The sequence below is a fragment of the Bufo gargarizans genome, chromosome 6 (genome assembly GCF_014858855.1).
Source record: "Bufo gargarizans isolate SCDJY-AF-19 chromosome 6, ASM1485885v1, whole genome shotgun sequence".
NCBI lineage: Eukaryota > Metazoa > Chordata > Amphibia > Anura > Bufonidae > Bufo > Bufo gargarizans.
In genome coordinates, this window is record NC_058085.1 from 63,957,847 (window position 1) to 64,029,935 (window position 72,089).

The following is a 72,089-nucleotide window of genomic DNA, read 5'->3' on the forward strand; positions in this document are numbered from 1 at the left end:
TGGAAGGTATCCAATATATTTTGGAGCACAACTATTTTTATTTTGAGGGGGAATACTTCTTACAGAAATGTGGCACCGCCATGGGGACCAGATTCGCCCCAAGTTATGCTAATTTATTTTTGGCAGAATGGGAATATACCAACATTGAGCCCAGACTTGGGGTGGATCTGGTCCTATGGCGGCGCTACATTGATGATATAATTTTTATCTGGAAGAAGGGAGATACTGAATTATCTGAATTTTTGGAAACTATTAATAACAATGATCGTAATCTGGTGTTCACACCAAATATTAAGGAAGAAACGGAGTTTCTAGACCTTTTAATTAAGAAAGTGGATGACCGTTATGTGTGTAGCACATACCAAAAACCGACGGCCAAGAACAGCTTCATCCTCTTTAGCAGCTGCCACCTACCACGGTGGCTATTAAATGTCCCCTTAGGCCAATTTCGAAGGCTCAAAAGGAATTGTACAGAAGAAGCTAGATTTGAGGAAGAAGCCGTTAAAATGAGACTCCAATTTTTAGAGAAGAAATATCCAACCTCTATCTTGGATGAATCTCTGATGAAAGTGAGAACTCTTGAAAGAAAGTCATTTTTTGAAATAAAAGGACCTATAGGAACATCTGGGGATTCCAAAACTGATATTAAGATGATCCTACCATTTAGTAGTAATTACAAGAAGATCAAGAGTATCATTACAAAACATTGGCATCACATATTGAGTGATAGGGTGATTGGCCCACAGTTACCAAGTACACCGGTAATAATATATACAAAGGCCACGAATCTAAAACTAAAAATTGCCCCATCAGTAAAAGAGAGAAAATCTACATCCATTATGGGTTCTTTTCTAAATCTAAAGGGGTTCTTCAAATGTGGGAGATGTATAGGTTGTAAAATGAGCCTCCAAGAAAGAAAGACAGTTACTGTACATTCGACACACAATGCATTTACATGGGAGATAAATGATTGTCTCACATGTAACACATCTGGAGTTATATATCTACTACAGTGCCCGTGTAAACGCCAGTATATTGGTAGAACCAAAAGAACACTAAAGATTAGAATCAGTGAACACATTGCCAACATCAAAAAGGGTTATGCAAAACATTCTGTTTCGAAACATTATGATGAGGTACATAATAGGGACCCGTCTAAATTATTTTTTACAGCGTTAGAGAAAGTCAATAAACACTGGAGAGGTGGGGACTATATAAAGAGGATGTCCAGAGCCGAATCTAAACTAATCTATGAATTTGGCTGCCTACTACCGGCAGGCCTGAATTCGGATTTGGAGATTTTCGGCTTCCTATAAGGTGGGGGTTCCGTCTCCGATGGTGGGTCCCAGAGTTTACCATTTTGGGTTCTGTGACTTTCCCTCGGAGTTGGGGCTCCCACACTAAACACGTCCGTTTTGATCTTCCCATGCTGCTATCAGTTTCTCCATGAAAATATATACATATGACTTTGTACTATGGATTTCTCAGCGTAATATATATGAATCTGCATGATTAGGGACGTATTTATATTTTTAGTGTTTTAGGTATATTAATGTTACCAATCGTTTTTATTCCATAATTTTTCATAAATTTTCTATTTTATAATTTTCATTGATAATATCATGTCATTTTGATTTTTGAATGGGGTATATATCAATTCTAACATGTTTGCAACTGGATTGATGATAAAACGCAATGAGGTTATGGAAAACCGCATCATTATCGGATTGAAACCGCAATGGAATGCATTTGTCCCAAATCCGGATTTTTGTGAGTGCCGAGAGGACTATAAAGGGTGGAGTGGGAGGTCTTGCGCTCTTACCACTGAGGAAGGGGTGTAGAACGCCCCGAAACGCGTCTGGTGACTGGAAGAAGCGCCCACCCAATCTACTGGATTCTGAGATAATACATTGCATGGCCATGCGATAAGGAATCCTATCAATACTCCACCAAAACATAGGAGCTGAATACAGGTCTGATTATTTGCCTACCATCCATACCAGCCAAACTCTGTGTTCCCGCGATATTGTGACGTCAGCGACACGAGACTTGTGACGTGAGACGCCGAAGCGGCCGGCACACTCGTTGCTCGTGGCAGGACAGCCCAGCGGAGAACAGCTGGCAAAACTTTGAACTTTGGACTAAGGTAGGAACTTGATTTGGGCATTTAATACCTATAGCCCCTTGCGGACATACTGTACCAGCCGTGGAGAGATTGTTTGTTTGAGAGACATTTCTACACACGTGGACACTTTAATCCGGAGCCACACGAATCTATATTGGGACTTTGTATTCACGGTCTGCGGTTCTATTGCCACCATTCAATCTGAGGTGGTGACAAGTGTGAATTTATCATATAAGGCTTGCGCTATTATCACCCACCAGTGTGATTTTACGTTGGTACCATTTTCTATTTTATGTTATTTTATGTGATTTTAATGTATTTGAGTGGTGTTATTATTAATTAAGAATTAAATAATATCTATCCCCATGGTCCAGATAGTGTGAGTGCTCACTCCCTTTTTTCTTTCTGCTATATTGTCTATCCATTTTTGGGTTCGGGCACCCAATTTGTGAGTTTGCAGCACCCGCCCGTAATTATCTAAGTGTGAGCCAACCACCTTTTTACTCTAGGCCTAAATATATGCCAATGGACTGTTGCAGTGGTGGCTGACGTGAAGCCTCATTCTCTGCTATGACATGCAGACTGATTCTCTGCTGACATGAAGCCAGATTGTCTGTTACGGGACCTCTCTGCTCTGCCTGTGTGCTAGGCCTAAATATATGCCAATGGACTGTTGCAGTGGTGGGTGACGTGAAGCCTCATTCTCTGCTATGACATGCAGACTGATTCTCTGCTGACATGAAGCCAGATTCTCTGTTACGGGACCTCTCTCCTCTGCCTGTGTGTGTGCTGGGCCTAAATATATGCCAATGGACTGTTGCAGTGGTGGCTGACGTGAAGCCTGATTCTCTGCTATGACATGCAGACTGATTCTCTGCTGACATGAAGCCAGATTGTCTGTTACGGGACCTCTCTCCTCTGCCTGTGTGTGTGCTGGGCCTAAATATATGCCAATGGACTGTTGCAGTGGTGGCTGACGTGAAGCCTCATTCTCTGCTATGACATGCAGACTAATTCTCTGCTGACATGAAGACAGATTCTCTGTTACGGGACCTCTCTCCTCTGCCTGGGTGCCGGGGCCTAAATATCTGAGAATGGACTGTTCCAGTGGTGGGTGACGGGAAGCCAGATTCTCTGCTATGGAACCTCTCTCCAATTGATTTTGGTTAATTTTTATTTATTTAATTTTTATTTTAATTCATTTCCCTATCCACATTTGTTTGCAGGGGATTTACCTACATGTTGCTGCCTTTTGCAGCCCTCTAGCTCTTTCCTGGGCTGTTTTACAGCCTTTTTAGTGCCGAAAAGTTCGGGTCCCCATTGACTTCAATGGGGTTCGGGTTCGGGACGAAGTTCGGATCCCGAACCCGAACATTTCCGGGATGTTCGGCCGAACTTCTCGAACCCGAACATCCAGGTGTTCGCTCAACTCTACTCCTAAGCTCGAGATGTGATCCTAAAACAGGCTCCCAAGAGACCGAACACCTCTTTAGCCTCCTCGCTGAATAAAATGGTAAAAATAGGGAACGCTGCTGCCAAAGGTTCCAATAATTTGTAATAATTTCACGTTCCTTTCTACAGAAGTCCCTGCACAAAGCGCTCGCTAAAGCTCTTGAGCCCCTTTCCAGAGATTTACAGGACATTAAGCAAGATGTAAAACATATAGGGGCTAGAGTTGAACAACTTGAGATGTCACATGCTGCCATATGTGGTTACAGAATTGCTGTCGCGGCTACAACGCGGCCATTGATGCTATAGAGGACCAGGAAAATAGAGCAGGAACAATTTAAGGATAAAAGGCCTCCCAGAATCTGTTCCATCAACAGCTCTACACTCAACTGTACTACAAATTTTTCGCACTATCCTGGGTGGCTCTCACACTGAGGACATCATAATAGAGCGTGTGCATAGGGCGCTACGGAGGAAGCCTAAAGACTCGGAACCACCCAGGGACATTATTTGTCGCCTCCTTAACTATAAGGTGAAAGAAGAAATATCGAGACGGGCCAGATCTTCTACTCAGATTGAATACGAGGGTACCTAAATACAAATTTATCAAGATTTGTCTCTGCAAACACTACAAAAGAAGAGAACCCTTAAACCGCTGACAGAAGCTTAGTGCTAAGAACATCCCATACAGTTAGGTTTTCCTTTCGGTCTCATGTTCTCATTTGGGAATAGACAGTTTCTCGTCTGAACAGCTGCGGATCTTCCAGGTATCTACAAAGCTTTAGAACTGCCGGACTTACAAATCCCTGACTGGGCAGTGGTGAAAGACCTAGGAAACTTGGCGCATATTCAACCACCAGCAAGTAACGCATGGGAGTTCTGAGAAACCCAAGAAGTAGCAGGGTGACTGACGTTAGACGGCGTCACCTTGGATATCATCTGAATTGGTGTACTGACACTAGAATCATCCCCCTTTCACTCCTGGTTCTCTGATATCGCAGAGATCCTTATATACATATTGCTGAGTGTAATGGTTTCCTCTCTTCTCTTCTGTACATCTGTCCTTCGCTCTGCTCTCTTGCATACTGTACGTCCCCCAATCTGCTCTCCCTACCAAAGTGTGCGCCCCTTTGGGCTTTAGACCACATTGCGGCAAGCTTCTCTTTAACAACTTTTTCTGTACTCCTACCTATTTGTAGACCTTTCTTTAGTGCACTATTCTCCACTAGGCCAACGCTGTCCTACAGCATCTACTGTCTTACTCACCTATCTCTGGATCTTCACTACTCCTTGTGGCCCCTTTCGGCTGCTTCTAGCTTTCATTTTACAATTTTCCCACACTTTTCTTTCTCACTTTTGCAACACCATGTATGAAAGACCTGTTGGGTCTCACGTGACGGGGCATCTGAAGTTGAAATGCCTCCGGCTGTACTTTCTTGTCTTGTTCACCTTGAATGTTCCGCTGCACTATTTCCATGTTTGTCACAATTTTAGTTGATTGATGTTAACCCTAGGTTGACGTATTGCACTTGTTTTGCATTTACTGTATATCCAATACTCTCCCCCCCCCCCCCCCCCTTACTTTTTTTAGAGCTACTGACAACAACCGGATACGGCACTTGACAAGCTTGAAGGTTATTTCTTACAATGTGAGAGGACTGAACTCTCCTTTCTAAGAGAGGACAGGTAATGTACTTTCTTAAAAAGAATAAATCCGACATTTGTTTATTGCAGGAAACGCACTTTAAAAATAACAGCGTACTGAACATGAATAAGCTACAATTCTCCACATGGACAGCGGCGTGTCCAGTGGTGTTAGTATAGGGCTTCGCAAACATGTTTCCTTTTCATTAATAGATAAATGTATAGACCCAGATGGCCGTTACCTTTTTGTTAAAGGGAAGTTGGGTAACATTATGTTTACAATAGGGAATATATATGCTCCCAACAGGGCGCAAATCACTTGGCTCATAGAGGTCTTGAAGAAACTTTCAAGCTTCTCGGAGGGGACCCTGCTCCTTGGAGGAGATTTTAACGTAGCTCTAAACCTACTCATAGACACTTCTAACAATAGATCAGCTATCCAATTCAGATCAACGGCAAAATTGAAACGGCTACTTAATTCCTTTTAATTAGCGGACTCCTGGCGCACGTTTTATCCTTCAGAGACTTTACACATTATTCTGCCCCACACAATTCGTACCAACGAATTGATTACATATTTATCTCCATTAATCACATCCAACACTGCCACGCCTCAGACATTAAGACACAGGTTCCCTCAGACCACTCTATGGTTCAACTGACATACACAATTCCCTTATCCCCTCCTATCTCAAAGAAATGACCTTATGCTGAGATCTCCTCAGAATTTGTTTACATATGCTGCGAGAGAAATAAACTGAAATCCCAAAGAATTATGGATCTGCAGCAAAAAATATTGCGGTTGTAGTTTCTGCACAAGAGATTCCCTGCTGGCTTTTAACATCTCTCCCAGATGAGCTTAAAAATATCCTTAATCTGTGCTCAGCCAAACCCTATTTTTGCGCACAGTTTAAACACTATGCACATGGCAACAAACCGACCAGATTTATGTTAGCTCAGATTAGGGCTAGTAAAAACAAGTCATTTATCACTAGTCTTAAAAGCCCCTCGGGTGTCTTATTGCATAAAACCGTAGACATAGCTAAGGAATTCAGCAATTTCTATTCAAAACGTTACAACTTGGATACATTCCAAGATTCTGTAGACCATCACCTTAAAAAAGACCTTATTGCTAACTTCCTCTCCGCACTCTCTCTTCCGCAAATTAGTTCAGCGCAGTGCCATAAACTATGTTCCAATATCTCCATCCAAAAAATTAAGGACGCAATTGCCACATCGCCCAAAAACAAATGTCCTGGCCTGGGCGGCTTGTCCTCTTTTTACTATGCTACATACTCAGAAACCTTAGTAAGTTATACAATGCTGCACTGAATGGCACCCCCTTTCATAAACCAACGTTGATGGCCCAATTATCCATTATTCATAAAGAAGGGAAAGACCCAGCATTATGTAGCAATTACCGGCCTATTTCTTTGCTCAACGTCGATCTCAAATTATTCGCGAAAATATTGGCCCAGAGACTACAGACGATTCTTCCTTTCCTAGACTACAGACGATTCTTCCTTCCCTAGACTACAGACGATTCTTCCTTCCCTTATCTCTCCAGATCAGGTGGGATTTGTTCAGGGCAGGAAAGGTAAGGACAATATATACAGAGTACTACAGCTAATTACATACACTAAGCAAGCTACTGATTTTATTAAGTACAGATGCAGAGAAGGCATTTGATCGGGTGGATTGGATGTACCTTCGATCCCCTTTACAGGCGTTTGGTTTCCCACCCATCTCTGTGAATGCTATCTTCACCATGTACCAAGAGCCTACTGCCAGAGTGATGGTAAACGATGTGCTCTTGCTTGTGTTGCCTATTTCTAATGGCACTAGGCATGGGTGCCCACTGTCCTGTGTTGCCTATTTCTAATGGACCTAGGCATGGGTGCCCACTGTCCCCCCTGCTGTTTGTGCTAATTATTGCACAAGATTAGAGGAGATCCTCGAATTAAAGGTATTATATGTAGGGGTAGGGAGCACAAGACGGCAGCATATGCAGACGATCTACTACTACTGCTAGCTAACCCGTCTAATTCTCTTCCAATTATTGAGCTCTTATTTCATGATTTTGGCAAGGTTTCAAATTTTAAGGTGAACATGAGTAAGTCACAGGCTTTAAACATTTCTCTCCCCAAGCGACAGTCCTCCTTGATCTCAAATACTTCACCATTTGACTGGTCCCAACCCTTCATTAAATTCTTGGGAATTAAAATCTTCTCCGAGCCCGGCCATTTATATAAAAACATTTTTTACCCTTGCTCCAAGAGATTTCAAAAATACTAACCTCCTGGCCCACCCCAAAAGCCAAAAGTAACCTACCTACTACAAGTCCTGCCCATATACATTCCTACCACCTTCTATACTAAGCTGAATCAGATTTTTTCCCAAATATATATGGAACCTTAGGAAACCAAGAATTAAATACGCTACTCTCAGCTTCCACAAAAACAAGGTGGCATAGACCTCCCTGCGCCCTGGATTTTTGTTAGAGCGTTGCACTTATACAGGATTAGATTCTGTTGCGTCACATTGTTTTTGCTGAGCCAGCTATTCCAACATCCTGCACAATAAATAATAATCTCATTTCTGAAACCCATAGAATATGGAACTTGAGGGAAGTGCGTGCATTATGTTCTCCTTTCCCATACCCCTTACTTCAGGAGAAGGACTTACTATACTATACCAAAGGAGATTAGACTTAGCTTCTCCACTGTTGATTCTATCATTGAAGACGGGTCGCTCCCCTCTGTCACGGCTTTGAGTGAACGCCTGGGGGCTCACTTTTATCTCCTTTAATGTATAACAGAGTGATCCTCTCTCTCAAACAGCTTATTTAGAAAATTGACTCACAGAGATCAGTAACAAGATTCAAAACTATTTTATCTCAACTTAAAACTCAGCAAAAAGTAGTATCGACCCGCAAACTGTTCCTAGCCCCTAAGCAATCCCCTAAATGTGTGAGAATGCAGGAATCTGGATATAAAATTCTAACCAGATGGCACCTAACCCCGGTGACACAAAATAAATACAACTCCAATTACAATCCCAATTGTTGGCGTTTCAGCAGAAGGGCACATACTTCCATTTATGGTGGACATGCCCACTTTTTGCTGCATATTAGACTTCAGTCCCAGATTAATAAAATCTCCTAGCTGCCAGAAATTTGCCTGTTGCATCTGTTCCCTGAGAAGCTCCCTAAACATACACAGATTTAAATAAAACCACTTCTGGCAGCAGAAATCTCCTCCAACGCTCAGTCAATGGACAGACAGGTGAGACACCCTGTTTTGTTTAGAGGAATTAGCAAGTTGGGAGACTAAGGCCTCCTCCACACGAACGTGTGCGCCCCGCAATGCACGAACACCGTCCGTGGGGCAGCCGCAGCGGACCCATTCACTTTAATGGGTCCGCGATCCGGCCGTTCCGCAAAAAGATGGAACATGTTCTATATTTTTGCGGAACGGAAGTACGGGACGAAACCCCACGTATGCACTCCATAGTGCTTCTGTAGGGTTCCGTTCCGCATCTCCGGATTTGCGGACCCATTGAAGTGAATGGGTCCGCATCAGTGATGCTGAATACACACGCAACGGTGCCTGTGTATTGCGGATCCGTAATACGGCATCGGGACACCTACGGTTGTGTGCAGGAGGCCTAAGACACACACCTTCTTCCAAAAGACCTGTTCTCCCTGGGCAAAGTTTAGAAACTTCCCTAATTGGAACTGAGGGTTTGGTCGTTAGAGTAGAGATTCTTGCATATACTGTACCTGTCCAGTCAATTATTTATTTAACGTCATCTATGAGACTCCTCCTCACGTCCTCTCCTAATGATACCAGGAGCCATAATCCATTCCTACTGCAACACATTGGAGTAGCTCATATTCCCCAACCCCTCCCGCCTTTCCCCTTCCCTCTTTCCCCCATATTAAATAACCATTGTTCTAGCAGGTACCGTTAATCTTTAATTACTGTATGGCATATGTCATCCACCGCTCTTGATCCCTTGCTCATAAGTTTTCCTCTTTGCACCATTAGCAATGTTTGGTTTACGATTCAGAAGCTCTTTAGCTGATTTCTAAACTGGATTGTAGGTTTACGCTTTTGATAGTTTATGTTATATGCCTGTATTTGGAATATGTGCTGATGTACCGTTCTTGTACTACCATATACCTCAATAAAAAGAACTTTGACAAGAAAAACAAACTTTTGTAATATGCAAATGAGCCTCTAGGAGCGGTGGGCCTTGCACCTGCTCCTAGAGGCTCTGTTCGCTCACCTCTTTCCACGCCCTTCTACACTTGATTGGCAGGGCCAGGCCAGCGTTGGTCTGCGCCAACCCGTTCAGTATTCGGTGCAGACAGGGAAAGACGTTCACTGGCAGCCTGCTTCCTCACTGCAACGTATTCAGCGCAGGCGCAGTGAGGAAGCCGGCAGCCAGCGAGTGTCCTTCCCTTATTGTGCTGAATACTGAACAGGACGGCGAGATTTCCCCAGCAGACAGGGCTGGCAGGAGGAGACCAATGCTGGCCTGGCCCTGTCAATCAAGTGTAGAAGGGCGTAGAAAGGGGTGAGCGAACGGAGCCTCTAGGAGCAGGTGCAATGCCCCCCCCCCCCCGGCTCCTAGAGGCTCATTTGCATATGATAAAAGTTTGTTTTAATAAATCACGGCGGCACATAGTGAGATGGGACTAATATAGTTCTGTTCAGCTGACATTAGCACATCGCTAATGTCAGCCAGCTTAATACCCATTTTTCTGATGACAGAAACCCATGGTGGATTTCAGTTCTACCATGAATTTAGCTGATTCCAGTGGTACATTAGTCATAAGTCTGTTTGTTTTCGTATGTCTACAAAGTACTGCGCCCGATAACACTGTAAGGGCTCAGGCACACAAACGTATTTTTCTGCGCCCGATAACACTGTAAGGGCTCAGGCACACAAACGTATTTTTCTTCCGTTTACGTTAAGTTTTTTTACAGGTCCGTATGCGAAACCATTCATTTTAATGGGGTTGAAAAAAAAATCAGTTCAGCAAAAAAAAAATTGATCATGTCCTATTATTGTCTGTTTTTTGGACAAGGACAGGTATTGTTACAATGGATCCGCCCAAAGAAATAATGCAACACGGACGTCACATGGATGTCATCCATTTTTTTTTGTTAGTTTTTTTGGTGGACCACAAAATACATATGGTAGTGTGCATGAGCCCTAAGGCTGTTTTCACATTTTGCAGTTATAGTGAAAGTTACACCAAAAAGTTTGTACCGCAATGCAACTGCAAAGTGTGAACACGGCCTAAATGATAAAGGTAGGCCGAACAAGACACAGGCAAAAAAATTCACAGACTAGGTTTTGGCAATAAAGACAATTTTTTTGCGTGAGAAAAAAAAAAAATATTATACACCCACAAATGACAAATAATTTGGTTCTGCCGCATCTTCTCTGTACAACAGGTATCCAAAGAGTTTGTGCTTAATGAAACACATAGAGTCACAGGCAGGCAGCCCAAAACCCAGACCCCCTCCCCCACACACAAATCCATACCGACAGAGGGGAACATGGTCGTTTGCTTGGTACAGGTATACATGCACTGTAAAGACATTGGAAGATTGCCAAATGCTAGGTCAGTGTGATGGTGATCAGTTTATGGGAGGAACAGTCCTCCTTTTGCTTTCGAAATACTCTAGAGAACAGATTGAGCTCAACATCGCAGACTCCAGGCGCTGATTTCCTCACCGATTTACATAGAAGAAAAGACAGAACTGCACAGTAAAAGCACTTGAGACAAGAAACAGAACATGACTTTTGGCAACTGTAAAGGAAGATAATTCAAGGGAAGGCCAATTATTTGTTTCCATCCAGCTAATAAGTTTGCCTTGTGTCACTGGAAGTCCAAGGAGCACAGCAGAAAGTACTCCTCCAAACCTAGGCCAAAGTGAGAGAACACACGAGAAAACACAATTAGCCCCCAAAAAGTAGGAGTTGCCTCCCCTAACCCGTTCACCCCACAATAATTGACATCATTCCTATATAACCTGACAACACAAAGCACAGGCCTGTGACAGGGGCAAACACAATACTGTTCTGTTCTAGTTCGCTCACACACTGCCCCCCTCTGTAACGCTGGGGTGTTAAGGCCGGGTGCGGAAGAGGGGATAACGTGAAAATACAGCGCAAGAGCTCCGCAGGCAGCGAGGGCTTTGGTTACAGCCTGAGAAGAGCTCGGTAACAGATCTCGGTCACAATGCTTTGTCACATCCTGGATCCTCGCTCCTGAAGAATCTGAAAGAAAGAGGAAAAGGAGCAATGAAAATTTCTAGCGTAACAATGAGAGGGACATGGCCACATGTTATATGTGCACTTGGCAGCTGAAGGCATCTGTGTTGGTCCCATGTTCATATGTGCCTGCATTGCTGAGAAAAATGTTTTACTATATGCAAATGAGCGACTAGGAGCAACGAGGGCGTTACCATAGCACCTAGAGATTCAGCTCTCTCTGCAACTGCCGCACCCTATACACTTTAAGGCTCCATTCACACGTCAGCAATTCATTTCTATGGGTCTGCAATTCCGATCCCCCAAAAAATTGAAGATGTCCTATTCTTGTCCGCAATTGCGGGCAAGAATAGGCATTTTCTATTAAGTGCCGGAGATGTGCGGTCCGCAAAATGTGGAATGCACATTGCCGACGTCCGTGTTTTGCAGATCGGCAAAACACACACGGATGTGTGAATGGACCCTAATTGACAGGCCCAGGCAGTGAAAATGTCATAACACCTGGCCCTGTCAATCAGTGGAGAAGGCGTGGCAGCTGCAGAGAGACCTGGGCCTTTCCTGTCTGGTGCTGGAGGGGTTTATTATCTAGCTGGTGGGGATTTAGGTGTGTCCTGGGTGTGGCTACGTGGTTTATATTGCCTGTGTGTGGCCTGGGTTGAATGTTCCTCCAGCCTTGCTGTGTGCTGGAGCTGTGCTCCTGCCAGGCCTCTACTATCTGCCCAGTGCTTGAGGGCCACCTTGTGGAACATCAAGGTCTATGTTTTCTCGGTGTCACCTTCCCTTCTCTACCACTCTTATATGTGTGGTGTTGTCCGTATGGTGGGTGTTCTCTTGTCTAGTATTGTTACACGTCTGGTCTATTGATGTCTGTAGTCCAGCATGTTGCTAGACATTTTCCCTGAGTGTTGTGCCTCCGGAAGAGGGTCTCAGGGTTCCCCAGAGGGGGAACTACAAGTCTTTAAAAAGTTTTTTCAATGGTTGGAGATAGTAATAGGTCCTCTCATCAATTATATTCTCTCTAGGGCTGCAGCTAATGATTATTTGAATAATCGATTAGTTGTCGATAATTTCATCGATTAATCGGGGAAAAACACCAATTTAAAGGCCATATTAAAACAAATTGTGGATGGCACTGTTATGGGGGATCCGTGGATGGCACTGTTATGGAGGGGTTCTGTGGATGGCACTGTTATGGAGGGGTTCTGTGGATGGCACTGTTATGGAGGGGTTCTGTGGATGGCACTGTTATGGAGGGGTTCTGTGGATGGCACTGTTATGGAGGGGTTCTGTGGATGGCACTGTTATGGAGGGGTTCTGTGGATGGCACTGTTATGGAGGGGTTCTGTGGATGGCACTGTTATGGAGGGGTTCTGTGGATGGCACTGTTATGAAGGGGTTCTGTGGATGGCACTGTTATGGAGGGGTTCTGTGGATGGCACTGTTATGGAGGGGTTCTGTGGATGGCACTGTTATGGAGGGGTTCTGTGGATGGCACTGTTATGGAGGGGTTCTGTGGATGGCACACAATTAGTGAATTGCACACTGTGTATTGTTTGTACGTTACAATTGTGGCAGTTGCTATATGCGTAGAAATAAGTAGCCGGCCTGAGGTCTGCACCTTATTGTATGATATCAGCCACCAGTATAGGGTATATATTTTAAAGATAAATAATAAAATATATATTTTAAAAGGGTTCTATTTTGATTAGTGAGGGAACTACAAGTCTGTATACAGCTCAGCCTGCTGGCAACAGCACGCACAGCAGCAGTGTCACGGCGCACACCAAAGGCCGTGACAGTACGCTTTATGGCAGCTGGACCGAATGGGAAGCGACTTACAAAGAAATCTCAGATTATTATAGCCTCAATGAAGAGATGTGTGCTGCGTTTCCCCCTTAGAGACCTACGGTCTGGTCTAAAGCTGGGCATAGATATTAGCTGCATGTTAACTGAACCCGTGGAACCGACCAACCATCTAATATGTATGGGGCCTCCTGACTAAGTCAGAGGAGATAATGATCAGACAAGAGGAGTCTGCCACTGGCTTCATACTGAAAACACATGCTTCCTTGATCAAGCCAAGCAGGCATGTGTACAACAGAATTGGGAGTGAGAGCTGTTGGTTCACCCATCTTACGTGTATGGCCCCAGCTTTACACACACTATTACCAGACAGCCCTGGAGGCCTTTATTAGGCCCAAGGCTGTCAGTCTTCTGGTAATCGCACTGCCAGGGCTTAAAGGGACAGGACAAAGCATGTCCCATCCCATTGCCTATACTTTGATCAGCACAGATCACTGTGCTTCAAGGGTAAACATCCAGGATTGAGGATTTCTCTGATCCTGTCCTTTAGTGGAGGTGCATGGCTTCCAATCACTGTCACGGCTACGGGTGGCTATCTCTTGTGCCCACGTGATCAACGATGACATACATCATTTTGCATTAAGGGATTGAAGGTTAGAAAAGCATTCTTTCTCCGAGAAGTCAACAGCAGCTACACTCACCTTTGCCTTTTCACTGGGCTCAATGACCAGTCCATTTGTGGAGTTATTCAGCTCCCTGGACACAACACACAGGAACTCTGCTTGATCTTCATTCCCATAGTTGTAGGAAGATCCAATACTGATAAGCTGAAAGCAAATGACATGCAGAGTCATGGGAAGGGCACACTAACCGGTCCCTTGTCACGTCCTTTATTGCTTTTTTTACGGCGGTAATACACAAACTGATCCTTTTAAAAGCGTTTGGCAATGCAAAAAAAAAAATGGTTATATTGAATTCTACTAAAGCAGACCTGCCAGGCTGAACGAGCTGACCTATCTGAGGGCAAATTATAATGAAGGAGATGGTGAATACAAACAATCATATGTAGACCTGGGAGTAAGACAGGCTGCTCTTCAGAAATTAGGAGGTTTAGGTAGGCTGCAAGATGCCATAGGGCCCCCAATTTGTATTGCGGCAGTCTATAGGAACACATATGCATGAGATTTTAATGCAACTGTCAAAAATATCAGAAAATAATGAAAGAAAATCATGTGCAAAGTCTCTCCCTCTTTTGAACTATTGGGATCCCATTAAGAGATAGAGATGCTACTGGGGCTTGTGTTCAGTCTCATGTCTGACCTCTTGTTCCCGGCATAGCTCAGGACTGCGGTTGCTTACCTGCTCAAACTTCCAACCATCAGACATGGTGGAAACCATCTGCGTCAGCTCCTCTTCTTGACACTGTAACACTCTGTAGACATGCTTCACCGGACCCTGCAGATATACAGATGATTAGACAGATTTGATGCAGTTTTGCCGCAGATCTCACCCTTCATCGGAAAAGTAAAAACCGCAAACATAATCGACATGCTGTGGACTTTGAAATCCGCATGGCAAGTCAATTCCTGCACAGAAAAAAATTCTGCAAAGCGTGAATGAGATTTGTGTAATCTCATACACTTTGCAGGTGCTCTACTACGCTGCGCTTTTGTTCACATGTGAATTCGCAAAACCACACGTATGCAGGTGGCCTAAAGCGTCTTTAACACACAAATTCACACAAAAAAACACAATAGAAACTGCATGTGGTTTTTAACTTTTTTTTTTTTTTCAAAACAAATGTGTGGATGCCATTTTTTCCCTATAGAGGAGATAGAAAAAGCCAGAAAAAATTCCACTGTTCCAACATACTGCATTTGAAAAAACAACAACACACAGACAAAAAAAAAGCAAGTAGCAAGAAAAATAAATAAAGAAAATTGTGTGCCGTGCATTTCATATTTCCCATAGACTTTCAGCTAACATCTGGAACTGGTGTTTAAGCAAAAACTGCAACAAAAATCACAGTACAAAAAAAAAACTGCTGAAGAACACCACTAAAAACATGTGTGTGAATCGACCCCTTAAGACAGTTCAAATGAAAAATGTGTTCCATATGCTCGGCCAGGTTTTTAGAGGTGCCTACAGGATGTATCCGTTGGCAACAATGAATAAACTGTGATTTAGGGGGCAAGTTTAGGTATTTCTGCTGATCTAAAACCATAGAAAATTGTTACATGAAGTTAATGGCAAAAATTATTTTACTGGCAGACAATGCACTGGGACGATGATGGACACAGTATAAAATTAGTTTTCTGGGTAAAAACTGGAAGTATCTGAAAAGTAATCGGAGACACTATACCAGGGGCCAGCAACTGTCGGCACTCCGGCTTTTGTGAAACTGCAACTCCCAGCATGTTCCATTCACTTGTATGGGAGCTCTGAGAACAGCCGAGAAAGGGTTTATGCTGGGGTCGTAGTTTCACAAGTGACGGAGTCCTGGATGCGGCTGACCCCTTTACTATGCTGTGTGGTGAGGGGATAGTAGAACCGATTTACCTGGGAAGTTCTATTTTCATTGTCTCGAATCCTCTCCTTCACCAGCCGCACGAGGGAGGCGATGTTATAGAACTCCGCTTCTTCCAAAACACCTGGGAGCAAAACATACAACCAACGTCACAAATCCGAAACCAGTCACCTGCCCATTATTATGTGGATTTCATCTATTTTATTTAACTCCTTCCTGATGCAGCAATTTTCCATAATTTTTTTTCCCCATTATTTACTCCCTGCCTTTCCGGAGCCATAATATTCTTTATTTTTCCATTCACATAGCCGTATGATGTATTTTCTAACGAAACCATTTAGTATTGTGTACAATGTAGAGAACAGCTGGGAACAAATTCCAAATTGGGTGGAATTGGAAAAAAAATAAAAAACGCAACTCCGCCATAGTTTTATGGGTTTCGTTTTTATGTTTTTCCTTATACAGAAAAACTGACCCATTACTTTCATTCTCTGGCTCATTTCTGGGGGGCAAAAATAGGAATTAGACTTACCGGTAATTCGGTTTCCAGGGATTCCCTCATGACAGCACAACAGGAGGTTGTTCCCCTTTGACCTTCTTGGGACAGAGAGGTTAAAAGGTCCCTCCCACCACCACCCACCAGTGTTTTCAGGATTACTACAGCAGGATGGATGCAACCGATTTATTAAAATCATAAGAAAATCTTATATGCAATATTTACATAGTAGTTAGTAAGGGAGGGAATGTACAGGTGCTGTCATTAGGGAATTACCGGCAAGTCTAATTCCTATTTTCCATCTCATCCCTCATGACAGCACAACATGGAGAGGTACCAAATTATAATTTAGGAGGGGGGGAACCAAGTCTAAGGACAATATATCTCAGATATTTATCATTAGATAAAAATACCATTTCATAGAATCAGGAATAAACCTGAAACATAAACTTTTTGATTCTGTCAGAAAACTAAATCTTGATGACAGAATTTGTGAACTCAGGCCTAACCCTGAAAAGTCTCTTCATCTGCATCCTTGACCAACAGACCTACCTCTGTTTATAGACTTAAATACCTAATTAGAGGAAGAATAAAAATGGATTTTTTGTACTCACCGTAAAATCCTTTTCTCGTAGTAGGCATTGGGGGACACAGCACCATGGGTATATGCCCAGCTGCCACTAGGAGGCTGACACTAGAAACAAAAAAGTGTTGGCTCCACCCAGGTGGGCTATACCCCTCTGCTAGAGCCAGAACAACTCAGTCAGTACCAAAAGCAGTAGGAACGCCACACCTGAACCAAAAAGAAACGGAGTGCCAACAAGTCTTGAACTGGGGAACCCGACAACCACAAGCAAACGCCGGAACCACGAACAAGAACAAATGCTCCAAAGAAAGGGAGGGATCTGTGTCCCCCAATGCCTACTACGAGAAAAGGATTTTACGGTGAGTACAAAAAATCCATTTTTCTCGTGCGTGGCATTGGGGGACACAGCACCATGGGACGTCCCAAAGCAGTCCCTGAGGGAGGGAAGAAGATCGCCAGACGGCAACCTAAAGCACCGCTGCCTGCAGAACCTTACGCCCCAGGCTGGCATCAGCAGAAGCCAGGGAATGAATGTGGTAGAATTTAGCAAAAGTGTGAACTGACGCCCAGGTGGCGGCCCGGCAAAGCTGGGCAGCCGAAGCCTGATGACGCACCGCCCAGGAAGCTCCGACTGCCCTAGTCGAATGAGCGGTCAACCTGGAAGGGGGAGCGCGACCCTTCGCGGCGTAGGCCTCCTTGACAGCCGACCGAACCCAGCGAGAGATGGTGGCCTTGGAGGCAGGCAAACCTTTACGAGGACCCGCCGGAACCAGGAAAAGAGAATCCGAACGACGGAAGGGTTCCGTGAGGCGAAGGTACCAGCGGAGGGCCCGAACAACATCCAGGCAATGGAGAGACTTCTCCCGAGGGTGAGAAGGATTAGGGCAGAAGGAAGGAAGGATAATCTCCTCATTGATGTGAAACGGGGTGACAACCTTAGGGAGAAAAGAAGGAACGGGACGCAAAACGACCTTGTCCCGATGGAACACCAGAAAAGGCGACCGGCAGGAAAGCGCCGCCAGTTCGGAAACCCGACGGATAGAGGTGATAGCCACAAGGAAGGCAACCTTAAATGACACAAACGACAGAGAGATGTCTGCCAAGGGCTCAAAAGGAGAGGACTGAAGAGCATCAAGAACAAGATTCAGGTCCCACGGCTCCACCGGAGGACGAAAAGGAGGGGCTCGGCGCGCGACACCCTGCAGAAAAGTCTTAACCTGAGCCCGCGCGGCCACAGAACGTTGAAAAAGGACCGAAAGGGCAGAAATCTGCCCCCTGAGAGAAGCCAGGCGAAGCCCCTTATCAAAACCAGCCTGAAGAAAGGCCAGAATATTAGGGACCGAAAAAAGGAGAGGACGAGAACGTGCGGACTCGCACCAAGCAAAATACGCCCTCCAGGTCCGATAGTAAATACGGGCCGACTGGGGCTTCCGAGCGCGAAGCATCGTCTGAACGACAGAGTCCGAGAGACCACGGGCCTTCAGGATCGCGGTCTCAACAGCCACGCCGTCAAACGAAGCTGCGGTAAATTCGGGTGGAACAGAGGGCCCTGCGAAAGGAGATCGCGACGCAGGGGAAGACGCCATGGAACGTCGGCGAGCAGGAACACGAGATCTGCGTACCACGCCCTGCGGGGCCAATCTGGGGCCACCAGAATCGCCGGCACCCGGGCCGCCTTGAGACGCTTGAGCACTCGAGGCAGAAGAGGGATGGGCGGAAAGAGATACAGAAGGTCGAACTGGGACCAAGGCAGAACCAGGGCATCGACCGCAAGAGCTTGCGGATCCCTGGACCGCGCAACATAGCGCGGAAGTCTGTGATTCAGGCGAGACGCGAAGAGATCCACGTCCGGAACTCCCCACCGGAGACACAGTTGATGAAACACTTCCGGGTGGAGAGACCATTCGCCCGGGTCGACGAGCTGACGACTGAGAAAGTCTGCCGCCCAATTGTCGACCCCGGGAATGTGGACGGCGGAGAGAACGGGAACGTGTTCCTCCGCCCATCGCAGGATCTGAGAGGCCTCTCGCAGGGCCATCACGCTCCTGGTGCCCCCCTGATGATTCAGATAAGCCACGGCGGTGGAGTTGTCCGTTTGAATCCGGATCGGGAGGCCGCGCAGACGGGAAGTCCAGTGCGACAGTGCTAAGAAAATTGCCCTGAGTTCGAGAACGTTGATCTGCAGGGAGGATTCCTGAACAGACCACAGACCCTGAACCGTGAGGGACTCGAACACCGCTCCCCATCCCGAGAGGCTGGCATCGGTCGTGATCACGCGCCAACTGGGGGGGAGGAAGGACCGGCCCAGGGACACCGTCCGGGGAAGCAACCACCAGGAGAGATCCAGGCGAATCTGAGGAGGGAGACGAACGAGGCGCTCGAGACCCTCCGGGGACTTGTCCCACCTGGACAAGATGAACATCTGCAGGTCCCGAGAGTGGAATTGGGAATAAGGAATGGCTTCGAATGAGGCCACCATCCTCCCCAGGACGCGCATACATGTCCTGATGGTCAGAGAGGACGGCCTGCGGAGAAGATGTACCCCCGCCTGAAGAGAAGACACCTTCTCCGGGGGAAGGAACACCCGCCCGAGGCGAGTATCGAACAGCATTCCCAGAAAGAGCATCTTCTGGCGTGGGACAAGGGAGGACTTGGAGTGGTTGACAAGCCACCCGAACTGAGCAAGAGCCGAGAGGGTGATGCTCAGGCTGGACAGATTGTCCTCGGGAGACGGGGCCCGAATCAGAAGGTCGTCCAGGTAAGGCACCAGGGCGACCCCCCTGGCACGAAGAAGAGCCACTAGGGGAGCTAACACCTTGGTGAAAACCCTTGGTGCGGAGGCCAGACCGAAGGGAAGGGCTACAAATTGGAAATGAAGCGAACCCACCGCGAAGCGAAGGAACCTTTGATGGGAGAGGGCGATGGGAACGTGGAGATAGGCATCCTGAATGTCGACCGACGACAGGAACTCGCCCAACTCCAGGGAGGCGATCACGGACCGGAGGGACTCCATGCGGAAATGACGGACCCGGACAAACCGATTGAGCGCCTTCAGATCCAGGATAGGGCGGAGTGAGCCGTCCTTTTTGGGGACGGTGAACAGGTTCGAGTAGAAGCCCCGAAAACGTTCTGACTCTGGAACCGGAACGATGACCCCCAGAGCGCGCAGGGAATGAATGGCCTGAAAAAAACTGTCTGCCCGGGCGGGAGACATGGGGGGGGACGTCAAGAAGAAACGACTGGGCGGAAGGTCGGTGAATTCGATTCTGTACCCAGAAGAGACCACCTCGAGAACCCAAGCGTCTTCTACGTTTGCCCGCCAAACATCCCGAAAGACAAGCAGGCGCCCTCCCACCATGACGGGGATCGAGTCATGCTGAAGGAGGCTTAGTGGACTGGGGACGAGCGGGCTTGGGCTTGGCGTGCCAAGAGGGCCTGGACTTGAAGGAAGGCCTGGAAGGCTTCTTGTCAGATCGGGCAGGAGGGGCCCGAGAGGACCGAAAGGACTGCGTCCGGGAGGACGACCCGGGGAAACGACGGCGGCGAGGCTGATTCTGAGGAAGAAGAGAACTCTTACCTCCAGTGGCCTCGGAGATGAGCTCCTCTAAGCGTTTCCCAAAAAGCTTTCCACCGAGAAAGGGAAGAGAGATAAGAGCCTTCTTAGAGGCGGCGTCCGCCGCCCAGGAACGAAGCCAGATGGTGCGGCGGATAGCCACAGAGTTGGCGGCCGCACGCCCAGAGCGGCGAGCCGATTCCATAGAGGCGTCACAAAGAAACTTGGAGGCCTGATAGATCTGGGAGGCAAGCACTGCCAAGTCCCCCTGGTCAGAGTCAGCAGGTAAGGCACGGAGAAGCTGCTTTGCCCAAACAGCGCATGCCTTGGCGACCCAAGAGGCGGCAAACGCAGGGCGGATGGCGGCGCCCGCCGCTATGAAAACAGACTTGGCCAAGGAGTCGACCCGTTTATCAGCGGGATCCGACAAGGAAGCCGCATCAGCCAGGGGAAGTGTAGTAGCCTTCGCCAGACGAGCGACCTGAGGATCCACCAGGGGGGGAATCGTCCAGAGATTGACCGAATCCTCAGAGAAAGGATAAGGGACATCAGAAGCCTTGGTGAGATGAAGGCGCCGGTCAGGGTGACGCCACTCCTTGGCAAGGAGAGCGTCCAGATCCTCGTGATTGGGAAAAACCACCGTGGACCGCTTAGAGCGGCGGAAGGACACCGCCTCCAGGGAGGAGGACGAGGGGACGTCCTGTACGTGGAGTGCGTCCCGAACGGCCCTGATGAGATCCTGCACGGCTGCCGACATCGCCGAACACCGCTCAGATTCGGAATCTGAAGCGGAGGAGTCCCCAGGAGCGGCGGAAGCGGCTGAAGAAGAAATCTCACCGGACTCAGACCTAGCCGGGGAGCGATCCGGGGAAACTGAGGAGGAGTGGGACCCAGCCGAGACCGTACGTGGTCGTTTGCGGGACCGAGAGCCGGAGCGAGGATGGGAACCATCGCCAGGCGCATCACCAGCGGTAGAGGCCCTGCCAGAAGCGGCCGCAATCTGGGCAGGGAGACTGTCCAGAGACTGTGCCAGGGATTGGGAGAGGCTAGCAAGGCTACCTATGGCCTGGGACAGGGTAGCAGCCCATTCCGGGAGAACCGACAAGGTAGAGGCCGCAGGAGCGGACTGGGCGGGCCCGGGGGTGAGGCACTGCACACAGAGGGACGTAGGCTGGCCGCATGGGAACTTCCTATTACACACAGAGCAGGCGTAATGAGTGGAAATGGCGGCAGGGGGAGTGGGGGCCTGACCAGAGGAAGACATGATGGCGGTGGTGGAACCTGAAAAGAAGAAGTCAGCCAGAGGCTGCCTACCACGACCAATGGTGCTGTGTCCCAGAAAAAACGAGCGCTGGAGATCCGGAGCGCAGGAGGATATGGCGACGCACGCGACCGCTCAGCCCAGGCACAGAGAAACCGTTCGGCAGAAGAACCGCCCCCCTAGCAGCCCGCGCTGGCGCTGGATTGGGCCGAAGGAAGAGAGACCTCGGGAGGAACGCCCACAAGGGGAGGGGCAAGAGAGGAAGCCCGGGAAGCGCAGGAGGCGGAGACGACGCCCGCCCACGTGACCGCGGCCTAGGCCGAGCAAAAGCCGCGGCCTCTAGTATGCGCTCCCCATCCTCAGGGCGCAGTCGGACGCAGAGGAAAGCGCCGCCGCCGGCAACCCCCGCCCGCCAGCGCAGGAATAAAACAGACAGCGCCGAGGACAGGCAGAGGAGAGGACACAGCCACCGAGGTAGGAAAGGGCGAAGGCCGAAAATGGCCGTCTTAAAGGAGCCGATCTCCATTAAAAAAGGCTCCAGAAGGGAGACCCCCCTGAGAAGGAGAGTGAAGGAGAGGTGCCCCCCCAAAGGCCCAGCTATACTAGGGGAAGATGGGTTGGGGCTGAAGCTCATACTCACCCTCCGATTAGTTCAGGCGCAGCATGACCACCCCCTCGGCGGACTCAACACGGAACCGTGGGTCCGCCGGAATCCACTGCAGAAGCAGGTCACGTTGGGGACTGGGTGGCTGCAAGGTACCGAGTACGCGCCCGCAGGGGGGCAACTAAGGTGGAACACGATGGAGCCGCCCCTGCAACCTGTAGAGGAAAAAATTAAAAGAAATAAAAATAAAATAAAAAATTAGCAGAAAAAGGACCTGCTAGCAGGTCATGTCTGCCTCCTACGGACACTAGAACTAGACTGAGTTGTTCTGGCTCTAGCAGAGGGGTATAGCCCACCTGGGTGGAGCCAACACTTTTTTGTTTCTAGTGTCAGCCTCCTAGTGGCAGCTGGGCATATACCCATGGTGCTGTGTCCCCCAATGCCACGCACGAGAAATGGTCTTATTAGACATCGGACATAAAGAGGATGCCCATTACCTCTAAGCCTAGTCTACATGGTAAGTACCATTGCGTAAAAGCGACTCGCTCTAAAACCAGATAAAATATTGCAACATCATATATAACCACTACACCGAGTAAAAATTTACTGTAGACCCCCATTGCAGCTCATTCCCAAGAGCTTAACCCTTTCACGTCCGGTCTTTAAACATGGCGCCCGCTCCTGAGCGCTGCGTGTGCCATAGCCGCCTGCTTCTTATAGCTGACACCCGCGGCTCATGTCTGCAACTGGCAGTAATGCCGATCGCAGAAATTTAACCCCTCAGATGACCACGTCATCTCAGCGCGCTGAAAACCGAAAGCACGCGCTTTCAGTTATGCTCCAGCTCCCCCATGTGGCGATCGGAGGAGCCGGAACTTGTGTGCAGCACCCCTGTCTTCATGAATGACAGGAGGCTGCTGCATAGTATTTCCTATGGAGCCCTTGCCTGTTATAGGGCTCCATAGGAAAGTAGTAAAATCATCATCGATTCCAATGCAAGTGCATTGGAATCTATGATAACAGCAATCAGATGATTGATTGTTACCTGAGGTCTTCACCTTAGGACCGCACATAGGAAAGCGTCAGCGGGGCGCGCACGCCCGGCACAGAGGCCATGAGGCGCGCACGCCCGGCACAGAGGCCATGAGGCGCGCACGCCCGGCACAGAGGCCATGAGGCGCGCACGCCCGGCACAGAGGCCATGAGGCGCGCACGCCCGGCACAGAGGCCATGAGGCGCGCACGCCCGGCACAGAGGCGCGCACGCCCGGCACAGAGGCCATGAGGCGCGCACGCCCGGCACAGAGGCCATGAGGCGCGCACGCCAGGCACAGAGGCCATGAGGCGCGCACGCCCGGCACAGAGGCCATGAGGCGCGCACGCCCGGCACAGAGGCCATGAGGCGCGCACGCCCGGCACAGAGGCCATGAGGCGCGCACGCCCGACACAGAGGCCATGAGGCGCGCACGCCCGACACAGAGGCCATGAGGCGCGCACGCCCGACACAGAGGCCATGAGGCGCGCACGCCCGACACAGAGGCCATGAGGCGCGCACGCCCGACACAGAGGCCATGAGGCGCGCACGCCCGACACAGAGGCCATGAGGCGCGCACGCCCGGCACAGAGGCCATGAGGCGCGCACGCCCGGCACAGAGGCCATGAGGCGCGCACGCCCGGCACAGAGGCCATGAGGCGCACACGCCCGGCACAGAGGCCATGAGACGCACACGCCCAGCACAGAGGCCATGAGTAGTATACATTTTTCCTAGATAAAGGAATCAAGTCAGACATAACTAAGCCAGTTTCTAGACCTGAAAGATTTAAGTCTGCAACCTTGTCAATTGAATGCAGCCTGAAAATTTTAAATCCTCACTAAAGAAACAGGTGATGCTATTGCCTGAGTTCTCATTTAGATCCACACACAGATTCTCAATTAAAGTAAGTAGAACTGTTGAGGCAATCAAGCTGGTTAAACACACGCATGGTTTACTTACCAATCTTGAATTATGTGCTGCCAAAGCAAGCACCAATAATGTAATGCAGCTTCTGCCAACACTTGCATACGGAGCATTGGTAAGCAGAAAAGAAAAGGCTTAGATCCAGCTGCTGACTGTTTCAGGTGCACTGAGGCACAATCCTGCTGAACTCCATTAAGGAACAGCGGATCTAAGCTCCATGAACCCATAGCCGTCCATAGTGAGATTACTACTAGCTGCATTATCCCCTTCATCAGGGTTAGGAGCAAGCCAGGGGACCTCCACATAAGAGGTACTGGCACGGCCACTTATAGGGTAGAAAGGATGAACCAACCGATCAAACCCAGGCCCTCAGAGAACCCACCTATAGGTTCAGACTCCGCCAGGTGGGTTCCAGGCTGCTAAGGGACCTCTACCCCACGGTGTTAGCAAGGCTATTTGTGACCTGGAAGGGGAGGCCAGACACCCCCCGACCCTAGTCCCAGCCTTAGGCTCTAAAAGTTCTTGTAGAATCTCTTCAACCCTAGAGCAGGGAACCTTTCTGCGTCTATCCTGTGTAGGGACAGGAAGAAAACTGGTGGATGGAGGTGGGAGGGACCATTTAATCTCTTCTTGTCCCAAGAACGTCAAAGGGGAACAACCTCCTGTTGTGCTGTCATGAGAGAAGAGCTGCAAAATTTCGTTTTGGGATCGTGTATGACCTTTTGATCACTTTGTATTTACATTTTTTGAGAGGTGAAGCAACGGAAAAAAGATATAGCAAATCGTCCATTTTTTTTTTTTTTTTCTGAGCAGTCGCCATTTTTAAAGCCCCGACATCTGCCGTACATTATTTGGCAGATAGCAGAGAAAGGGTTAAAGGAGATATTCACAAAAGTACATTTAAAAGTAAAAAAATCCCTTGCCTTTCTGACTCTCAAAATAAATGGGCTCTGCTCGGAGATTTCCTTATGAACTCAGAGCACCGTAAAATTTTCATCCACACCGTGGAATACTTTAAATGTGCACTTAAAGGGGCTGTCTCACTTCAGCAAGTGGCATTTATCACGTAGACAATGTTAATACAAGGAACTTACTAATGTATTGTGATTGTCCATATTGCCTCCTTTGCTGGCTGGATTCATTTTTCCATCACATTATACACTGCTCGTATACAGGGGTTATGACCACCCTGCAATCCAGCAGTGGTGGTCGTGCTTGCAAAATGCAGATCCACGGAAAATAAGGATGACGTCCATGTTGCACCTTTTGGGGGGGGGGGGGGCGGACCGATTGTAACAAAACCTATTCTTGTTTTCTATATCTTTTTTGTGGGACTGTGGAGCAGACATACGGAGTGCTGTCCATTTTCTTTTTTTTTTTCCAGACCCATAGAAATGAATGGGTCCGTGTGCAATCTGCAAAAAGTGCGGAGCAGATATAGTGGTGCGAATGGGGCCTTATGTTGCAGCTTGCACCAAAGCATCTCATCCTTTGCAAAACAGTGGGTGAAATCTGCTTCAGAGCCGCAGTAGTAGTGTCTCTATCCTCATGTAGTTTACGGTTCTATTCCATGACACAAAAAAGGTGCGCCGATGCCAAAGGACATGCATGCAATGGTGGAGTGAGGGCTGTGGATACACTGAGTGTATAGGTTGGGATCTTCCCTGGCGCATACGCTAAATGTAAGTCCAATACAGGATGTGAACAATGCCTTAGATGAGATCCCCTGACAACTCAGCAGCCTGACCCAGTGTTAACCCTCATCAAAGCAGGCCAAAACTGCTACCCTTAAACCCACTTATTTATCGCAAATTGCCAACACACCAATTTAACCTAAATACTACAGTCCAATATAGGGTTGGGCAATATCAAAAATATTCCCACGATAACGATATTAAGAAATTTATTGCGATAATGATATATATCGCGATAAATGCCCATTTAGAATAAAAAACACTCGAAACGTGTACTGGTGTTTTCTTGTTGCCCTCATACAATATAATGTAACTTTGATGCCCTCATACAGTAATATGTGGTAGTTACCCCACCAAGAACAGGGTCACCGTTCCCCCCCCAATCTGATGGAGCGGCCGATTGGGCATGCGCCCTGCTGCTCCATTCATTCTCTATGGAAGTGCTGGACATAACAGCGATCAGCTATCTCTGACACTTCCATAGACAATGGGACATGCTAGCGGAAAACCCTGATAAGAGGGTTGTTCAGAGTGCACCCATCATAGGTGCACATTGTCAGAAAGGGCACACTGGCATCATAAACGTGTCTTTCAGCCAAATAAAACATTGGGGGGGGGGGGGGTCATTTACTAAAGACCAGTGCTTTTCATATGGGTCTTAGTCCCTACACACTACAGCCATATTACCGCAACCCCAGAGCGCAGTGCCTGTTCTCTCAGCCTCTCCGCGCAGCAGCCACCAGAGCGCAGCGACTGTTATCCAGCGCTGGTCTCCTGGCTTTAGGGGGTTAATAGCCGCTAGATGCCATTTCTTTGTCACCTAATGGATTTGAGATGACGTTATGCCCCCGTGACTAGGGTTTTCACAATATCAAAATTTTGATTCAATTTCGGTCCCATAAAAAAGTATTGCTATACTCAATACCACGTGAAAGAAAAATAAAACGCCACGTGTGCATTCCGCATTTCATGAAACATCCAGCCCATAATAGAACAGTCCTGTCCTATTTTTGAGGGGACAAGGTGACAAAAAAAAAAATTGCAAACTGTGTGTTTTTTACATTATTTTTTCTGTTACGGCATTCCCCGCATAGGAGATATTTTTCAATACTTTAATAGTTTGTACTTTTTTGGGCGTGGCGATCAGAAGCTACCACTGCACCACCAATGAGGAGGGGAGGGGACCCTGGGGACACCAATGAATATAACAATAAGGGGGGCCTGTGGCCCACTGCGCCTCAATGATTCTAGTACTGGGGGGTTGGGGCGCACTGCACCACCAATGATTATAATTTATAATAATGGAGGAAGGGGGCACGCACTGCGCCACCGATGTATTTAATTAGCCTCTTAATACAAATATAGACTGCGGGTGTCGGGCTCATCACACAGCCGCCACCCAGCCTCAATGACAGAGATCCCGCTGGACCGTGCCAATTAACCCCTCAGGTGCCGCGTGATCGCTGCTTCCTGTTATTGAGACCGGGTGCCGGGTGTGATATGTGGCCGGCAACTGCACTCTATTTTCGTATTGAGAAGGTAAGTCTCATTGGTGGCGCAGTGGCCACAGCCCCTCCCCTTCTCCTCTCTTCACTGCTCATTGGTGGCACAGCAGCCAAAGACCCTCCCCTACTCCTCTCTTCACTGCTCATTGGTGGCACAGCGGCCACAGCCCCTCCCCTACTCCTCTCTTCACTGCTCATTGGTTGGTGCAGCGGCCACAGCCCCTCCCCTACTCCTCTCTTCACGGCTCATTGGTGGCACAGCGGCCACAGCCCCTCCCCTACTCCTCTCGTCACTGCTCATTGGTTGGTGCAGCGGCCACAGCCCCTCCCCTACTCCTCTCTTCACTGCTCATTGGTTGGTGCAGCGGCCACAGCCCCTCCCCTACTCCTCTCCTCACGGCTCATTGTTGGCACAGCCACATCACAGTGGGGAGGGACTCTCTCCTTCTCCACTGTGTCGGCTGTAATGTGCCCCGGACATTTTAGAGGCAGTCTGCGACTGTCCATATGACGTCACTAAAAATACAGCGGTAATTAAAAAAACAGCCATATCGCCATTTCTTACGTATATTGTTAACCACTTCAGCCCCGCTAGGTGAAACCCCCTTCATGACCAGGCCACTTTTTACACTTCGGCACTACACTCCTTTCACCGTTTATCGCTCGGTCATGCAACTTACCACCCAAATGAATTTTACCTCCTTTTCTTCTCACTAATGGAGCTTTCATTTGGTGGTATTTTATTGCTGCTGACATTTTTACTTTTTTTGTTATTAATCAAAATGTAACGATTTTTTTTGCAAAAAAATGACATTTTTCACTTTCAGCTGTGAAATTTTGCAAAAAAAACGACATCCATATATAAATTTTTCGCTAAATTTATTGTTCTACATGTCTTTGATAAAAAAAAAATGTTTGGGCAAAAAAAAAATGGTTTGGGTAAAAGTTATAGCATTTACAAACTATGGTACAAAAATGTGAATTTCCGCTTTTTGAAACGGCTCTGATTTTCTGAGCACCTGTCATGTTTCCTGAGGTTCTACAATGCCCAAACAGTAGAAAAACCCCACAAATGACCCCATTTCGGAAAGTAGACACCCTAAGGTATTCGCTGATGGGCATAGTGAGTTCATAGAACTTTTTATTTTTTGTCACAAGTTAGCGGAAAATGATGATGATTTTTATTTTTTTATTTTTTTCTTACAAAGTCTCATATTCCACTAACTTGCGACAAAAAATAAAAAATTCTAGGAACTCACCATGCCCCTCACAGAATACCTTGGGGTGTCTTCTTTCCAAAATGGGGTCACTTGTGGGGTAGTTATACTGCCCTGGCAATTTAGGGGCCCAAATGTGTGAGAAGAACTTTGCAATCAAAATGTGTAAGAAATGACCGGTGAAATCCGAAAGGTGCACTTTGGAATATGTGCCCCTTTGCCCACCTTGGCAGCAAAAAAGTGTCACACATGTGGTATCGCCGTACTCAGGAGAAGTTGGGGAATGTGTTTTGGGGTGTCATTTTACATATAACCATGCTGGGTGAGAGAAATATCTTGGCAAAAGACAACTTTTCCCATTTTTTTATACAAAGTTGGCATTTGACCAAGATATTTTTCTCACCCAGCATGGGTATATGTAAAATGACACCCCAAAACACATTCCCCAACTTCTCCTGAGTACGGCGATACCAGATGTGTCACACTTTTTTGCTGCCAAGGTGGGCAAAGGGGCACATATTCCAAAGTGCACCTTTCGGATTTTGCAGGGCATTTTTTACACATTTTGATTGCAAGGTACTTCTCACACATTTGGGCCCCTAAATTGCCAGGGCAGTATAACTACGCCACAAGTGACCCCATTTTGGAAAGAAGACACCCTAAGGTATTCCGTGAGGGGCACTGCGAGTTCCTAGAATTTTTTATTTTTTGTCACAAGTTAGCGGAAAATGATGATTTTTTTTTTTTTTCTCTTTTTTCCTTACAAAGTCTCATATTCCACTAACTTGCGACAAAAAAAAAAAATTCTAGGAACTCGCCATGCCCCTCACGGAATACCTTGGGGTGTCTTCTTTCCAAAATGGGGTCACTTGTGGCGTAGTTATACTGCCCTGGCAATTTAGGGGCCCATATGTGTGAGAAGTACTTTGCAATCAAAATCTGTAAAAAATGACCGGTGAAATCCGAAAGGTGCACTTTGGAATATGTGCCCCTTTGCCCACCTTGGCATCAAAAAAGTGTCACACATGTGGTATCGCCGTACTCAGGAGAAGTTGGGGAATGTGTTTTGGGGTGTCATTTTACATATAACCATGCTGGGTGAGAGAAATATCTTGGCAAAAGACAACTTTTCCCATTTTTTTATACAAAGTTGGCATTTGACCAAGATATTTTTCTCACCCAGCATGGGTATATGTAAAATGACACCCCAAAACACATTGCCCAACTTCTCCTGAGTACGGCGATACCAGATGTGTCACACTTTTTTGCTGCCAAGGTGGGCAAAGGGGCACATATTCCAAAGTGCACCTTTCGGATTTTGCAGGGCATTTTTTACACATTTTGATTGCAAAGTTCTTCTCACACATTTGGGCCCCTAAATTGCCAGGGCAGTATAACTACCCCACAAGTGACCCCATTTTGGAAAGAAGACACCCCAAGGTATTCCGTGAGGGGCATGGCGAGTTCCTAGAATTTTTTATTTTTTGTCGCAAGTTAGTGGAATATGAGACTTTGTAAGGAAAAAAGAAAAAAAAAGAAAAATCATCATTTTCCGCTAAATTGTGACAAAAAATAAAAAATTCTAGGAACTCGCCGTGCCCCCCACGGAATACCTTGGGGTGTCTTCTTTCCAAAATGGGGTCACTTGTGGCGTAGTTATACTGCCCTGGCAATTTAGGGGCCCAAATGTGTAAGAAGTACCTTGAAATCAAAATGTGTAAAAAATGGCCTGCGAAATCCGAAAGGTGCCCCTTTGCCCACCTTGGCTGCAAAAAAGTGTGACACATCTGGTATCGCCGTACTCAGGAGAAGTTGGGCAATGTGTTTTGGGGGGTCATTTTACATATACCCATGCTGGGTGAGAGAAATATCTTGGCAAAAGACAACTTTTCCCATTTTTTTATACAAAGTTGGCATTTGACCAAGATATTTTTCTCACCCAGCATGGGTATATGTAAAATGACACCCCAAAACACATTCCCCAACTTCTCCTGAGTACGGCGATACCAGATGTGTGACACTTTTTTGCAGCCTAGATGCGCAAAGGGGCCCAAATTCCTTTTAGGAGGGCATTTTTAGACATTTGGATCCCAGACTTCTTCTCACACTTTCGGGCCCCTAAAAAGCCAGGGCAGTATAAATACCCCACATGTGACCCCACTTTGGAAAGAAGACACCCCAAGGTATTCAATGAGGGGCATGGCGAGTTCCTAGAATTATTTTTTTTTTTGCATAAGTTAGCGGATATTGATTTTTTTTTGTTTTTTTTCTCACAAAGTCTCACTTTCCGCTAACTTAGGACAAAAATTTCAATCTTTCATGGACTCAATATGCCCCTCACGGAATACCTTGGGGTGTCTTCTTTCCGAAATGGGGTCACATGTGGGGTATTTATACTGCCCTGGCTTTTTAGGGGCCCTAAAGCGTGAGAAGAAGTCTGGAATATAAATGTCTAAAAATGTTTACGCATTTGGATTCCGTGAGGGGTATGGTGCGTCCATGTGAGATTTTATTTTTTGGCACAAGTTAGTGGAATATGAGACTTAGTAAGAAAAAACAAAAACAAACAAAAAATGTCCGCTAACTTGTGCCCAAAAAAATGGCTGAATGGAGCCTTACCAGGGGGGGAGTGATCAATGACAGGGGGGTGATCAATGACAGGGGGGTGATCACCCATATAGACTCCCTGATCACCCCCCTGTCATTGATCACCCCCCCTGTAAGGCTCCATTCAGACATCCGCATGATTTTTTACGGATCCATGGATACATGGATCGGATCCACAGAACGCATGCGGACGTCTGAATGGAGCCTTACAGGGGGGGTGATCAGTGACAGGGGGGTGATCACCCTGATCACCCCCTGTCATTGATAACCCCCCTGTAAGGCTCCATTCAGACGTCCGCATGCGTTCTGTGGATCCGATCCATGTATCCATGGATCCGTAAAAAATCATGCGGATGTCTGAATGGAGCCTTACAGAGGGGAGTGATCAATGACAGGGGGGTGATCAATGACAGGGGGGTGATCACCCATATAGACTCCCTGATCACCCCCCTGTCATTGATCACCCCCCCTGTAAGGCTCCATTCAGACATCCGCATGATTTTTTACGGATCCATGGATACATGGATCGGATCCACAGAACGCATGCGGACGTCTGAATGGAGCCTTACAGGGGGGTTATCAATGACCGGGGGTGATCAGGGTAATCAGGGTGATCACCCCCCTGTCACTGATCACCCCCCCTGTAAGGCTCCATTCAGACATCCGCATGATTTTTTACGGATCCATGGATCCATGGATCGGATCCACAGAACGCATGCGGACGTCTGAATGGAGCCTTACAGGGGGGTTATCAATGACAGGGGGTGATCAGGGTAATCAGGGTGATCACCCCCCTGTCACTGATCACCCCCCCTGTAAGGCTCCATTCAGACATCCGCATGATTTTTTACGGATCCATGGATCGGATCCACAGAACGCATGCGGACGTCTGAATGGAGCCTTACAGGGGGGTTATCAATGACAGGGGGTGATCAGGGTAATCAGGGTGATCACCCCCCTGTCACTGATCACCCCCCCTGTAAGGCTCCATTCAGACATCCGCATGATTTTTTACGGATCCATGGATACATGGATCGGATCCACAGAACGCATGCGGACGTCTGAATGGAGCCTTACAGGGGGGTTATCAATGACAGGGGGTGATCAGGGTAATCAGGGTGATCACCCCCCTGTAAGGCTCCATTCAGACATCCGCATGATTTTTTACGGATCCATGGATACATGGATCGGATCCACAGAACGCATGCGGACGTCTGAATGGAGCCTTACAGGGGGGTTATCAATGACAGGGGGTGATCAGGGTAATCAGGGTGATCACCCCCCCTGTAAGGCTCCATTCAGACATCCGCATGATTTTTTACGGATCCATGGATACATGGATCGGATCCACAGAACGCATGCGGACGTCTGAATGGAGCCTTACAGGGGGGTTATCAATGACAGGGGGTGATCAGGGTAATCAGGGTGATCACCCCCCTGTCACTGATCACCCCCCCTGTAAGGCTCCATTCAGACGTCCGCATGATTTTTACGGATCCATGGATACATGGATCGGATCCGTAAAAATCATGCGGACGTCTGAATGGAGCCTGACAGGGGGGTGATCAATGACAGGGGGTGATCAGGGAGTGTATATGGGTGATCACCCGCCTGTCATTGATCACCCCCCTGTAAGGCTCCATTCAGACGTCCGAATGATTTTTACGGATCCATGGATACATGGATCGGATCCGTAAAAATCATACGGACGTCTGAACGGAGCCTGACAGGGGGGTGATCAATGACAGGGCGGTGATCAATGACAGGGGGGTGATCAGGGAGTTTATATGGGGTGATCAGGGGTTTATAAGGGGTTAATAAGTGACGGGGGAGGGGGGGGGGTGTAGTGTAGTGTAGTGTGGTGTTTGGTGGGACTGTACTGACCTACCTGAGTCCTCTGGTGGTCGATCCTAACAAAAGGGACCACCAGAGGACCAGGTAGGAGGTATATTAGACGCTGTTATGAAAACAGCGTCTAATATACCTGTTAGGGGTTAAAAAATTCGGATCTCCAGCCTGCCAGCGAGCGATCGCCGCTGGCAGGCTGGAGATCCACTCGCTTACCTTCCGTTCCTGTGAGCGCGCGCGCCTGTGTGCGCGCGTTCACAGGAAATCTCGCGTCTCGCGAGATGACGCGCCGATGCGTCCAGGAGGAGAAAAGCAACCACCTTCCGGACGCATCGGCGCGTTAGGCGGTCCGGAGGTGGTTAATACCGGTATATTGCCCAACCCTAGTCCAATATAGTATATGTTCCCTGTACTTTATCATTTAGCTATAATAGCCTGCCTACATTCCGTGCGCTGCCTGTGCCGTTCATAGCACGCCCTGCGCTTATGAATGGCAGGAAATGTCTAAGGCATATTGGAACACCATAGACTTTTTCCAGGGTGCGGGTGCCCGGACAGAGGGCTCTGAGTGACGCCTCTGGCACCCGTGCCATAGGTTCGCCACCACTGCCCTAGGCAATTGCACATGCTAATGAAAAGTTGGGAAAAGTGGCTGTTTGCCAAAGCACCTTGGCCGGGAGGGTGCGAGTTCAGAATTGCTACCATTATATTAAGGCTCCAGATTTCTGTATTGTTCATACTGAGCCCATACATATAAAAGCTATTCCCATCTCCATATAAACAGATGCGTTTACAACATCTATGCAGAACCGTGTGTTTCCATGGTTACAGACTACAAACAAACTCTGCGTAGTCTGATCCTGCAGGCCCATCCTTATCCTTCCCTATGTCTTACTAACCTACATAATATATGTCCATGTCACAGTGGATGGTCCTTGTGTTGTTTCTGTAACATCTTTTTTTAACCCCTTTAACAACTGTCCACTTTTGACAGAAAGCGACGCGGGTACTTGCAGGGAGCAATCTATCATGTTATCGCTCAGAGTCTCCCAGCATGGCATGGCTGCTCGGTCTTAGATCAGCACTGCTAGTGACTTAAGGTATGTTGTGCTTTTTCATAAGTTTAAACATTTATATTTACTTATTTTAGTTATAATGGGTATTCATTGCCTTTAAGAGCAATGTTGATTTATATTCACTGTTTTGTATGAAGTTTCATGTAGGCCGAAGCAAGTCCATGAGAAGATTACTGTGCCATTCAAAAGCTACTGTTATTGTAACAATATATTATACATTTAGAAAGTTAGAAGATACACCGCACCTGCAGATTCTGAGGCTTCATTGTTTTTCCTATCTGAACATGAATTCCACAGTGTGAGAATGGTCTAGATCAGGGGTGTCAAACTCAAATTCATCGGGGGCTGCATCAGCAGTTTGGTCATCCTCAAAGGGCCGGTTGTATCAGACTTATGGGGGATCTGTGGGTGACACTTATGGGGGATCTGCCCACCCCTAGGACCGCCCCCTAAAACCGCCCCTTTAGAGAACAGGGATGCAAGTAAAATTTGGGGGGGGGGGGGGCTATAAAAGTCCAGCCCAGCAAAGAAACCCCCCAGATGGGGATGGCACTGTTAATGGGGGATCTGGGGATGGCATCCACAGATCCCCCATCCTATAACAGTGCCATCCACAGACCCCCCCATCCTATAACAGTGCCATCCACAGACCCCCCCGCCCCATAACAGTGCCATGCACAGACCCCCCCACCCCATAACAGTGCCATCCACAGACCCCCCCACCCCATAACAGTGCCATCCACAGACCCCCCACCCCAAAACAGTGCCATCCACAGATCCCCCACCCTATAAAATTGCCATCCACAGACCCCCCACCCGATAACAGTGCCATCCACAGATCCCCCACCCTATAAAATTGCCATCCACAGACCCCCCACCCGATAACAGTGCCATCCACAGACCCCCCACCCGATAACAGTGCCATCCACAGACCCCCCCCACCTCATAACAGTGCCATCCACAGACCCCCCCATTGCCGCTCCAGTACAGACTAGTTATAAAATGTGTACAATTAATAAGGATTCTATTCATGAGGTCCCCTCTGCAGTAGAACATTCAATATAGCCACATCCTACTCACAGGGCTGTTATCTTAATGCTGGCCGGCCGGGCAGACGAGCGGCAGCGTCACGACTGACGTCACATGCCTGCTCCGCCTCCTTCATTCAGAAAGTAGGCCGGGCACATGACGTCAGTCGTGACGCTGCCGCTCGGGTGCACGGCCGGCCAGCATTAAGATAACAGCCCTGTGAGTAGGATGTGGCTATATTGAATGTTCTACTGCAGAGGGGGCCTCATGAATAGAATCCTTATTAATTGTACACATTTTATAACTACTGGAGCTGGGGGCCGGAGCACAGTGAACGCACCGGCCCCCAGCTCCTCCTCCCAGTCCCTCCCCGCTGATACATCGCAGCCTGCGATGCTGGAGCATGGCAGGCTGCGATGTCAAAAGGTGGCGGAACGCCGTTCCGGTGCGTTCCGCCAGAAAAAAAGCCCTGCTGCTCATTATGCAATTTATTATCACTTCCTGCAGGGGCCGCCTGCAGGAAGTGATAATAAAAGGTGAAGGCTGGCGGCCGGCGGCGGCTACGCGGGCCACATGACGAGGTCTGGCGGGCCGGATTCGGCCCGCGGGCCTTTTGTTCGACACCCGTGGTCTAGATGTTCCTCAAAGTATATATTCATGTATCAAAGTTTGTCCCTCAGCCCTGAGACAAGGCCCCAGATGTCAGAGGTGTGAAGTGTTGAAAATATTAGGCATATATGAGTTAACCCTTAATGGTATGATGCTTATTGCTTATACAACAGTGCCACATAGATATAAGCGGTTAATACCACATCAGTAGCAAAATTGCATTCTGGGTAGTATTATGACGCCATGCTCCTTATCCATGCACACACCCCTCCAACAATGATTGGAAAGTTCCAAACTCGGAGGGCGTGTTCATCTGATAAGTTTTGGGTTAAGAAACCAGTTACCAGAAAGAAAAAAAAAAGGAGAAAAGGAAAAAAAGAGAAACAAACATTTGGATTATCGGGAAAAACTCTTGAGAGCTGGCTGCCCCAAGACAATGCACATCACTTGACCCTTGGGTAATGTATATTTTGTTTTTATGTAGTATTGATCTAAATTAGTTGACTTGATACTTAGCCAGATACCCGCTCATTTGCGGACGTGTAACGTTAGTTGCTACATCAGTGTTTTCTCTGATTTCAGTTACGATGCATATAACTGAATAAAGGGGACAATACTGGAGAAACTCTTTGTTGGGAATCTTTGTATTCCCTAGTTTGATATCAAGCCAATAATGTATAAGTTTTGTTGCAATACTACCATTATCTGAAGATTGGTCATCATTTTTGGGCGGAGCAAGGGCTCGTATCTGTCATCTTCTTGATTGAGTTTTGCGCATAATCCATTGATTGTATATCTCTCACAGATTTAAAGCTGTATTGCATAATATTCTTGTGTTGGTTGGGTAGTGTTTTGTTGGTATCATAGTGGTGAATTCTGGGTACTGCATATCATTGTATATTATTGAAATTTATGTTGATTCATTTTCGTTTGTATTTTAACCTATTGTATAATAAACCATTTATATTTTTGCATAGACGCTTGTACCGTTTTACTGATTGCACAAAATAATCAGGTTCTCGATTGAACTCTTTGAGATGTTTGCATAATTTTTCTTTTGACCCGATAATTTTTATATTTTTATATTTATATAAAGCATTTGCTTTATATACCCGACAGGTACATTTATACGACCTAAGAATCGGGCAATTATCGGGAACGACCGTACCCGCGAATGTGGTCATCCCAATAATCTGGCCATGTAAACGTGCCGCCAATCACCTGAAGAACAAGCGTAACCCTCATTCATCAGGTGATCCTGTCGTTTATGCAGACACTAGTGATCATGGCTTCTGGGCAGCAGATCATTCTGTCTAAATAGCGATAAGCTTCTTAGAAACCTTGAGTCTGTATGTAAATGCGCAGTCTCCTTCACTGAACGAGCAGCCGACTTTCGGGAAGGAACACTTCCGTCCCGACAATCGGCTGCTAAGTCGGCCCCTGTAAATCCAGCTTTATATCAAGGCAGTGGGCTGATCCCTCCGTTAGGTTGTGTTCACATTTGCATCGGAGGCTACTCTGCAGATTACATCATATTTGACTGACAAAATAGTTCTATGTGCAGAGCTTAAAAGTTTTTTCAGACATTTTGATACTAATGACCTATCCTCTGGATAGTTCATCACTATCTGATCGGAGGGGCCCGACACCCGAGACCTCTGCCGATCAGCTGAGCACCGCGGCCTTCTCTCACCTCACCAAGCACAGCACCATACAATTTATTGTGGCTGTGCTTGGTACTGCGCTCAGTCCCTTCACTTCAATGGAGATGAGCTGCTCCATGTAACCGATGAATGTGTCATCACTGGCCTTGGGAGAGCTGTGAAAAGGCCACGGTGGCCAAGTGTCGGACCGCCACCGATCATATACTGATGACCTATCCTGGCGATAGGTCATCAGTATTAAAATCTCACAAAACTACTTTAAGTCATGTTAAACCACCATGTGCACAAAAACGCTAAAAAGTCTCAGGTCTTTAACCACTTCAGCCCCGCTAGGTGAAACCCCCTTCATGACCAGAGCACTTTTTACACTTCTGCACTACACTCCTTTCACCGTTTATTGCTCGGTCATGCAACTTACCACCCAAATGAATTTTACCTCCTTTTCTTCTCACTAATAGAGCTTTCATTTGGTGGTATTTTATTGCTGCTGACATTTTTACTTTTTTTGTTATTAATCAAAATGTAACGATTTTTTTGCAAAAAAAATGACATTTTTCACTTTCAGCTGTAAAATTTTGCTAAAAAAAACGACATCCATATATACATTTTTCGCCAAATTTATTGTTCTACATGTCTTTGATAAAAAAAAAATGTTTGGGCAAAAAAAAAATGGTTTGGGTAAAAGTTATAGCATTTACAAACTATGGTACAAAAATGTGAATTTCCGCTTTTTGAAACAGCTCTGACTTTCTGAGCACCTGTCATGTTTCCTGAGGTTCTACAATGCCCAAACAGTAGAAAACCCCCACAAATGACCCAATTTCGGAAAGTAGACACCCTAAGGTATTCGCTGATGGGCATAGTGAGTTCATAGAACTTTTTTTTTTTTGTCACAAGTTAGCGGAAAATGATGATTTTTTTTTTTTTTTTTTTTTTCTTACAAAGTCTCATATTCCACTAACTTGTGACAAAAAATAAAAAATTCTAGGAACTCATGGGGTCACTTGTGGGGTAGTTATACTGCCCTGGCAATTTAGGGGCCCAAATGTGTGAGAAGAACTTTGCAATCAAAATGTGTAAAAAATGACCGGTGAAATCCAAAAGGTGCACTTTGGAATATGTGCCCCTTTGCCCACCTTGGCAGCAAAAAAGTGTGACACATCTGGTATCGCCGTACTCAGGAGAAGTTGGGGAATGTGTTTTGGAGTGTCATTTTACATATACCCATGCTGGGTGAGAAAAATATCTTGGTCAAATGCCAACTTTGTATAAAAAAATGGGAAAAGTTGTCTTTTGCCAAGATATTTTTCTCACCCAGCATGGGTATATGTAAAATGACACCCCAAAACACATTCCCCAACTTCTCCTGAGTACGGCGATACCAGATGTGTCACACTTTTTTGCTGCCAAGGTGGGCAAAGGGGCACATATTCCAAAGTGCACCTTTCAGATTTTGCAGGCCATTTTTTACACATTTTGATTGCAAGGTACTTCTCACACATTTGGGCCCCTAAATTGCCAGGGCAGTATAACTACGCCACAAGTGACCCCATTTTGGAAAGAAGACACCCCAAGGTATTCCGTGAGGGGCATGGCGAGTTCCTAGAATTTTTTATTTTTTGTCGCAAGTTAGTGGAATATGAGACTTTGTAAGGAAAAAAGAAAAAAAAAGAAAAATCATCATTTTCCGCTAACTTGTGACAAAAAATAAAAAATTCTAGGAACTCGCCGTGCCCCTCACGGAATACCTTGGGGTGTCTTCTTTCCAAAATGGGGTCACTTGTGGCGTAGTTATACTGCCCTGGCAATTTAGGGGCCCAAATGTGTAAGAAGTACCTTACAATCGAAATGTGTAAAAAATGGCCTGCGAAATCCGAAAGGTGCCCCTTTGCCCACCTTGGCTGCAAAAAAGTGTCACACATCTGGTATCGCCGTACGGCGATACCAGATGTGTGACACTTTTTTGCAGCCTAGATGCGCAAAGGGGCCCAAATTCCTTTTAGGAGGGCATTTTTAGACATTTGGATCCCAGACTTCTTCTCACACTTTCGGGCCCCTAAAAAGCCAGGGCAGTATAAATACCCCACATGTGACCCCACTTTGGAAAGAAGACACCCCAAGGTATTCAATGAGGGGCATGGCAAGTTCCTAGAATTTTTTTTTTTTTGCATAAGTTAGCGGATATTGATTTTTTTTTGTTTTTTTCTCACAAAGTCTCACTTTCCGCTAACTTAGGACAAAAATTTCAATCTTTCATGGACTCAATATGCCCCTCACGGAATACCTTGGGGTGTCTTCTTTCCGAAATGGGGTCACATGTGGGGTATTTATACTGCCCTGGCTTTTTAGGGGCCCTAAAGCGCGAGAAGAAGTCTGGAATATAAATGTCTAAAAATGTTTACGCATTTGGATTCCGTGAGGGGTATGGTGCGTCCATGTGAGATTTTATTTTTTGACACAAGTTAGTAGAATATGAGACTTTGTAAGAAAAAACAAAAACAAACAAAAAATTTCCGCTAACTTGTGCCAAAAAAAATGTCTGAATGGAGCCTTACCAGGGGGGGGTGATCAATGACAGGGGGGTGATCAATGACAGGGGGGTGATCAATGACAGGGGGGTGATCACCCATATAGACTCCCTGATCACCCCCCTGTCACTGATCACCCCCCCTGTAAGGCTCCATTCAGACATCCGCATGATTTTTACGGATCCATGGATCGGATCCACAAAACACATGCGGACGTCTGAATGGAGCCTTACAGGGGGGTTATCAATGACAGGGGGTGATCAGGGTGATCACCCCCCTGTCAATGATCACCCCCCCTGTAAGGCTCCATTCAGACATCCGCATGTGTTTTGCGGATCCGATCCATGTATCCATGGATCCGTAAAAATCATGCGGACGTCTGAATGGAGCCTTACAGGGGGGTGATCAATGACAGGGGGGTGATCAATGACAGGGGGTGATCAGGGAGTGTATATGGGTGATCACCCGCCTGTCATTGATCACCCCCCTGTAAGGCTCCATTCAGACGTCCGCATGATTTTTACGGATCCATGGATACATGGATCGGATCCACAAAACACATGCGGACGTCTGAATGGAGCCTTACAGGGGGGTTATCAATGACAGGGGGGTGATCAGGGAGTGTATATGGGTGATCACCCGCCTGTCATTGATCACCCCCTGTAAGGCTCCATTCAGACGTCCGCATGTGTTTTGCGGATCCGATCCATGTATCCATGGATCCGTAAAAATCATGCGGACGTCTGAATGGAGCCTTACAGGGGGGTGATCAATGACAGGGCGGTGATCAATGACAGGGGGGTGATCAGGGAGTGTATATGGGTGATCACCCGCCTGTCATTGATCACCCCCCTGTAAGGCTCCATTCAGACATCCGTATGCTTTTTGCGGATCCGATCCATGTATCCGTGGATCCGTAAAAATCATACGGACGTCTGAACGGAGCCTGACAGGGGGGTGATCAATGACAGGGCGGTGATCAATGACAGGGGGGTGATCAGGGAGTTTATATGGGGTGATCATGGGTGATCAGGGGTTTATAAGGGGTTAATAAGTGACGGGGGGGGGGGGGGGGGTGTAGTGTAGTGTAGTGTGGTGTTTGTTGCTACTGTACTGACCTACCTGAGTCCTCTGGTGGTCGATCCTAACAAAAGGGACCACCAGAGGACCAGGTAGGAGGTATATTAGACGCTGTTATGAAAACAGCGTCTAATATACCTGTTAGGGGTTAAAAAATTTGGATCTCCAGCCTGCCAGCGAGCGATCGCCGCTGGCAGGCTGGAGATCCACTCGCTTACCTTCCGTTCCTGTGCGCGCGCGTTCACAGGAAATCTCGGCTCTCGCGGGAGGACGCGTATATGCGTCCACCCAGAAGAGCAGGGCCGCCGGCAGGACGCAATCCTGCGTACGGCGGTCCTGAGGTAGTTAAAGGGGTTCTCCCATGAATAATGTAAAAAATGAAAATCAGACATCATATAGGACATGACAATCTCTTTCTAACAAAGCTAGAACCAGCCCTGTACCTCACATGGATCCAGAGATCTCCGCATTCATTGCTCTGCTAGATTTATATCCAGCTGACAGCTCAAGGGGAGTGTATTTTCTACTGCAGCTAAGGGGGTGTGTCCATGCTCTACCTATTACAGCTGAGGGGGCGTGTCCATGATCTCCCTATTACAGCTGACGGGGCCTGTTCATGCTCTCCCTATCACAGCTGAGGGGGCGTGTCCATGATCTCCCTATCACAGCTCAGGGGGCATGTCCATGATCTCCCTATCACAGCTCAGGGGGCATGTCCATGCGCTCCATATAACAGCTCAGGGTGGCGTGCCCATGTTCTTCCTATCACAGCTCAGGGGGCGTGCCCATGTTCTTCCTATCACAGCTCAGGGGGCGTGCCCATGTTCTTCCCATCACAGCTCAGGGGGCGTGTGCAGCCTTCTCAGTGAGCAGGACAAGGAAATTAGAAAAAAAAAACAGCAGGTGGCGCTATACAGATACTTTTTATTGAATAACTCAGTGGCTATGTTAAATATTTAATTGTATGCAATTGAAAAAGTATTCAGATGCAGGAGATGGTTTGAAAACTGTAGAATATTTTTCATGGTACAACCCCTTTAAGGCGGTAACTGATGTAGTACCATGGGCCTGGAGGGTATAACAGGGATCTATTACTGTCCATTAGATTCCTACTGGCAGTCAGCCATGCACAGAGATCACTTACCTTCTTCCGCTAGCTCTTTATTGAGGATCAACTTGCCATGTCGTAGGTAGTTCAGAATGGGTCCAAAGTAGGTAGGGTCCCGATCGATAAGATAGGCTCCCGTCTCGTCCTAGGAAACCGAGGCAAAACCAGGATGAGCTCTACACGATACACACAGATATACATTATATGTGTTCATTCTCCATCACTGGCCTGCGTAAAAGCCCCGACGACCAGCCAATAAATGAGCAAACACCCGTTTATCTGATCTTTAGTGGCGGTATAAAATGATAATTTGTCGGCAGCACGTCTGAGTATGTACAGTCGTGGCCAAAAGTTTTGAGAATTACATAAAAATTGGAAAAGTTGCTGCTTAAGTTTTTATAATAGCAATTTGCATATACTCCAGAATTGCATAGTCCTTCTTTTCCATGAAAATTAACTTAATCCCCAAAAAAACTTTCCACTGCATTTCATTGCTGTCATTAAAGGACCTGCTGAGATCATTTCAGTAATCGTCTTGTTAACTCAGGTGAGAATGTTGACGAGCACAAGGCTGGAGATCATTATGTCAGGCTGATTGGGTTAAAATGGCAGACTTGACCTGTTAAAAGGAGGGTGATGCTTGAAATCATTGTTCTTCCATTGTTAACCATGGTGACCTGCAAAGAAACGCGTGCAGCCATCATTGCATTGCATAAAAATGGCTTCACAGGCAAGGATATTGTGGCTACTAAGATTGCACCCCAATCAAGAATTTATAGGATCATCAAGAACCTCAGGGAAAGAGGTTAAATTCTTGTTACGAATGCTTCAGGGCGTCCAAGAAAGTCCAGCAAGCGCCAGGATCGTCTCCTAAAGAGGATTCAGCTGCGGGATCGGAGTGCCACCAGTGCAGAGCTTGCTCAGGAATGGCAGCAGGCAGGTGTGAGCGCATCTGCACGCACAGTGAGGCGAAGACTTTTGGAAGATGGCCTGGTGTCAAGAAGGGCAGCAAAGAAGCCACTTCTCTCCAAAAAAAACCCATCAGGGACAGATTGATCTTCTGCAGAAAATATGGTGAATGGACTGCTGAGGACTGGGGCAAAGTCAAATTCTCCGATGAAGCCTCTTTCCGATTGTTTGGGGCATCAGGAAAAAGGCTTGTCCGGAGAAGAAAAGGTGAGCGCTACCATCAGTCCTGTGTCATGCCAACCGTAAAGCATCCTGAGACCATTCATGTGTGGGGTTGCTTCTCATCCAAGGGAGTGGGCTCACTCACAATTTTGCCCAAAAACACAGCCATGAATAAAGAATGGTACCAAAACACCCTCCAACAGTAACTTCTTCCAACAATCCAACAACAGTTTGGTGAAGAACAATGCATTTTCCAGCACGATGGAGCACTGTGCCATAAGGCAAAAGTGATAACTAAGTGGCTCGGGGACCAAAACGTTGACATTTTGGGTCCATGGCCTGGAAACTCCCCAGATCTTAATCCCATTGAGAACTTGTGGTCAATCCTCAAGAGGCGGGTGGACAAACAAAAACCCACTAATTCTGACAAACTCCAAGAAGTGATTATGAAAGAATGGGTTGCTATCAGTCAGGAATTGGCCCAGAAGTTGATTGAGAGCATGCCCAGTCGAATTGCAGAGGTCCTGAAAAAGAAGGGCCAACACTGCAAATACTGACTCTTTGCATAAATGTCACGTAATTGTCGATAAAAGCCTTTGAAACGTATGAAGTGCGTGTAATTATATTTCACTACATCACAGAAACAACTGAAACAAAGATCTAAAAGCAGTTTCGCAGCAAACTTTGTGAAAACTAATATTAGTGTCATTCTCAAAACTTTTGGCCATGACTGTACACAGGAGAGGTGCCGGCGACAATAATGGAAGCGAACGGCCTCACCAATGATCCGAACCTTGATCGTCATGCCATATGCTCCACCTGGGCCTGTGTAAAAGGACCCTAAGTCCACCTGCACACGTTACGGAATACGTGCGTTTTTTTCCCACGCGTATTCCCGTTCAGAAAAAACGCAGTGTAATTAGAAATTGCCACAGAAATGCACAGAAATCTGCGCGGATCATATGTGAGGTCCCCTGTGTGCAGGTGGCCTAAGTCTCCCTCCACCATACACATGAGTTCAGCCGAGTGTTCATAAGGTGTGGGAGGGGGGCACACTGTATATATAAGGTGTGGGGGCACACAGTGTATATATAAGGAGGGGGGCACACAGTGTATATATAAGGAGGGGGGCACACAGTGTATATATAAGGAGGGGGGCACACAGTGTATATATAAGGTGGGGGGGCACACAGTGTATATATAAGGTGGGGGGCACACAGTGTATATATAAGGTGGGGGGCACACAGTGTATATATAAGGAGGGGGGGCACACAGTGTATATATAAGGAAGGGGGCACACACAGTGTGTATATATAAGGTAGGGGGGGCACACAGTGTATATATAAGGAAGGGGGCACACACAGTGTGTATATATAAGGTGTGGGGGGCACACAGTGTATATATATAAGGAGGGGGGCACACACAGTGTATATATATATAAGGAGGGGGGCACACTGTATATATAAGGTGTGGGGGCACACAGTGTATATATAAGGAGGGGGGCACACAGTGTATATATAAGGAGGGGGGCACACAGTGTATATATAAGGAGGGGGGCACACAGTGTATATATAAGGAGGGGGGCACACAGTGTATATATAAGGTGGGGGGGCACACAGTGTATATATAAGGTGGGGGGGCACACAGTGTATATATAAGGAGGGGGGGCACACAGTGTATATATAAGGAAGGGGGCACACACAGTGTGTATATATAAGGTGTGGGGGGCACACAGTGTATATATATATAAGGAGGGGGGCACACACAGTGTATATATATAAGGAGGGGGGCACACACAGTGTATATATATAAGGAGGGGGGCACACACAGTGTATATATATAAGGAGGGGGGCACACACAGTGTATATATAAGGAGGGGGGGCACACACAGTGTATATATAAGGAGGGGGGCACACAGTGTATATATAAGGAGGGGGGCACACAGTGTATATATAAGGAGGGGGGCACACAGTGTATATATAAGGAGGGGGGGCACACACAGTGTATATATAAGGAGGGGGGCACACACAGTGTATATATAAGGAGGGGGGCACACACAGTGTATATATAAGGAGGGGGGCACACACAGTGTATATATAAGGAGGGGGGCACACACAGTGTATATATAAGGAAGGGGGGCACACAGTGTATATATAAGGTGTGGGAGGGGGGCACAGAGTGTATATATAAGGTGTGGGAGGGGGGCACAGAGTGTATATATAAGGTGTGGGAGGGGGGCACAGTGTATATATAAGGTGTGGGAGGGGGGCACACAGTGTATAGATAAGGTGTGGGAGGGGGGCACACAGTGTATAGATAAGGTGTGGGAGGGGGGCACACAGTGTATATATGAGGGGGGCACACAGTGTATATATAAGGTGTGGGGGGCACACACAGTGTATATATAAGGTGTGGGGGGCACACACAGTGTATATATAAGGTGTGGGGGGCACACACAGTGTATATATAAGGTGTGGGGGGCACACACAGTGTATATATAAGGTGTGGGGGGCACACAGTGTATATATAAGGTGTGGGAGGGGGGCACACAGTGTATATATAAGGTGTGGGAGGGGGGCACACAGTGTATATATGAGGGGGGGCACACAGTGTATATATAAGGAGGGGGGGCACACAGTGTATATATAAGGAGGGGGGGCACACAGTGTATATATAAGGAGGGGGGGCACACCGTGTATATATAAGGAGGGGGGGCACACCGTGTATATATAAGGAGGGGGGGCACACCGTGTATATATAAGGAGGGGGGGCACACCGTGTATATATAAGGAGGGGGCACACAGTGTATATATAAGGTGTGGGGGGGCACACAGTGTATATATAAGGTGTGGGGGGGCACACAGTGTATATATAAGGTGGGGGGGGCGCACAGTGTATATATAAGGTGGGGGGGGCGCACAGTGTATATATAAGGTGTGGGGGGGGGCACACAGTGTATATATAAGGAGGGGGGCACACACAGTGTATATATAAGGAGGAGGGGGGGCACCCAGTGTATATATAAGGAGGGGGGGCACCCAGTGTATATATAAGGAGGGGGGGGGGCACACAGTGTATATATAAGGAGGGGGGGGCACGGCGGCGGACACCTTGTCAGAGTCCAGGTCGGGCTCCTCCTGGCACAGGCGGTACAGGAAGGACTTGGGCTCCCGGCACAGCGTCTGCTTGGTGCTCAGGAAGTACGTGCCGCCCACGTTTAGCCGGACCCACTTCCCTCCCGTTCTGCCCGTATTCTCCTGCTGACTAGGGCTGCGGGGGCTCCGGGGAGCAGAGCAGGAGAGGCCGGGGCTCGGGGGCCCGCTGCGGGGACTGGGAATGGTCAGGCTGTTCGGGGTCACCCGGGCTCCCACCGGCTCCGCTGGTTCCCTCTGTGGTTCCGTCATGGCGGCTCAAACCGAACAGAACCGAGAGAGCGGCGGAGCCATAACACCGAACCTCGGAGCGGGAGAAGCTTCCGGGGCGCCGTGCCGTCACTTCCGAGGGCACCAACGCAGTCATATTGGTACACCCACCACCGGCTAGTATGGAGCGTGAAGCCGCTTCTAGGGGGTGTGATGACGTAGAGGTCACGTGCTGCAGTCATGTGCCTTCTCTGTGTAGTACAGCAGAGGGGAGCGTGGTGGGGACTGGAGCATAGGGATGTGTGGTGTATAAGGCCCTGTGCACACAGTGTATTTTCCATGTGGATTTTGGCCTGTTTTCCTCACTCAATTGGAAATCCACCCTGTACTTCATACACTTTACAATAAGTTTATAGATAATTCATATTGTGGGGAAAAAGAGACCAGCGCTGGTACAGACCTAAAAATTGCAGTAAATTCTGTGTCAACCTGAAAAAAGGACAGCACAAAAGCATGGAATTTGGTGGATCCTGCATCTAATTAATTGCTTCAATGCATGTAGGGTTGTGGTCCTGGTCAAGACAATCTCCTGAACTCCAAACTGGATGTCAGAATGGGAAAGAAAGGTGGGCTACAACAGCAGAAGACCCCACCGGGTACCACTTATCTCCACTACAAATAGGAAAAAGAGGCTACAATTTGCACGAGCTCACCAAAATTGGACTGTTGAAGACTGGAAAAATGTTGCCTGGTCTGATGAGTCTCAATTTCTGTTGAGACATTCAAATGGTAGAGTCCGAATTTGGCGTAAACAGAATGAGAACATGCATCCATCATGCCTTGTTACCACTGTGCAGGCTGGTGGTGGTGGTGTAATGGTGTGGGCGATGTTTTCTGGGCACACTTTAGGCCCCTTAGTGCCAATTGGCCATCGTTTAAATGCCACGGGCTACCTGAGCATTGTTTCTGACCATGTCCATCCCTTCATGACCACCATGTACCCATCCTCTGATGGCTACTTCCAGCAGGATAATGCACCATGTCACAAAGCCTGAATCATTTCAAATTGGTTTCTTGAACATGACAATGAGTTCACTGCACTAAAATGGCCCCCACAGTCACCAGATCTCAACCCAATAGAGCATCTTTGGGATGTGGTGGAACGGGAGCTTCGTGCCCTGGATGTGCATCCCTCAAATCTCCATCAACTGCAAGATGCTCTCCTATCAATATGGGCCAACATTTCTAAAGAATGCTATCAGCACCTTGTTGAATCAATGCCACGTAGAATTAAGGCAGTTCCAAAGGCAAAAGGGGGTCCAACACCGTATTAGTATGGTGTTCCTAATAATTCTTTAGGTGAGTGTATATATATAAAAAAAAAACAGACTCCAGACCAGGAAAAAAAACTGAGCCGAGACCAGAAATAATGGAAGAGCCGGATTCAGCACATAACTGAGATGAATGGAGCTGAACATTGACTACAATGGCGCCTACTCCATTTTCGTTTGGGATCCTGTTTCACTGGACAAAAAACTCCTGCATGCAGGTCTTTTTGGCCCATTTTTTATTTTATTATTTTACTGATCTTTGTAAGGGAATCTGTAATGGAGGCCCCAAACTGAGCTTCCAATGTAGATGTGGAGGATGAGGCAGCTCTTTACCTCAGTGTTGTGAATTGACTTGTCCTGTGGTGTGATTAGGACAGATTTTGTGTGTACTGATAGGACGGCGGCCTTTTTATTTCCCCTGATGATTGCTTCCCAGACAAAACAAGCCATTATGGAAGCGCTCATTAGTGCCGTCGGCTGTGCTGTGACCTTACATTGTGCGCGTCGGGCCACAGCAGGAAGAGGAAGAACACTGGAGGTGAGGAGCAGCCGCGTCCGGAGCAGGAGAGGTAAGTTGATTATTTTAATTTTTAATTTTATTTTATGTGCTTTGAGACTGATCTGAGGCATGGGGATTTGATTGAGGGTCTCATTAACATTGGGGGTGTGATTGGAGCTGTCATCTGAGATCTGATTAACATTGGGGGTCTGATTGCTGGAATGATCTGAGGTCTAATGAAAAAAATGTTTTTATTATTGTCCTCCTCTAAAACATAGGTGCGCCTTATGAGCTGGTGCGTCTTATAGGGCGAAAAATATAGTAAGTATTTTCATTTTCTTAATTCTCAGAAATCCCCTTTAACATAAAGTAATAAACCCACGCACCTGTTCTCAGCCACTTCATTCCCCCACATGTAACTTGTAGGTGGAGTCCAGGGCTTTGCTGCAGCCTCAGCAGTGATGAATCTCCAAGCAGCATTTAACAAAACAACGTCACCACTGAGCCCAGTGACAGTGATGGTCAGTTCGCAGTGTTTGCCAGCGAACACATGTGGGCTGCCATCTTTAGTAAGGTAGACTCACCCGTCCGGCGATGCACAGGTAAGCCCTTACCTCTGCCTGTGCCGCGAGCCGGTCTGAAATCAAATGTGGTCTCCGGGAGCAGGCAGTTCAGAGAACAGCCTGATGAAGGCCCCCGGCAGCTGTTCTCGGAACTGCCTGCTTCCGGTTACCGCATTTGGATTCAGACAGGTTCCCGACACATGCACAGGTAAGGGCTTAACTGTGCATCGCCGGGACGGGTGAGTCTACCTTACTAAAGATGGCAGCCCGCATGTGTTCGCTGGCGAACACTGCGAACTGACCATCACTGCCCAGTGAATGGCTGCAGTGTTGCACAAGACCCATCCAGAAGTCACGCTGGGCACACGAAAGAGCAGTGACCAGAGAAGCGGCGAAAATGTACCGTATTTTTTACCCCATAAGACGCCCCCCCCCCCATAATGGAAGCACTCATTAGTACCAGAGGAGCGCTCCCCGGGCTCTGTACTCATGTGCTCCTTTCCAGCACCAAGCCTCCCCAGAAGACCGAAAGACACCTGCAGCCTCTGCTAATTTCCTTCTTGGTATTTTGGAGGTGTTGGACTGAACCCAGTGTGAGACATGCACCCGCCAAGATTGTAAACCCCTGGGTGCTGCCCGCTGTATCTATTTGTTAATGCTGTGCCATTGCATTTGGTAAAATGTTTGGCCGCATGATGGTGCAGAGACCTGGAGGGAAAATGCAGGACAGAGAGGATGTGAGTAGTGGTTGTGGCCTGAGAAGGACAGTAGTACTAAGTTCACAAAGGCAGTCCTTCCTCTGGCACCCCCAGAGGCCATGCAGTGACTGGAGGGGGCACCCTTTCTTTTCTCGTGGCGCTCCCTGACTTTGGGGCTCCTGTAACTGGGGTTCCCTTAATTTTAGGTGTTTGGCAAGGTGCAAGACAGAAGTACTGATGCAGGGGCCGGTGGATAATGAAAACATTGTCCAGGTGATAACGCAACCGTCTATTTACTGAGGATGATGAGAATTGCAGTACAAATAGCGGTGATTAGTAAAGTCCTGAGGTATAACTCTGTATAGTCTCCTTCAAATAGCTGCGTATGGGCAGCAACAATGATGGTAATAGTAGTACTCGCTGACTCTCTCTCTTGGGACACATTACAGTCTCTCCAAATAGCCACAGCGGTTCTTATTAACCCTTCATGCAGTTCCCGGCCCGAGGGGTGCAGACTTTAAGTACAGATGGTCAGTCCGTCTTATTGTGGTAGGTACCGGAGGCAATATTCCCTTTCCACAGCAGCAACGTCTCTTGCCATAAACAAGCGAATACCTTTCTGATGCTATCTTGAACGGCCTTGTTGGTTCTGGACTCTCAAGGTTAGGCTTGTTCACACACTTTTTCAGTGTTTTGCGGGCCGTTTGTAATGGATCAGTTTTTCCGTTTTCTGTTTCAGTTGTGTTTCCTGTTCCATTCCGTTTTTCCGTATGGCATATACAGTAATAACATAGAAAAAATTGGGCTGGGCATAAAATTTTCAATAGATAGTTCAGAAAAAATGGAACGGATACGGAAGACATACAGATGCATTTCTGTATGTGTTCTGTTTTTTATTTTTGCGGACCCATTGACTTAAATGGAGACACAGAACGTGATTTGCGGGCAATGATAGGACATTTTCTATCTTTGAACGGAAATACGGAAACGGAATGCATGCAGAGTAAATTTTTATTTTTTTATTTTTTTTGCGGAACCATGGAAATGAATGGTTCCGTATACGGAACGCAAAAACAACCTTTGTGTGAACGAGCCCTTACTCTGATAATAAATGAACTTGTCCGTCAGACATAAAGGTTCTCTTGACTTAGGTCCAGTTCTCAGGAGCTTGCACATTAGATCCTCAGACTAGACTCTCAACTAACTAACCGGGGGCTATACCAAAAACAAAAGGCTCTACACCACAAGATAACTATCATATATTACCAAATACACACATGCCTATGGTCTAAAAGCAAAATACTAATATCTATAAAGGCGAACCTTCGTCTGGCGGTGGCGTCATCACTGCAGGACACACAATAAATACCAATCATAATGCTCGATACTAAAATCGCAGATTACACACACCTAGACCATAAAATACGTAAGCAAATATAGAGCCGGCCGCATGTACGTGACGTGATCCAGTCACATGATGCCGCCGGCATATCCCGCAATAGTTACGGGATAATGTCAGCGGCATCTAGTAAGTAGCAGCGCATGCACAGGCCTGGCATGACCCCACTCAAAATGAAAAACAATCTATAATGCCCTAATAATATATTGTGTAAATGACCGCAAACGTGATTATGTGAAAATAATGATAATAATTGCAAAAGTGATCAATACAAAATTATATGAATGACACAAGTTATATAATGTGATATGACAATACATACGATAGATGACAATTAGGGATGATCGAAGGTACCACTTGGAACCGAACCAGAGTTCGGGAAATGGCTTTTTACAGTATAAATCAATTTCTAAAGTTATTATGCAATGTCTTGCGAGTCTTTGCGAAACATTAACTTCGGCTCATCGGAGCCAATACATTCTAATACTGTACGGAGCGCTCGATCATTACAGTATTGAAACAAAGTTCCCTAGTGATAATCAATAAACATGATTTCAGATATATAAACCGTGATCATTACAGAAGAAAAACTCTCCACTCTACTCTCCAAATCTCATCTGACCACCTGTGCACTTGACCCAATCCCATCCCACCTCATCCCTAACCTCACTGCAGTGTTTATCCCAGCCCTAACTCATCTCTTCAACCTATCACTAAACTCTGGTGTCTTCCCCTCTGCTTTTAAACATGCTACCATTACACCCATCCTCAAAAAGCCTTCACTTGACCCATCTTCCTTGTCCAGTTATCGCCCCATATCACTTCTTCCGTATGCCTCAAAGCTACTTGAAAAACATGTCCATTCAGAACTGTCCTCCCACCTCTCCTCCTGCTCCCTCTTTGACCGCCTACAATCTGGCTTCCGACCCCACCACTCGACCGAGACTGCCCTTACCAAAGTCACCAATGACCTACTGACAGCCAAAACCAAGAAACAATGTCCTCCTTCTCCTTGACCTGTCCTCTGCCTTCGACACTGTTGACCACTCCCTTCTGTTGCAAACTCTCTCATCTCTTGGCATCACTGACCTGGCCCTCTCCTGGATCACATCATACCTCACAGACCGGATGTTTAGCGTCTCCCACTCCCGCACCACCTCCTCGTCTCATTCCCTCTCTGTTGGTGTCCCGCAAGGCTCTGTCCTAGGACCCCTGCTCTTCTCTATCTACACTTTTGGCCTGGGACAACACCACCTTACTATCAAGAATCCCACAATGTCTATCTTCTATATCATCCTTCTTCGCCTCTCGCTTTCTTAAACTTAACATGGATAAGACAGAATTCATAATCTTTCCCCTATCTTGTCCAACCTCCCCAACAGACCTATCTATCATGATCAATGGCTGCACACTCTCCCCAGTCAACAAAGCCCGCTGCCTTAGAGTGACCTTGGATTCTGCCCTTTCCTTCAGACCGCACATCCAAGCCCTTTCCACCACCTGCCACCTCCAACTCAAAAATATCTCCCGCATCCGTGCTTTCCTTAAAGGGAGTCTTTCACCTAAAATGACCATTATACACCACAAACATCATGATATCCATTACATTCCCCATATTATAATCTTACCTTTCATATTGCTGTCCGTCGCCTATTCTCTCTTAAAAACGCTTTTAATCCATATGCTAATTAGGTTCTGAAGGTGCCCAGGGGCGGCGTTTATGCGGCCGGTGCCCAGGCTCCATGGCGCTGTTCAAATCAAACCCCTCCCCTTTCACCCCTCTGGCCCGCCCTCGGTTCTTGAGATACCATCCTCCAGTCAATGACTTATCCGGCGCCTGCGCACTCCATTACCCACTAGGGCAGAGGCAGCAGAGCGTTTAATCTGCATGCGCCGGCCCGATCTAGCCCGCGGAAATAAACTGCCAAAATATTGGGATGTACGGGCCGGCGCATGCGCATTAAACGCTCTGCTGCCTCTGCCCTAGTGGGTAATGGAGGGCGCAGGCGCCGGATCTGTCATTGACTGGAGGATGGTATCTCAAGAACCGAGGGCGGGCCAGAGGGGTGAAAGGGGAGGGGTTTGATTTGAACAGCGCCGTGGAGCCTGGACAGCGGCCGCATAAACGCCGCCACTGGGGACGTTCAGAACCTAATTAGCATATGGATTAAAAGCGTTTTTAAGAGAGAATAGGCGACGGACAGCAATATGAAAGGTAAGATTATAATATGGGGAATGTAATGGATATCATGATGTTTGTGGTGTATAATGGTCATTTTAGGTGAAAGACTCTCTTTAACTTTGAATCTGCGAAAATGCTTGTGCCTGCCCTCATTATCTCCCGCCTAGATTACTTCAACATGCTCCTGTGGCCTTCCATCTAGCACTCTCGCACCCCTCCAATCTATCCTCAACTCTGCTGCCCGACTAATACACCAATCACCCTGTTACTCCTCTGCCTCTCCCCTCTGCCAATCCCTTCACTGGCTTCCCATTGAACAGCAAATTCACTTCAAAGTACTAACAAATACATACAAGGCCGTCCATAACCTGTCCCCTCCCTACATCTCTGAGCTACTTTCCTGATACACCCCCACACGCACTCTCCGATCCTCACAAGACCTCCTTCTCTCCTCTCCTCTTATTGCCTCTTCCCACAATCGATTCCAAGATTTCTCCCGTGCATCCCTTATACTCTGGAACTCGCTACCCCAACTTATCAGACTCTCACCTACAGTGGAATGCTTCAAAAGAAACCTGAAAACCCACCTCTTCAGACAAGCCTACAACCAGTGACCCTGCTGCCTCTATACCACCATGACCAACTTAACCCGCACCTACTGTGTCCTTCTCCCATACCATGTAGATTGTAAGCCCTCACGGGCAGGGCCCTCTCTCCTTCTGTAACAGTTTGTAACTCATCTTGTTTATGATTAGTGCAATTGTCTGTATTATGTATGTATACCCCTTATCATATGTACAGCGCTATGGAATGGATGGCACTTTAATAATAAATAATAATAATCAAATGCAAAAAATAATAATAATATCACAATCCAAGTAAACAAAATATAAAGGAAAAATAATAAAAAATGCTAATATAATTTGAGAAAAAAAGTCCAGGAGAATGATACAATTGAGCCTAAAAGTGTATAAAAAGTGATAAACACACAATATAAATAATAAATAATTACAAATATCAATTCATAATTAAAAATTAAAACCTGACTAAAAGCAGTAACCTATGCTGACCCAGAAAATGCCTATAAAAAAGACAAAAAGCCAGAAGACTCATTAAGTCCATTTGGACGCAATGTGTTCAATTTCCAAATTAATTTGCATTCCAATTGAGCAAGTTTCTTTGAGGTATCTCCACCATGAACATTTTTTGATATACAATCTATTCCCTGAACTTTTAAACCCAAGCATTATACATTTTGAAATGTCTGGCAACAGGTTTCAAATTAGTCACATCCCTTTCATTAAGAGCAGCTGAAATATCTTAAACGTGCTCACGCACCCTGACCTTCAACTCCCTGGTAGTGAGGCCCACATATACTTTTGGACATGCGCATTTTGAATAGTAAACCACTGCTTGTACTAGAGCAGGTTAACCGATGTATAATTTGAAAAACCTTCTCACCAGTAACATCACAAAACTCAGTGACCCTTTCTATATGTGACCCTTTCTATATTGGTGCAACCTATACATCTTCCACAAGGGACAAAGCCCCATTTGGGTTTTCCAATCCCAGGAAGAATTGGAGGAGTCGGTTTTGTGTAGAGGCTCTTTACTAGATAATCTTTCAAATTTCTAGCTCTTCTTGACACTATTGAAGGGCCCGAAGTAGCATATCTCGAAACAATCGGATCCGTCAATAGTACTGGCCAAAATTTTTCCAAACAAACCTTCATCTCAAGCCATCTAGAATGATAATTTGTGATGAATCTCACTTTATCATCCCTGGGCTTCTTTTTCTTAAAATAAAGGAGATCGAAACGAGAACACGATTTAGCTCTCCTATAGGCATCTTTGATGGATTGTTGACTATATCCACGGTTGGAGAAGCGCTGTTTCAGATCACTTGCATATTCTTCAACATTACGATCAGTATAACATATCCTACGTCCTCTTAAGAACCTGTCCAATTGGAATTGATCTGATCAACCGTGGAGGATGAGATGAAGAAGCGTGTAAAAAAGAGTTAACAGAAGTTGGCTTCCTGAATACATTCGTCAAGATGGAACCATCTTACACCCTCCGAACTTGTACATCCAGAAAATTAATAGTATCCTTATCAAATTTGTATGTCAATCTTATGTTCCTGTTGTTCTTATTCAACAGTCCAAACAATTCTTGCAAGTCATGCATATCCCCCTGCCAGATCATAAAAACATCATCAATGTACCATGGCCAAAGAATGGCGCGGTCCATGAATGGGTGTCGATCTGACAGGAAGAGGTCCCTCTCCCACAGCCCCAGGAATAGATTAGTGTAAGGGTCGATTCACACGTCCGTTGTTTGTTTCCTGATCTGTTCCGTTTTTTGCTGAACAGATCTGGACCAGATCTGGACCCATTCACTTTCAATGGGTCCTGAAAAAAAACAGACAGCACAATGTCTGATTTTTTTTCAGGACCCATTGAAAATGAATGGGTCCAGATCTGGTCCAGATCTGTTCAGCAAAAAACGGAACAGATCAGGAAAGAAACAACGGACGTGTGAATGGACCCTAAGAGGACACATAAGGCGCCCCCATCGCAGTCCCCTGGAGCTGTAGGTAGAAAGATTCCTCAAAAATAAAAAATATTATGTCAAAACAAAACCCAACAGGTCCACTAGGAAGATCCTTTTACAATCTTCTACATTCTCTCTTTTTAAGAAGAATTTTACCGCCTGAATGCCATCCTGATGATACTAGTATAAGGGGACTCCATGTCACAAGATACATATCCTCATCCAAATGGATCCCATCAATCCTCCTAAAAAAATCTATGGTGTCTTGTATATATGAAGGAAGATTAGCCACTATATCCTTAAACTGTGAATCCAAATATTGCCCAACCTTCTCAGTCAGGCTACCACTGCCAGAGATCCTAGGCCTACCTGGAGGTATTCTTTCGTTCTTATGAATCTTTGGTAGACAGTATAATGTTTGTATAGTGGGTCCCTCCACAATTAGAGCATCATATAGGGGCTTGGATATTATATCTTCATCCAGAGCTGTAGCCAGAATCTGTTTCATAGTTCCTTCAAATGAATGCAACGGATTAAAAGTTAACCTTTTGTAAACTTCCTTGTTCCTCAATTGTCTATATGCTTCCTTCTCATATAATGAATGGGGCCAGACTACAATATTACCCCCCTTATCTGAGGGTTTAAACACAACGTCAGGAACCTAGTGGGACATCAATGTCATTTTCCCCATGTCACCTTCTCTTCCTATTATGTTTCTATGTGTGGTGTTGTTTGTATGGGTTGGTGTTTGATGTCTAGTCGTTTTCACATGTCTGGTGGTGTTTGTTGTCCAGCATGTTTTCTAGACATCCCCCTTTCTATTTGTTGTGGCCTCAGGAAGGGGGTGCCAGGGTTCCCCGGAGGGGGAACCACTAGTCAGTGTGCAGCTCTGCCGGGGATCGCCATGCATCCTGTCCGCATGGGGCTCTGGTTGTCGTTGTTGTCGCGGTATGTAAGTGAGTGTTGTTTCTGGGCTCTTACCTGCCGATTCAGTAGCTGTTCACTGCCTGTCCCTTTCCTTGCAGCTAGGCTGGTGAGACTCCTGTTCATCCGTGTTTTGGACGAACAGGTCGTCTCACCCCTGCTCCTATTCCAGGGTTTATCAGGGCGACTCAGGGTCCGAGGTTCCTGGGTATGAGGCGTCCTACCATCTAAGTCCGCTCATAGGGCGAGGATTAGGGAAGCTCTAGGAGGTGACCTGCTCCCTTATCCCAGCTTCCAGGCCTAGCTGCTTCCCCGTTCTCCTATGTTATACGGTGGGGAGTTTCCCCCCAACTCCCCACCGTGACAAGATACAGATATAGGAATATCCACAAATCCTCTGGATACCCATTTCACAAAAAGATCAATAGAGGGACACAGTGAGAGGGGTGGAAACTTTTTGGACTTCCATTTAATTGATGGAGGAATTTCATCATCTCTAGCTTGTTCGTTTTCATCCAATAGTTCCTCCAATGTCCGCACAGCCTATTGTTGTTCTTCAGTGGTAAAAATATAGTGCCACTTTTTAAGAAGTAATGAGCGGGCGGCGGACCTGGTCCATGACCCTGGTAACCAAACCAGTCAACCAATATATACCGTACATAGCTATTTAGGATACACAGTGAATTATTAACTTTAATAACAAATTACAACATTTAATTAACATTTGGAATTGTCCTCTGGGGCACTGCAATGAAAATACAAGACTCCATTATTATCAAAGGGTCCAGTGAGTGCTGTTTGTGTCTCCAGTCTGACAGACCCAGAACTTCATTTTCATTGTTCTGCTGCTATAATGTGAATACGCCTTAAAAATCATAGCGGCCGCGTGTTATCTATTCTCTGGAATCGTGTTAGCGCTGCCACCTACGTGTAGTATTCACATAGGATTTACATTGTACGGATCCATTTAACAGTACCCTCCACATGGCTGATTTCTGAGCCACATAGGTTTCATCCACGTAACTTCCGTATTAGTCCGTGAGAAATGCACTTGTCATGTTCCCTTGCACGCTGGCTCATGGAGACACAGTATGGCGGTAAAACTCAACATGAAAGTTTGGGGCAAAAACATTGCTACTGTAGTTCACTATGTCTTGTCCTATGCCTGCAAAGAATTAACCCCTTCCTGCTATCTGCCATCCATGCACAACAGATGTCGGGTTTATAAACGCTGTGTCCACTGAGGAGCTGAGTGGGCACCACAGCCGCCTATCTTACACAGCAGACATCCTCCGGCAGTGTCAACTGCAACCGCAGCATCAGGCTATTTACTAGAAGCGAGATCACAGAAGCCTGCCATAGTAAAGTTCCTATTAAAGGGGTTATCTCACTCCGGCAAGTGGCATTTATCATGTAAAGAAAGTTAATACAAGGCACTTACTAATGTATTGTGATTGTCCATATTGCCTCCTTTGCTAGCTGGAATTATTTTTCCATCACATTATATATACACTGCTCGTTTCCATGGTTATGCCCACCTTGCAATCCATCAGTGGTGGTTGTGCATGCACACTATTGGAAAAGGCGTCGGCCTCTCTGGTGGCCGGGACCATGGGAGCGCACATAGGCTAGTGCTTTTCCTATATTGTGCAAGCATGACCACCACTGATGGATTGCAGGGTGGTCTGTAACCATGGAAACGAGCAGTGTATAATGTGATGGAAAAATGAATCTAGCCAGCAAAGGTAGCAATATGGATAATAACAATATATTAGGAAGTGCCTTGTATTAACTCTACATGATAAATGCCACTTGCTAAAGTGAGACCATCTTGGTACTTCATCCTCAATTGCTGCCAGCTAGCTGTTCACTTCCTGGTTTTCTGCTGCTCAGGCTGGGCGGGCTTAGGCAGCTAGAGTGAAGGCCAGCCACACCTTCTTATGACATCACACTGAGAACTTAGTCTTTGCGTGCTAGTTCATGTGAAGAGTATGAGTCATCAGTCTGGCAGCCTGCAGTGTCTGAGGCCCCTCCCCCTGCTGGGGGAATCATCAGAGAGCTGTGATAAGTGAGCTCAGTGCACAGTAACACGTGGCTGTTCTGCACAGTTTTACACATAAAATCTCTGTCTGATCTTTTACAAACCCATTCTGTGCATCAAAAACTATAAATCCATATTATACATTAGCTCAAAAGCTTGACCAACCCCCACCCACCAGCACTGATGCAGATTTGTTTCCATTACAGCTGTACTCCAGTTGTGTATAAACCTTACACTATGTATCTTTATAGATGCATATACAGCTCAGCTACATGTGTCTTCTCCAGTCCCCTAACATCACTTTGGCTGGATGGCTTCCTATACAGCCCTACTACATCTTTATTCTTCTCCCCCACTAGCACTGTGTCTGAAAAGCTGCATGTACAGCTCTGCTACATCTGTCTGTTTATCTCTTCAACCAGCACTGTGTCAGAACAGCTGCATATTCAGCTCTGCTACATCTGTTTCTCTGTTCCACCAGCATTGATGCTGACCCGCCAAATATACAGCTCCGCTACATCTGTCTATTCCCTTCCCCATTAGAACTGTGTCTGAACAGCAGAGTATTCAGCTCTGCTACATCAGTTTCTCTCTTCCACGAGCATTGATGCTGACCCGCCACATATATAGCTCTGCTACATATGTCTATTCCCTTCCCCCCTAGAACTATGGCTGAACAGCAGCACATTCAGCTCTGCTACATCAATCAGCTCCCATATGCCTCCATCAGCCCCCATATGCCTCCATCAGCCCTCAAATGCCTCAAACAGCCCCCAAGTGCCTCCATCAGCTCCCCCAAGTGCCTCCATCAGCCCCTAATTGTTGGTGGAATTGGTGGTGCATGTGGTGCTGCGTTGGAGCCGCGGCTAGAAAGAAAAAGGAACAGCGCGTGCACGGCCGGCCAGCGACGTGCGTGCTGCCAGTTAGGAGAGGCCGGCCACTAGATCACCAGGGAAAGGTCTGCGCAAGCGTGGCCCATGGATGCGGTCGGCGAGCGGTGGCCGTATCCATGGGCAGCGCAGATCAACAATAGAATCGAAAAATAGGATTTTAATGAGAACAGTCGTTTTTTTTAATGATATATATTTTAAAAAAACGTTTACTGGGGGGTAGATAATTTAATGAAATATGATGAGGAAGATGGGAATACCCCTTTAAGATAGTTATTGCCATAGACAGCAATAGTAAACTATTGCACTCTGTTATGAGTGATCCAACGATCTTATGTTCAAGGTCCCTACAGGGACTAAAAATAAGGTTTTAAAAATATATTTAAAAAAAGCACAAGAACAAGAACTCAAATTCACCCCCCTTTTCCTAACTTTAATAAATTGAACAAAAAATAGTAAACATAAACTATTAAGGGGGTATTGCAAGTTTTTATTTTATTTCTCGCAGAACGAATTGTTTTCATTGGTACCATTCCTGGGTACATAACGCCTTCATTAGGCTCCCGGCTGCAGTGTACAGACATTGACACCCTGTGATCCCATTTGCAGCAGTGCCGATGTCTGAAGGAGATCCCTTCCTCTGAACCAATTAGGTGCCGTGGTTGCTGTTGATAGCTTTGTGAACATCAAACTGGTGTAAAGTAGAACTGGCTTAGTTGCCCATAGCAACCAATCAGATTCCACCTTTCATTTTCCAAAAAAGCTCTGAAAAAATGAAAGGTTTAATCTGATTGGTTGCTATAGGCAACTAAGTCAGTTTTACTTTACACCAGTTTTGACTTTTGGAGGGCATAGGGTAAAACAAAACAAAGTACAAGCTGCTGCACGAAGACGAGGATAACAAGGCACGTATGGTCACAGACCGTCAGCACACAGCTACAACTAACCAACCAACTACTAATCCCCGCCCACACCCACAGCCTTTTTATACAACTAACGCCTGACGTCAGGACGCCGATCCTCAAGGTCATGACGTCATCTCACGGCCAGTTCGGGGTCACGTGGTAAGCGGCAGCCAATGAACGTTGTCTATTGCTTTGACAGCCTTTCAGTCATTGGCTGTGGCGTTTTCTGTTGGCGCAGGTGATTGGTTGATGCGAGGCGCTGGTGTAGCGTCACTCGCGGCGGTGGCCATTGCAGTGTCCCGGCAAGTGAGGTTGGAGGTCGGTGAGCAGGCAGGTGAGACCGCAGCAGGGCTTTTAGTGGCGGCGACAGGGTTTTCGGTTTGGCTACTTCCGTTGTGCAGTAATTTAGACGGGCATGGTCAGATGGGATGTGCTTGTAGGGGAGGTATGGGGAAGTCCTTGAAGCCCCTGCCATGCATATTAGTACATTGGGCACAGGGTCATGCCATGGCCTTCCATGTCCTGGGCACTTACATATGCCAGCTCTTGGCTGCATTCAGCTGCCCGCTGTCCTCCAGCATTTCCACCCCCCAGGGTTGCACTGGGACATGTGTCTGATCTTCATGCAGATGTGATTGGTGACATTTGGCGCGGTCATGTGACTTGTTTCCGCTGTCAGTGTGAACTGACTCTTACCCCCCTTTTCACATCTACTTCCATTGGTTTGCGAGCCCCTCTGTGTAGATTTGCCCCATTCATAAATCAATGAGGTGGTTTTCGGTGCAAAACACTTGGCGGAGTTCACGTGACGGTCGGCAAAATCCGACATGGACTGGTCTCTGACCCTCGCATTTCTGCCGTGTGCACGTGGGTTCAGCCTCATTCAGCGGGGTGGCTGATCCGCATGTGTCTTTGTCCACGGATTCCCAGTAAAATCTGTGGGACGTGAAATTCAGGAAAAAGCTGTGCAGCTTACTTATAGAGGACCTTTCACCAAAAAATGCAATACAGTCTGACAGCACCATGTTATAGAGCAGGAGGAGCTGAGCACATTGATATATAGGTATCAATAGATAAGGCTATGTGAATGGAAAGATTAAAAAAAAGTTAGGACTAGGGGAAGGCGGGGAGTGAAAACCGAAAACGCAAAAATTGGGAAAATCTCAGGGTCCTGAAGGAGTTAGAGGGCATGTCACCCAAAAATGCAATGCAATCTGAAAGCACCATGTTATAGAGCAGGAGGAGCTGAGCAGATTGATATATTTTTGTAGGGAAAGTTTCAGTAAAAACCTGTAATTTATACATCTATATCTCTGCTTTTTCTACCTTTTGTGAACAGCATCGGTACAGGAGGGAGGAGTTATCAGTGATTGATGGCATTGTGTACATGGAGTAATAGCTGTCAGTCACTGATAACTCCTCCTTCCTGTACTGATGGCGCCTCACAGGGCTGCAGATGTAAATGTAACAATTACAGGTTTTACTGAAACTTTCCCTACAAAAATATATCAATCTGCTCAGCTCCTCCTGCTCTATAACATGGTGCTTTCAGATTGCATTGCATTTTTTGGTGACAGGTCCTCTTTAACCCCTTCAGGACCCTGAGATTTTCCCCATTTTTGAGTTTTCGTTTTTCACTCCCTGCCTTACCAGAGTCCTAACTTTTTTTTATTTTTCCATTCACATAGCCTTATGAGGGCTTATTATTTTGCGGGACAAGTTGTACTTTCTAATGGCACCATTTACGGTTGCATACCATGTAGTAGGAAGCGGTAAAAAAAATTCCAAATGGGGTAGAATTGAGAAAAAACGCAATTCCGATACAGGTTTTTATTTTTTACACTGTATACTATGTGGTAAAAGTGACCTGTTATCTTCATTCTCCAGGTCAGTACGGTTACAACGATACCACACTTGTATAATTTTTCTTGCGTTTAAATACTGAAAACAAAAATTAAAGAGGACCTTTCACTCGTATACAAACTAAAAACTAACTCTATCAGTGGGCAGAGCGGCGCCCAGGGGCCCCCCTGCACTTACTAGTATGCCTGGGCGCGGCTCCGTTCGCCCGGTATAGGCTCCGGTGTCTCAGCTCCGTCTGTTGTATTGGACTGATTTTTTGTAGGAGGCGTGTCCCTTGCTGCAGTGCTGGCCAATCGCAGCACACAGCTCATAGACTGGCTATGAGCTGTGCGCTGGGATTGGCCAGTGCTGCAGCCTATACCGGGCGAACAGAGCGGCGCCCAGGCATACTAGTAAGTGCAGGGGGACCCCTGGGCGCCGCTCTGCCCATTGATATAGTTCGTTTTTAGTTTGTATAAGAGTGAAAGGTCCTCTTTAAAACCTTTTGAGGGGAAAAAAATAAATGTATAACCATATTCTGACCCCTATAACTTTTTTGTAGTTGTGTACGGGGCTGTATGAGGGCTCATTTTTGCGGGACGATCTGTTCTTTTCAGTGATGCCAATTTGAAGTGTGTGCGACTTTAATATCGATGGCTGTCTGTGCCGTCCCGCAAATTGCGGAACGCACACGGACGCCATCTGTTTTTTGCGGACCGCAAAACGCACAACGGTCGTGTGCATGAGGCCTAACTCAACAGGCTCTAAAAAACATTGTCCCCTGTTTGCCCATTGTGCAAATAATTCAGTGGGCTCTAGAAAGGCCACCGTATTAAAATAGATCATGCAGGGGGTGAGAGGCACGCTGAGAAGCCGTGCCTCAGCAGTTAGCACTTTGTGTGTCTGCTTCAATCTACCGCTGATTGGCTGAAGTGGTTGCACCATGTGACCTCTGTAGACGATTAGAGGTCGGTAATGTATTGCCTTTTATGTATTAGTATGATCTTTTTATGTTTTGCTATTTTACACAGTAAAAATCTTTATTTTTACTTTTTAGTACGGAGAGTCATAATCCATTTTTTATGGACAGAGCTGTGAGAGGGATTTTTTTTTTTTTCATAAATAAGGTGTAGTTTGTATTAGTACCAAGCGGTCTTACATTTAGGCCTCATGCACACGACCGTTGTGTGCATCCGTTGCCGTTGTGCCGTTTTCCGTTTTTTTTCGCGGACCCATTGACTTTCAATGGGTCCGTGAAAAAATCGGAAGATGCACCTTTTGGCAGCCGCATCCGTGATCCGTTTTTCCTGGCCGTGAAAAAAATATGACCTGTCCTATTTTTCTCACGGCCAACGGTTCACGGACCCATTCAAGTCAATGGGTCCGTGAAAAAACACGGATGCACACAAGATTGTCATCCGTGTCCGTTTTTTCCTATCATTTTAATGGCAAACTTGACTTTGATTTTTTTTTCATTTTTCATGTCCGTGGATCCTCCAAAAATCAAGGAAGACCCACGGACGAAAAAACGATCACGGACCTACGGACCCCGTTTTTGCGGACCGTGAAAATAAACTCTCGTGTGCATGAGGCCTTAGGACTGGCGCTGGATGCCCCTAAGTTATGGAGAGGCCAGCGCCTCTTCATAACTTTGGCGGATCCACCTCCAGCACAGTCTAAACCGGCGGTCTTGTTAAATGTGGCCCTTAGTTCTTGGTTTTGCGTACATCTGTCACTTGTTCTTGGATGTCAGAATGCAAGAATACAGGCTCCTGTAAATGGCTGTGTATTCTGCTGACAGATGTGCTAGAGACTGACATCTTTCTCCGCTGCCTTGCTTTTCAACCAGTGGCTCTCCATTTGTTGTGATGCTATAACGCACAACCTCCAGTTGTCAGAACATGCTGAGGGTTGTAGTTTTGCAACAGCTGGGATGTAGTAGGTTTATAACCATTACTGTCCTGCTTTTAGCAATGTTATGTATTATCCAAGGCCTGCTTGTTTATGTACTTTTATATTTTTTCTTTACCTTCTCTCATGGAGTTTTGTGTTTCGGTTTTCAGTTCCTAATCATGGCGGGTCGAAGAGCTGCAATCAAGGCTGTGGACTGGTTGGCTTTTGCAGAAAGAGTTCCCCCCAACCAGAAGGCAATGTTCAACGCACTGAAGACTCGCAGTGATTCCATAGCCGCAAAGTGAGAACGCTTTACATCAGGCATGCTCAACCTGCGGCCCTCCAGCTGTTGCAAAACTGCAACTCCCATCATTCCTGGGCAGCCTACAGAAGGGCATGGTGGGAGTTGTAGTTTTACAACAGCTGGAGGGCCTCAAGTTGTGCATCCCTGCTTTGCATCCATGTGTTATGTGACACTGGGCATACTTTTTTGACTCCTAAATGACCACTACCTGTAAAATAAAAACATCCTGGACCGTAAAGGGGTATTCTGAGACTTTTATAGCAATGACTTTCCTCTGGATAGGTGATCAGTGGGGGTTTCATACCCGGGACCTCGCTGATCAGCTGTTTGGGAAGGCACCGATGTTCACAGTAGCCTCTTGCATACTTGCTTGCAGCGCTGGGTTCGAATCCGACCAAGGACAACATCTGCATGGAGTTTGTATGTTCTCCCCATGTTTGCGTGGGTTTCCTCCGGGTTCTCTGGTTTCTTCCCTCACTCCAAAGACATACTGATAGGGAACTTAGATTGTGTTAATGTCTGTAAAGCCCTGCGGAATATGTCGGCGCTATATAAGTGAGTATAATAAATGTGTATGAGGCCTAAAGATTCGCCTCTGGGCAGATGCTGAAACTTTCTACTCAGTAAGCACAAACGTTTTTTGCGTTCCGTATATGGGCCGTATTTTGATTCTGTATACGGAACCATTCATTTCAATGGGTCTGCAAAATTCTGTGGCCCCGCAAAAATTATGAGGCATGTCCTATTCTTGTTCGTTTTGCGGACAAGAATAGGCATTTCTATAATGGGCCTCCTGTTCCGTTCCGCAAATTGCAGAAGGCACATGGGCAGCATCTGTTTTTTTTTTTTTCGGATCCGCAATTTTCAAACCGCAAAAAACGGCACGGTCGTGTGCATGAGCCCTAAGGGGTCATTTATTTTAAAAAATATACACTACCTGTGGGTAGAGGATAAAGTGTCCTTATGGGTTAGCCCCTTTAATATAGCCATTATAGTTTGAGCGCTTGAAGGGGTTTTCCATCCATTTGGGGTGTTAAAGAAACTCTGGAAGCTGTAGAGGAAAAATTTGTGGTTTTCAGATTTTTGTGCAGCTCCTCCTACTTTACCGAAATTCCTTATTCTTATTAAGGGGGGAAAATGAGCAGGAACCTCTGTAAAGCTAGTCAGCAGTCAGAGAGTAATAACACGTGAGTTCATTCTCGCTTCTGTGGAGTCACTGGGCAGAGGCTGACGCCATTTCCCAGCACCCGCCAACCCACTTGGCACTGCTGCATTGGGACATCACTGGTGTGGCAACACAAGCGCACTACTGGCCACAATACACTGGAAAATTTCTCACATTGTGGGTGTTACATGCTATGCATAGCCTGGTGTTTTATCCAGTGCCCACATTTAGTAACCCCCATCTGTTCATTTTAACAGGTTGACTTCTCTTCCTACCAAACCTCCTACCATCGACTGGGCACTTTACCGCACTGCAATAGCCAAGGCAGGCTTAGTGGATGAGTTTGAGACTAAGGTAACGTGGGTGCCCTTCTCTAGAGTAGTTATTTTAGAAAAATGGGCATCTGTTTTAACAAAACATTTTGTGTTTTTCCAGTTCAATGCCACTACTATCCCAGAGCCAAAGGACACCCAGACAGAGAAGATTAATGCCCAGGAGCAGGAATCTGTGAGTAGTCACCTCTCTATGATAGCATTAGGGACCTTTTTCCTCCAGTGTTTTGTCTGGATTTGTGAGGATAAAAAAACAAAAAACAAACTGACGTTCATGTTTTGGGCAATTTTTTTGACCCCTGTTTAACTAGGGCACGTGACTTAAAGGGTTATTCCCATCACAGACAATGGGGGCATATCGCTAGGATATGCCCCCATTGTCTGATAGGTGCGGGTCCCACCTCTGGGACCCGCACCTACATTTAGAACGGAGCGGGGAGAGCAGTGGATGGAGGACCCCGGATTTCCCAGGGTCCGTCCACTACCAAGCGCTGCTCACATAGAGGTGAATGGGAGCGCACAGCGTGGCCCATTCTCCCATTCATTTCTATGGAGCAGACGGAAATAGCCGAGCCAGCTCTCAGCTATTTTCGGCAGGCCCGTAGAAATAAATGGAGGTCGGCTGCACAGTGCGCCCTCCGTTCATTTCCCGCTCCTTTCTCATTGTTGGTGCGGGTCTCAGAGGTGGGACCTATCAGACAATGGGGGCATATCCTTTAGGAGGCACCAAAATTGGAACGACATTTCTTTATGGCAAATGATTGTCCAAAGTAAGCCAACCAATACGTTTGTAAAGTCAGAAAAAAGTTTTGAAAGGTGCGGGAAATGTATCATCCAGCCCGAGCCACTGTGACAAGTCTAGGCTTCTCACCTAGGTAAAGGGGTTGTCCTGGTTCAGAGCTGAACCCGGACATAAGCTCCACTTCACTCATTTACCATGTGTGAGTGGTGCATTTCTAGCTTGGATGCTCCCCCTTGCCCTACACTGCATAGCGCAGGGCAAGGCATGTCTGTTTACTGTCGGTGACGTACCCGGCCTTCTCTCAGTATGCTGGGCGGAGCAGTGATCCTGGTGACGTCACCGGCTGAATGGGCGGTCTTTAGTACTGCCCTAGCCCATAAAACACTGTCTGAACACGGTCAGCTGTCATTTTTTAAGTGAACAGACGATCGAATATGAAGGAATTTGTACATGATGGACCTTGCCAGTCGGTCACTCATGTCGTTAGTCGCCTGACCAATTATCTACTTGTCTAAATAAGCCTTAAAGGGATTGGCCACTTTCTGGCTACTTGTGACTAAAGTGTATGTAAGTAGATTATATGACACACAAAGTCAACAGAGGTTATATCCCTGTGTAATTTCCTATAAGTCATGTCTCCATGACAACACAGGAGACCTGTCCATAAGATGGCCGCTGATCGAGGCAAAAATAACTCCAGACACATCGGTCAACCTTTCCCTCTCAAATACATCACACCTGCTGTCTGCACTTGCGATGTTGAAGATTTTAGTGGAGGTGTAGTGTATATGAATGGAGGAGACTGAATGATTTGTCTGGTCACATGATCCTCCATCAGCAGCCATTTTATGGACAGGAGCTCTGTGTGGACACCACAAGAGACTTGGCCAACAGGGGCGAATACCTTATGAAATATAGAAAATGGCACAGAATATCAACAAAGGCTATATTAGTAAGTGCCATATAATCATCTCACAAACACATTGATCAAGGGTAAAAAAAAATTCTGCTTGAAATCCAAATCTTAATGACTTTCGATTTGTTGTGTAAGTTTCTTTGTTAATTTGCCCTATTTTTATTCTAAAGAATAAAGCCGCTCTAGCTTACATTGAAGAATCCAAAGCCAAGATGGCAGTGTTTGAGAAGGAGGTGAGTAGTATGTGCAGACTTGTTCGCTGCCCGCTGGTACATTGTATAGGTGCAGCAGCCTGAGAGCCTGCTTATTGAGATTACACAAAATGTGTTATACACACAGAAGAGGCAAAAGACCTCCATGAGGCAGATGATGATTGCCCCATATTAAGGGAGGGAAAAAAATTATAATTCTGACACCAAATCTGGCAGTTGGGATAAATTCCTGGACCAGCGTCCAGAAATCTAGTACTCAGAACGTATGCCGTATTCTTGCATTCAAGAAAGGCATCCAGACCCTTCTTGAATCAACCATCACAACATCTTGAGACGGAGATTTCCATAGTCTCACGCCCTTACAATAAAAAATCCCCACCTCTCATGACTGTAAAACCTTCTTTCCTCTAGACTAGAGATCAGCAGCCTCCAGCACTCCAGCTGCTGTGAAACTACAACTCCCATCATGCACACTTCACTTTTCTTGTAACTCCCATAAAAGTAGGATTCCGGGAGTTGTAGTTTCAGAACAGCTGGTGTGCCGGAGGTTGCTGATCCCTGATCTAGACAAAGGAAGCCCTCTTGTCATGGTTACATTTAAGTGTGAAAAGATCATTAGCAGGATCTCTGTACTGTCCGTTCATATATCTGTACATTGTAATTAGATCTTCTCTATTTTTTTTTCCTAGACTAAACAAACCCAAGTTTGATCCTCAGTGTAAAATTTGGTTTTAAGGGGGTTGGCCCATCTGAGACATTGACATATTGCTAGGATATGTCGTCAATGTCAGATAGGTGCGGGTCTCACCTTTGTCTTTTAAGTGCTGTCCTCCCAATGCACCTCCACAATATCCTTTCCAGCTGGATGCCAGACATGGTATAACTCTAAAGCCCAGGGGAAGATGTTTGCCACCTGTTGCGACCATAGCCAGAGTATATTTTCATTGTGTTGTGAACATTCTTGATTTTCTCAATTTGACCATTTTATTATATCCTGCAGCTGGCCAAGTTCAAGAACTTGCTTCCCTTTGACCAGATGACCATTCAAGATGTAAATGATGCTTTCCCCGAGACCAAGTTGGATAAAGAGAAGTATGTCTACTGGCCCCACAAGCCGATCGCTGACTTATAAACTGTACTGTTCTTCCATACTAGAAGTCAATAAACAATGTTGTAACATTTTCTGTTTCTGGAGCAATTTTATTACATCCATTACTGGTTGGGTTCATCAAGATGACAGCAGAACCAGTTGTGTGCAGCCAAACGCGTTTCTATCTGTGGTTCTGCTCAGATCTGAGGAAAAGAAATCGCAACTCTCTTCTAGATCCGCCACACAGTAGATAACAGCAGTGCCTGATGGACCCAAATGACATATAATATGAGCTCTGCTGAGGTGTGCATCGATTGATGAGAAGATGGTGCTACAAAGTATTCGGAAAGTCTTCAGACCCTTTCACTTTTTTCACATTTTGTTATGTTAAAATAAAAAATCCCCCCCCCCCCCCCATCATTCTGCACTCAATACACCATAATGAGAAAATGAATACAGAATGTTAGAAATCTTTACTAATTAATTGAAAAGAAAAAAATCACATTTACATAAATATTCAGACCTTTTATTTAGGAATTAGTTGAAGCACCTGTGATCACAGCTTCCAGAATTCTTGGGTATGATGCCACAAGGTTTGCTCACCTGGATTTGGGGATTTTCTGCCATTCATCCTGTTAACCTCTGTCAGGTTGGATGGGACCGGTTGGTGGACAGACATTTTTTACTTTACTCCAGAGTTCGATTCTTTTTTTACTTTACTCCAGAGTGACATTGAGTTGTCCCTAAGTCACTCCTGTGTTGTCTTGCCTGTCTGCTTAGGGTCGATGTCTTTTTGGAAGGTGAACCTTCAGCCCCGTCTGAGGTCCAGACCAGTTTGGATCAGGTCTCTCTGTACTTTGCTTCATTCAGCTTTCCCTCAACCTTGAAAAAGACTCCACAGCATCATGCTGCCACCACTGTGCTTCACTGTAAGGATGGTATTGGGCAGGTGATGAGCAGTGCCTGGTTTCCTCTAGACCTGACGCTTAAAATTGAAGCTAAACGGTTCAGTCTTTTATCAGACCAGAAAATCTTGTTTCGGAGAGTCCCCTTTAGGTGCTTTTTTGCAAACTGCAGGATGACTTTCACGTGTCTTTTTACTGAGGAGAGGGTTCTTTCTGGCCACTCTGCTATAAAGCCCAAATTGGTGAAGTGCTGCTGTGATGTTTGACCTCCTGGAAGTTTCTCCCATCTGCACACAGGAGCTTTGGAGCTCAACCAGAGTGACCATTGGGTCCTTGGTTATCTCTTACCTAGATCCCCCCCATTACTTTAGTGCCCTTTACATGGGCCGAGAATTGAAAAGATCTTCAAGAACGATGAAATGCTCGTTCATCGGGTAATTGGATTGATGGTGCAGCACAAAAATCCTTGTTTCCCAACAGCAGATCGTGCTGTGTAAACACGATCTGCTGCTGGGAAACAACAAGTCTGTAGGAAGAGTGATGACATTAGCGATCGCTCCTCTCCATACTTTGGAGGAGATCTGCATCGGTATCCTTGGCTAACTGTCAGCAGATTGTTGGAAAGGAAGGTTCCTTCCTTTCCAATCTGCTTGTACATCTTTCTTTATAAAGGGACCTTTAGTTTGGGGTGGCCAGCTCTAGGAAGAGACCTGGTTGTTCTACATGTCTTCCTTTAAAGAATTATGGAGGCTGCTGTGCTCTTGGGAACCTTCATGCTGGGTTCAGACCTGAGCGTTCGCGATGGAGTGCTCTGTATGCGCGGTTGTACGGGTGTTTGCAATCGCGCATACAGAGACAAGCGAACGCCCATTGTCGCGCGTTCCCGCTAAAGTCTATGTACGGGAACGCGCGACAAGACGCCCCAAAGAAGCTCATGTACTTCTTGGGGCGTCGGGCGTTTTACAGCGCAATCGTACGCGCTGTAAAACGCTCAGGTGAGAACCATTCCCATAGGGAATCATTGGTTCTTGCCTGTTGAGCGTTTTACAGCGCGTAGGAACGCGCTGTAAAACGCTCAGGTGTGAACCCAGCCTTAGTGCAGCGGAAGGTTTTTGTTTTGTTTTGTACCCTTCTCCAGATCTGTCCATACAATCCTGTCTGTGAGCTCCACAGGCAGTTCTTTTCTCCTCATGGCTTGGTTTTGGCTCTGATATGCATTGTCAGCTGTGGGACCTTATATAGACAGAGCTGTGTCTTTCCAAATCATGTTCAGTCAACTGAATTTACCACAGGTGGACTCCAGTCAAGGTGTAGAAATATCTCATAGCTGATCAAGAGAAATGGGAGGCGCCTGGAGAAATTTCAAGTATTATCACAAAGGGTCTGAGTACTTATGTCCATGAGACATTTTAGTTTTTTTTCCTCTTGAATAAGTTTTCTAAACATTTCTAAAAATGTTATTTTATTTTTTTAGCATAAGGCTGCAACATACAAAATTAATGCATTGAATATTTTCCACTAAATCTAAAACAATCTGCAGTGGAGTCTCCTGACGAAGCCAACAGAGCCTAAAAATTAGTTAAGTGTGATCCATAGTATGGAAGACCATTATCTGGTCCTCTTTATTGAACATAGACTAGAATCCTAAAATGATATTACACAAAAGGTACAAAAAATAAATCTCCCAGGATTCTTAGTTCGTGTCTGCTGATTTGCTAATTTTTGATTTGCACTATGCAATATTCTGATGTAGTAAATACTAAAGTGCTAAATGAGATAAATGGAGGCTGATCAAGCCAAATACAATAGGATCAGACGATCATCTGCTGTGTTTAGTGACATTACAACTCTCCTCCCATTGGGGTACATAAAGGCGAAAGAGGATGGACCTCAGCCTGTCCATGCTTGTGCTCCCCTGGAGATACTGGATCAGATTTACAAGGCAA

At 46.5% G+C, this 72,089-nt stretch overlaps 2 protein-coding genes across 2 annotated transcripts; one reads left to right on the plus strand and one right to left on the minus strand.

The window, feature by feature from the left end:
- Positions 1–10,583: 10,583 nt before the first annotated feature.
- KCTD2 (potassium channel tetramerization domain containing 2) lies at positions 10,584–46,891 on the minus strand. The gene is made up of 6 exons (XM_044297812.1): positions 46,503–46,891; positions 42,298–42,406; positions 15,872–15,963; positions 14,672–14,767; positions 14,014–14,139; positions 10,584–11,515 (listed from the first exon to the last, which is right to left on the minus strand). Exons 1-6 carry the CDS (start codon positions 46,794–46,796, stop codon positions 11,486–11,488), a joined length of 747 nt encoding a protein of 248 aa, XP_044153747.1. The 5' UTR covers positions 46,797–46,891; the 3' UTR covers positions 10,584–11,485.
- A 14,051-nt stretch (positions 46,892–60,942) lies between these two features.
- Positions 60,943–69,329, plus strand: ATP5PD (ATP synthase peripheral stalk subunit d). The gene is made up of 6 exons (XM_044297456.1): positions 60,943–61,076; positions 64,648–64,778; positions 66,204–66,300; positions 66,382–66,453; positions 68,107–68,169; positions 69,149–69,329. The coding sequence occupies exons 2-6, from the start codon at positions 64,657–64,659 to the stop codon at positions 69,278–69,280; spliced, it is 486 nt and encodes a 161-aa protein (XP_044153391.1). The 5' UTR covers positions 60,943–61,076; positions 64,648–64,656; the 3' UTR covers positions 69,281–69,329.
- The last annotated feature ends 2,760 nt before the right edge of the window (positions 69,330–72,089 follow it).

What these genes read in the sequence shown, in the direction of transcription:
- ATP5PD (XM_044297456.1), top strand. Translation starts at nt 64,657, where the DNA reads ATGGCGGGTCGAAGAGCTGCAATCAAGGCTGTGGACTGGTTGGCTTTT. An exon ending in AGTGATTCCATAGCCGCAAA is followed by an intron (nt 64,779 to 66,203) that starts GTGAGAACGCTT and finishes TCATTTTAACAG; the next exon opens with GTTGACTTCTCTTCCTACCA. An exon ending in TGGATGAGTTTGAGACTAAG is followed by an intron (nt 66,301 to 66,381) that starts GTAACGTGGGTG and finishes GTGTTTTTCCAG; the next exon opens with TTCAATGCCACTACTATCCC.
- KCTD2 (XM_044297812.1), bottom strand. Translation starts at nt 46,796, where the DNA reads ATGACGGAACCACAGAGGGAACCAGCGGAGCCGGTGGGAGCCCGGGTG. An exon ending in ATGAAAATAGAACTTCCCAG is followed by an intron (nt 14,768 to 15,871) that starts GTAAATCGGTTC and finishes GTATATCTGCAG; the next exon opens with GGTCCGGTGAAGCATGTCTA. An exon ending in ATGGTTGGAAGTTTGAGCAG is followed by an intron (nt 14,140 to 14,671) that starts GTAAGCAACCGC and finishes ATTTGCTTTCAG; the next exon opens with CTTATCAGTATTGGATCTTC.